Here is a 72089-nt window from a genome sequence, read left to right on the forward strand (position 1 = left end):
GCGGGCTGTGACATCCCATTTAAATAGAGTAATCTACTAAATAAAACATCGCATAATTTATGGAACAAACGAGTTATCAGATGAAACAGTACACATAAGGATTTACCATTACAGTCATCCAAGAAGTACTTAAAGAAAATGAGGCATATCTATTACACATGCCTCTAACAAAACATGCACCACATGGGTTCAGCAGTACACAAAACAAAACCTCTAGAGCTAGGAAAAACAAAAGGCACTGATGCCATAAAAATGCTCCCCAAGAGCCAGAGGTGACAGGACCCTCTACGCCGCACAATTGTTACCATCAGGTCCACCTTCAACGTGCTTCCCATCTGCTCCCACCAACAGGGTCATCATCGCAAAGAGAAAAAGAAACAGGAACATAAACAAAATAAAAGGGTAAGCTGGAGTGAAAATATTCTTTAACAATTTATAAAGCATATACAAGGCAAAGCAAAGCAAACTATTAACATGTAACTAGGAAACACTAAGAATCATGTGAGGACCATCAAATGCAGTTACTATGACTCGATATCCGGATCATACACTTTACATAGAATTCTAAAGGAAGTATGCGCCTGTGCTGGTTTCTAAACTCTGCAGAGTCTAGACGCAGGGGGTTATCACCCAACCACACACAGGGTTAATCCTCTATTGTCTCGGGCCCAAACTGTCCCAAGACAAGGACCTCCTGCCACTCTCACCACATAACCCATTATGCTCTACGTGAGCGTGAATGCTTATTAGAGTTCAGAATACCCTCCTTTATCTAGACATCTCTTATATCAAGGTATACACTAGGCATGCATCTATACATAAGCAAAAAATACTAAAAAGAAACGAAACCTTAGCTTCCCCTTACCTTTTTGGACGTGAAAAGAAACAAGCCCACAACTAAGGAGGACTACAGCTTCAGGAACTACAGTAGCGAGCTGCAGCACAAAAACTGGGACAATACATGGCATAAAGTTAAACCCTATGCCAACCCATGTATCCAAACAGTGAGGAATAAGAGGGAAATGCTAGGAGACCCTAAGAGTTACTTACTTGAAAACGAAAGAATTCCAACTAGCTTAAGGAGAAAGTCCACTGTGCCCTAGCAGAGGTCTCAAGTCTCAGTTGAGAGAGATGGAAGAGGAACTGATTTTTCTGAAAAGGTGAAAAGTGAGAGTGTGAAAGCTAGGCAGGGGTTGGGGTCCTTTCCATGGGCTGGCCTTGGGCCTGCGAAAAGGCCAGGCCCAAACTCGTACGAGCTGAAAAGAAATGAGGCTTACAATCTCCCCAACAAAAGAATTTTTCGTCCTCGAAAATGAAACTTACCAGAAAAGGTGTGGATATGAACTCCACATGTTCTCCTCTAGCTCCCATGTAGAGTCACTTGTCCTCCGGTCCTAGATGACCTTAACAAGACTGGTGGCTCTCCCTTTTCGTTCCTTGACTTGGCGATCCTCTATTGCCACAGGTTGTACCACTACTCGGAGATCCTACCTGACTTGCACATCCTCCGCCTCCAACACGTGTGATTGGTCAAAAACATACTTCTGTAGTTGTGAGACATGGAAAACCGGGTGGAGGTTAGCCAACTGGGGTGGCAGAGCAATCTCGTAAGCTACAGGTCATATCCTCCTCAACATTTGATATGGACCTAAAAACTTGGGAGACAGCTTCTTGGAGCAGATAGCCCTTCCCACGCCGGTGGTTCGGGTCACCCTCAAGAACACATGCTCCCCAGCTTCAAACTCCAAGGGCCTTCTCCTCCGATCTGCATAAGCTTTTTGGCGACTTTGCGATGTCTGCAGTCTATCTCTCACCATAAACACCTTCTCTGAGGTTTGTTGCAACAACTTTGGCCCTACCAAAACTAATTCCCCATCCTGGTACCAACATAAGGGAGTTTTACACCTCCTCCATACAAAGCCTCATAAGGCGCCATCCCTATACTCGTCTGGTAACTGTTGTTATAGGTGAACTCCACCAGCGACAACACCTCATCCCAACTGCCAAGATGATCCAGGATGCACGTCCTCAACAAGTCCTCCAAGGACTGAATCACTCTCTTTGACTGGCCATCCGTATGAGGATGATAAGCAGAACTCATCCTCAGCCTACTACCCATAGCCTCTTGCAACGTCTGCCAGAACCTTGAAGTGAACCGGGGGTCTCTGTCAGACACTATGCTACTGGGTACTCCATGAAGTCTCATTATCTCTCGGATGTAGAGCTATGCCAACTTGGCCATAGACATTCTGAGATTCACTGCCAAAAAGTGAGCACTTTTCGTCAAACGATCCACCACCACCCATATAGCATCATATCCTCTCACGGTGCGAGGCAAGTGGGTAACAAAATCCATAGCTATGCTATCCCATTTCCACACCGGAATATCCAAGGGCTGGAGCATTCCACCAGGTTTCTGATGCTCCACCTTATCCTTTTGACAAATCAAACAGGCTGTTACAAACTGTGCAACTTCCTTCTTCATGCCTTGCCACCGAAAGTTCTCCTTGAGGTCTTGGTACATCTTAGTCATGTCAGGATGCAAACTAAGACGACTCTTGTGTCCCTCCTCAAGAACCAATCTCCTCAGCTCAGCATTATTTGGCACACAAACTCTGCCTCTGAACCTCAACACACCGTCACTACCCAAGGCAAACTCCTTGGCCTGTTCCGATCCCAGCAGCTCTTTCACCCTCTGTAAGCTAGCATCCTCTGCTTGCTTCTCCTTTATCAATCTTAGGAAGTCACTAGATATAACCAAAGTGCTACACCTAATGAATTTCGGCTCCAACTCGAACTTTAGCTTCATGTCTCTGAAGCTCTCAAGCAACTCCATTTCTTTTATCATCAAGTGTGCCACATGCACTGTCTTCCTACTCAGTGCGTCTGCCACCACATTCGCCTTCCCTGGGTGGTAAAGAAGTTCAAAGTCATAATCCTTTAGGAACTCTATCCACTGCCTCTGCCTCATATTCAACTCTTTTTGATCAAAGAGGTACTTCAAGCTCTTATGGTCGCTAAACACCTGGAACTGCGCACTGTAAAGATAGTGCCTCCAAATCTTCAAAGCAAAAACTACTGTCGCTAGCTCTATATCATGAGTAGGGTAGTTCTTCTCATGAACCTTCAACTGCCTTGAAGCATAAGCCACCACCTTCCTCTCTTGCATCAAGACACATCCAAGGCCCTGATGAGAGGCATCGCAGTAAACCTCAAAGGGTTTACTCACATCTGGAATTACCAACATCGGAGCACTCGTCAGCCTCTGTTTAAGCTCCCTGAAGCTCTCCTCACACATATCAGTCCATGCAAAAGGGTGGTCCTTCCTGGTTAGCTAAGTTAGGGGTGCTACTATCTTGGAGAACCCCTCTATAAACCTCCTGTAGTAGCCAGCTAGACCCACGAAGCTCCGAATCTTCGTCACGGATTTGGGTCATCATCGCAAAGAGAAAAAGAAACAGGAACATAAACAAAATAAAAGGGTAAGCTGGAGTGAAAATATTCTTTAACAATTTATAAAGCATATACAAGGCAAAGCAAAGAAAACTATTAACATGTAACTAGGAAACACTCAAAATCATGTGAGGACCATAAAATGCAGTTACTATGACTCGATATCCGGATCATACACTTGATATAGAATTCTAAAGGAAGTATGCGCTTGTGCTGGTTTCTAAACTCTACAGAGTCTAGACGCAGGGGGTTATCACCCAACCACACACAGGGTTAATCCTCTATTGTCTCGGGCCCAAACTGTCCCAAGACAAGGACCTCCTACCACTCTCACCACATAACCCATTCTGCTCTACGTGAGCGTGAATGCTTATTAGAGTTCAGGATACCCTCCTTTATCTAGACATCTCCTATATCAAGGTATACACTAGGCATGCATATATATATATATATATATATATATATATATATATATATATATATATATATATATATATATATATATATATATATATACACATACATATCACTAGGGGTTTCCCATGAAACTCCCTCACCAATACATTTCACATGCCTATCCATCACCCAATTCTCATGAAATTCCACCAGCAAGCATATCATGTTTCACATTACATACTTATCACATGAATCCCAATATTCGATCAAATGAAATCATAGCTTATTACACAACAACACTTTCATTCCAGTCCCATTCAAGCATACATACTAAGCATGGCCACATACTATGAGCAAAGAAAATAATTAACACAGTATGGAGTCAGATCAACCAACACAACAGCTCCTGTCACAAATTCTCGCCCAAACTGAAGGTCCTCGCCTAGACGTAAGGGTTACTCTCGCTCAGGCGACCCCTTCTCGCCTAGGCGAGAGTTCAACAGTGGCCATTGCAGGATTTCATTCGAGTTCTCGCTCAAGCGACAGCGTCTCGCTCAAAAAATAACACAGGTCGCCTACGCGGCAATTCGAGATGAAATCCAGGGCGAGACCCTGCTACTCTCGCTTGGGCGAGATTAGCAGGTTTCTCACCTGTTGGCACATGCACATCTCGCTCAACCAAACATAAACACGCACAAATCATTTCCATACACTCAACAACAACATTCAAGCCTTACCAGCACAATACAGTCTAGAAATAAGCAAAAAATGCTAAAAAGAAACGAAACCTTAGCTTCCCCTTACCTTTTTGGATGTGAAAAGAAATAAGCCCACAACTAAGGAGGACTACAGCTTCAGGAACTACAGTAGCGAGCTGCAGCACGAAAACTGGGACAACACATGGCATAAAGTTAAACCCTACGCCAACCCATGTATCCAAACAGTGAGGAATAAGAGGGAAATGCTAGGGGACCCTAAGAGTTACTTACTTGAAAACGAAAGGATTCCAGCTAGCTCAAGGAGAAAGTCCATTATGCCTTAGCAGAGTTCTCAAGTCTCAGCAGAGAGAGATGGAAGAGAAACTGATTTTTCTGAAAAAGTGAAAAGTGAGAGTGTGAGAGCTAAGCAGGGGTTGGAGTCCTTTCCATGGACTGGCCTTGAGCCTGCGAAAAGGCCAGGCCTAAACTCGTACGAGATGAAAAGAAATGGGACTTACACGGGCCAACTTGGAGCGGGCTAACAGACTGTAATTTCTGTCTCGACCTGCTTCTTTTGAAACGGATTGGCGGACCGACCCGTCAAGCCTTATCCATTTTGCCAAGCCTATTCTTTTATTTTAGTTTTAGAGAAAAACAAATATTTTAAAATAATATTTATTTTGCACACTAATTAACTTCAAATGAACATCATGTGCGTACTAACATCTTCCACGTATAATCGACTCCTGGACCAGCATACCATTTCTTTTTATGTTTTTAGGTTTTTTTTTTCAATATACTATTATGACTCCTTCTATTTTTATTTTAATTATTTTGTTCACGGTTCTATTTTGATTCCGGTTGCAAAGATCATAAGGATAAAGTTTCAATTTTTTAAATTTTTTATCCTTTCACCCTCTCTATAATTCTTGTACAGGGACAATGTCAACGGATTAGTAGAAAATATATATTAAAAAAGAAAAAAGTAAACGTTGTTTTGAGACTACACCAAATTAGTATTGCTTTTTCTTCTAACGACAACAAAGAAGCCATTAAGGCCCAAACATTTAAAGTAAAGTTTATTTATGTATTATATGATGTCATGGTGTGAGCTGGCCCCACTATCGCATGCTTATCTTCTAGATGCACTCCAACCTCCAAAGTTGACTCCACATCAAAATTACAAATACGCGTATATTTTATCAGCATACCATGGATAAATTAATATTTTATTCAACTTACATAAATGAAATTTTTTATACATTGTTAAATTTCAATTTTGTAATTAATTTAGAACAATTGTGTGTATTAGATTATCTTTATTTTTTTCAATGTAAACTAAACCTATAAGGTTTATCAATAACTAGGTTTTTTTATTAAAAAAGTTTAATTACTAGTTTTAATTTATTTTTGTCGAATTATGTTAACTCAAGTTTATTTCCAAATTAAATTAACTAAGTCAAATAGATTAATTTATTACATATTGGTTTAAAATATATCACTTTAACTCGATTTACTTTTTTGTCGGTAAAAGATTTTGTAGCGTAATTTAACTCTTTAGATATTAGTGAATTCACTCATTTAAAAGTATTTTATCTTATTCTATCAATATATTCCATGCATTTAGTATAATAGATTGGCATAATTCATCATTACAATATCTAAAAGATAATTATAACGATATTTAAAAAAGATAACAATAATTATTATTATTATTATTACAAATATCAATTAACGTGTACATAGCGATAATAATAGATGAATTTGAAATAAAATCTGTATACATTATCATTCTATTGTCGACTTTTTGCTATATTCAGCCAAAAAAGCTGACCCAATATGCAAACGCGAGAAGCAGTTGAAGAACCTACCTTTTGACATTGTAAACAAATCTCATTCTCAAGCAAACTCTCCCAAAGTCACGAAGTGGTTGTTGAGAGTTTTTTTCTTTTTTTCTTTTTTCAAACAAAAACAAAGGGAACAACTCAACACGTTCTGGTTTTTCTCAGAGACACCCTTTTACTATTTCTCGTCTCCTTAAAAAAAAAACACATACCCAACATTCTCGTACCCTTGATCCTTTCTGGGGTGTCAACGATTTTCCCTCTCTCATTTTCCATTGCCGAAAAATCATACCTTGAAATTAAAACTTTTTTTTTTTTTGTGGGGGCGTGTCGTGAGAGATGTGCCCTTTAAGGTTTATCTTGGTGTTCTTCTCCGCCGTTCTGGCCGGTTACTTTGCCTGGAGAACGGTTCGTTCTGACCCGAAGATCGAGGTGTTTTCTGAGGATTCTGTTGAAGAAGATAGATCATCCAAGAAGGAAGATTTTGATTTCAGAAAGGTACCCTTCAAAACATGTTTGTTTCTACGATGATTCTTGTTTGAAAATAGGACAACCCAATTCACCTTTTGAATTTTTATGGTCGGTAGATTAGTTTCCTAGGATGAACGTGTTAAGGTTGCTGTATAACTTTTCAACACAGCTTAATGGGTTTTTTTTAAGAGATTAAAAATTCGAAATTCATGTTTGAGTGCTGGTAGTAAGTTTATTTTTGTTTTAATGCAAAATTTCTTCGGTTTATGAGTTTTAAGGATTTAACAGAGTTTGACTTTAAAAAAGGAAAAGATAAAAGGACAGGCTTCCAAATTCAGGTTTCTGAGAAATTTAGGGACATGTAAATTAGTTCGTTTGTTTCAAATTCAAAATTTCTACCATTGATATCAAATTTGTGTAATTTTTTATTTTAATGGATTTCTGGAATTTGGGTTCGAGTTTGCTGGAGAAAGTTTGCATTTTTCTTGTATATTATATTTTTGCACTATTTTTAATTGATACAAGATTCTGGTTTGAGGTTTATAATTGGAACAAATTTAGAGATTTTTTTATGAGGAGGTGGAATAAACTCCCGAAAATTTGAAATTCCTTTTGTTGTGGATAAGTTTTTTTTTTTTTTTAACATAATTTCTATAGTTCATATTTATGATATTTGAGTTTAATCTTGGTTTATTATTGACCAAAAAGTTGATTAATTTTTCAGATGATTGAGAATGGATTTTGGGTTTTCATTGACATGGCTAGTGGAAGGTATCTATGGAGGAATTTGAAGCAAACCAACAAAGATGCTGAATTGAAGAGCTCTTAAAAGGGACCATCTTCTTTAACCATTACTCTTTGTTTATGATTTGTCTTATGCAAAACCTAATACAAATTCTTGTATTCTCACTTTTCTTTGTGGGTTCAAGAATGTTTGGTGCATAATTGGGGATAGAAAAAACATTGTGGAAATCTCATTATTCTGCGTATTCTCTTTGTTTATATTTTTCTTTTTCTTCCATTTCCATGTAAAAACCTCTAAATGGCATAACTTGTGGCAAGTTTAGGCATGGATTTAGTTGAAGAAATTGAAAACCCCTAAATATTGTTTGTTAAGTTGATTAGAATTTGTTTCTTGTGAGATTCAACAGTTTGTGGTAATGTCAATGTGATTAGCTCAAAAATAATGCAAGATTTTTCACTAAATAGTTAGCTCCTAACTAAACCTTGTAATGATAGAACATTTATTTAACAATATATTAAAATATTAGATTAATAATTAATTAGTTAAACTATCTTTTTAGTTACTAAGAAATTGAGGTATTTTACTTTTAATCTTTAATAAATTTTTTCTTAAATTTTGGTTATTGAGATATTTATAGATTTCACATATAATCTCTAAAACACATACTATTTATATATAACTTTAATCAGTTTTAAATTTATCTATTTTTTTGGTTTTAATTAGTTAATAAATTATTTATTATTATTATGAGATAATTTTAATAAATGTCATAATATAAACCAATATAATATCTAATTTTAATTATATTATAATTGGTAACTAACTTTATCAATATTATCAATTTTTTTCTTATCTTTTTGGAATTATCTTTTTGGAATTATCTTTTTGGAATTATTTTTAAATTTAAAGAGTAGTGATAGATAATATAATTGTATTTGAAGGTGAATCTAAACTGATCTAAGTAAAAGATAAAATATTATTATTTTTTATTTTATGTTATATCCTACCTAAATTCTTATATTTAATTATATTATGAGATAATTTTATTCAATGGCATTTTGAATATATAAATTAACCAATCATGTGGTAAGTTAGACTAGAAAAACGTTTTATCATAATTGACGACCACAAGGAGTTTTCACATCTGCTCATACCAATAAATTGATGATCATCGCAAGAAAAGAAAACCACACAAAGAACATACAAATAAGCAGAGATGGTAAGCTAGAATAGAAAAACATTTTATCACAATTGCATATATTTTCATAGTCAAAGATACATACATCAACCAATCATGTGATGACTCACAAACAATACACTAAAACTTAAGACACGACTTATCCTCACCAGATGCTTGCACTTGTGGTGGCCTCTACTGCTCTGTAGAGCCAATTGCCAATGGGTTTCACCCTACCACTCACAAGGTTAGCCTTCAAATATGTAAGGCCTCCTACTACTCTCACCACTTAAGTTAGTACGCTCTACGTGAGACTAATTAACTCTTTAGCGTGTTAGGATGCAATCCTTACTTGAATCCTTACTAAATTATATAATGAGGCACCACCACGAACTTCGTGAATTACGTCCTAAGTATGAGGCACCATCATGAGCTCCCACTAATAGGGGTCATGGAATTATGTCTTGACCAATGAGGCACCACCACGCAACCATCGTGGAATTACGTCGTGACCAATGAGGCACCACCATGAGATCTCACCTAGAGATTCATGGAATTACGTCCTAACCAATAAGGAACCACCATGCAACTATCGTGGAATTACATCATGACCACACCAGAATCATGTTTCTCCAACCAACACAAAGTCATTATACATACCAATTTTATGTTAACATTTATAACCAATCATCTCATTCATGTTACATGCCAGGATCATGCCAAACTCATCAATTCCCACCCATAGACCATCCAATACATGCAAAATCACTCATTTCATGCTTTAACAAAGTAATTCAACAAAACATGTGGCAAACATCCAAGAACCGAGGAGAAAACAGAACTTGGACACATTCTCGACCAGTTCTCGCTCAAGCAAGAGGGTTCTCCCCTCAGGCGAGCTCCTTTTGCCTAGGCGAGAGCTCAAAAGGGGGAATAATGGTGTTGTCACGTTCTTTCGCTTAAGCGAGACCTACACTTAGGCAAGAGCCCTTCGCTTGGGTGAGATTATCAGATCTCCGCCATTGTTCACACATGCCAACACAGAGATTTATCCAGGACAGAGCATAGAACATGTTCATATCAATTTAAACGTCATACAATCACGAAAAACACAAGACAGAGCGGAAAAGCAAGCAAAAATACATTTGAACAAGAAACCCTAACTTCCCTTATCTAGAAAGAGCTAGCAAAAGACTTCGACACCAAATAGCGAAGCATAGCATCTCTAGGAACAGATTAAGGAGCTGGAAAAATAGCAGAACAGAACAGAAACGAGGTCATTGTGATGAGCCTCAGGGGAAACACGAAAATATGACTAGGGGGACTAGTTTGAGCTAAGAAACAACTTACGTGGAGTCGGAACTGGTTGAGCTAACTTGAGTACGAGCGAGCTCCAAACCCTAGCAGAGTTTCTGAGGAGAGAAAAAAAGAGGGTAAGCAAGGTACTGTTTTTGCAAAGTGGCAGAAATGAGGGGGGTTAGGCTGCTTTAGGGGCTTTGGACACCCCATGGGCCAGTCCTAAGCCCAACTGATTGGGGCAGTACTTAAACATTAGGGCAAAAATATAAGTGGGCCTTACAAAATAGATGTGGAAGAAATTATGAAGATGATGTACATTAGTTAAATAAGTCAAAGTTAAGATTTTTTTCTAAAAGTTGGAAAACTGTTACATGCAAAAAAATATGTTGAGTTAAATGTAGTTGAACAAGAGCAAATGAGAAATTATGTTCTCCAAAATTGTGATGATGTTTTGTCGTTTACTAAGTAAGGTCACTTTCTTAGACTACACATTTATTTTGTTGTGGTTTTATGTAATTCTATATCATTATGTCTTTTGTTATCAAATTGCACAAACAAGAATTGGAGATAGAAAATTCGCAAAATGTGGAACAAAGACATAAAAAAAGAATTTTTTTCAATGATTCAAAAAATATTAAGAATTAATTAAACTTGTTTTGGTTGTATTATTATATAATTCAACCACATTTATGTTATTATTGTTTTTTTAAGGTTAAAATACCTTCTTTTTCCCAATTTTGTCAAATTTTGTCAAATCAATCCTAATTTTATTTTTGTGCTCAAAAGGTCCTAATTTTCGTCAATTTTGTTCAATTTGGTCCTTTTTTGCTAACACCGTTTAAATCATTAACGGTCATAAACCATGACTGCCACATGTCATTTTGTGGTTTTTTATTTCTTTAAAAAAATTTAATGAAAATGTCCATGTGTCAACCCTACAGCGTGCCACATGTCATAGTCAATGTTTTATATACAATTTAGTCTCTATATTTGTTATTTTTGTTCAATTGAGTCCCAATTTTGTTTAAAATTGAAAAATTTTATCCCTATCGAAATTGGGACCAAATTTAATTTTTATATAAAAGTTATAATGATGTGAATTTAATATATTTAATAAAAATGTGAATTTTAATATAAAAATTAAATTTGGTCCCAATTTTGAGAGGGACAAAATTGTTCAATTTTAAACAAAATTAGGACTCAATTGAACAAAAATAACAAATATAAAGAGTAAATTGAATATAAAACATTGACTATGACAAGTGGCACGCTACTAGATTGACATGTGGACATTTAAAAAAATTTCAAAAAATTTAAAAAAAAAACACGAAGTGACACTTGGTAGTCACTGTTCATGGTCGTTAATGATTTAAATTGTGTTAGCAAAAAAGGACCAAATTGAACAAAATTGACGAAAGTTGGAACCTATTTGAGCACAAAAACAAAATTAGGACTAATTTGACAAAATTTGATGAAAATTGGGACCAAAAAGGTATTTTAACCTTTCTTTAGCAATGTAGAAAACGACGTGCGGCAGAATGATTAGTGTTTGGACAAAGAAAATTGCACAAAGTATTTATATCGAAGATTTTAATAAACACAATAAAATAAAGAGAGTAGAGAAGAGAATTGGGTTCTTAATAAAAATTGTGCTTTTAAAATTTTCCATTTTAATATCAAAGATCAATTAAAATTCTTTCCTTTATTTTAATAAACACAATAAAATAAAGAGAGTAGAGAAGAGAAAATTGCACAAAGTATTTATAATGGTTCGGATCAAAAGACCCTACATCCAGTTGTTAATCTCTCAAAAACGAGATCAACTCAATCACTAAAATAAACCAAACTTACAATCAATGATAAGAAAGATTAGGTTTAGAAAACACCTCTCTTGAATCACACAAAAGATGAAGACACCTCCCTTGAAATCCACAAGGGATGAAAGCACCTTCCTTGAATCACACAAGGAATGAACACCTCCTTTCACTACAAAAAAATTACTTTTCAGTAGAGGTTATTTTGAGGAGGTTGTTCAGACCTCCACAAATTAAAATGATTTAGGATGATTTTGAAAATTGTCTAAAATGACAATGATGATAGGAGTTTTAATTATTTTTTAAAGAGGTTAATAACCTCCGCAAATTAAAATACATTTTCAACTTTTTTGTATTTTCTTCCTTCTCATTTTTTCTTGTTCCTTCCTTCCATTTTTTTTCACTTGCTTATGGAGTTTCGTTTATGGTGAGTTCTCTCGCGCCTGTTCTTCATCTCTCTAGCTCCTTATTCGACATTCTCTCACATTTGTTTTCTTTTTGAATCGGATGACTTTCTATGATGATAGGGTGTAGCTCACAAAAGCATCGCGTGTTGCTTGTTGACGATTGGAGAAGACGAAGTAGGTATGATCCTTTTTTATTCTAGGTTTTCGAATGGAGTGTGATAGCGGGTTTTCGAATGGTTTTCAATTCTAGGTTTTCGCTTCTACAATTTTCTTGGTCTTGAATTTACTTCGTATTCTGAGTGTTATCTAACGGTAAAAAATCACTGGTTATGAGGGGCGCGTAGTGGTACTAAAGACCGAGGCAGTTGGAGAGGATTTCGATGCAACTGGTGATGTCGAGGTAGTCGTATTGTGATGGGAAGGGTTCCGACAAAAGGCATAAGGGTTGGTAGACTTGCTGCTGCGACAGAGGCAACGAGTGATGCTTCTTGAAGGAAGAAGGGTTGCTTAATTGTTAGTTTTTTTGAATTTTTTTCTTTCTTTGGTTTTGTCAGCTCCTGTATGTGATTTTTCTAATCGATTTGAGAAAGCATTTGTGAAATGATTATTGTTTTCTCGAACATATTAATGGTTTGAGTAATCGATAATCCTACGAGAATAATGAAAGTCAAATTTTAATTTCTATGGGGCCTTCCAAGGGTTTTTCTTAGGGTATTACTTTGCTTGATCCTTATTCAATTGTATTATTTATTCTTACAGTTCAAGATGAAGCATCAATTGAATTATGGTGAAGATGATTGTCCTATTACTGCCCTCGATGAAGCAACCATTGCATAGGAAATCTATTGACACATTAGGCCAGAGAACTTCTTGGTATAGAGGTGTCACAATGTTGGTTTACTTCTTTTTTTTCAATGTTCTTGTATTTTTTTTTTCTAAATGCTAATTTGATGAGTGGTGAATTTTCTTTGTGAACCGAAGATGGTTATGATATGGAAGAGAAAGCTGTAAGAGCATATGATCTTGTAGATCTTAAGTATTTACAAAGGAGTACAGAGGAGAGGAGTACAGAGGAGTGACAAGGTGTAATGTTGTTTCTCTGCCACTTTTTTTTTATGTATTACAAAGATTAAACATGGTGGTTAAGTAGGCTAAATAGGTTAAATCCACTTTTCATTGTTGCACAACCAGCATGATGGATTTAGAGGGGTGATGCATTGTAGCTTTTGAGATATAATAGCATAAACCATCATGGGATCACTAATGCATTTATCAGTAGCTTCTTCCCTGCACTTTAAAACATGTAAAGTTATGGTTTTCTTATGTTGCCATTGTCATAAGTGAGCAATGACTTTTGAATTACATTTTTTGTTCTTTTGATATTTTAGTATCACACCTAGTAACATGACTACCACTTCTCTTTGTTATCACCATTTTTTCCAAACTATCTGAACAACTCACTAAAAATCATCTTTTGGAAAAGAAACTTATGAGTAAAATGCATCTTTCATTATTAATTGCTTCATATTAGCTACATATTGTCTTGGTATTGGGAGGTTTGGGTTTGAGCAGAGTTCCTATTCTCTCAGTTGGAGTGTCAATTTTTGTCTTTATTTTTCAGCATTTCTACTGTTTCATTAGTGATAGGTGTTCTGTGAAGTTGTAGTGAGCTATCTTAAAACAACGTTTAGTTTCTTTTCTACTTTATTCCTCTGGTAGCTATCATAATTGTTTGATTTATGTGGATAATATCAGGAACCTTGACAAGCGCAAGTGGCTGTTGATTGCGATGGATGTGGCCTTTGGCATGGAGTACTTGCATGGAAAAAATATAGTACACTTTGACCTGAAAAGTGACAACTTGCTCGTGAATCTCCGAGATCCACACCGTCCAATATGCAAGGTTGAAATATTTTATTCTTGTGGTCATATTTGAAATCTTGTTCTGTATTTATTCAAACTAAAGATGCATACACTATGTTGTAAATAAGGAAATGAATAATTTGCGGACCAATTTCCTTGGATCCAAGTTTATTAATGATTTATAATTACCTTCATAGCATAGAGCAATTGAATACATGGCCTGTTTGTTAAGACTGCATAAAAAGTGATTTATTTTTTAGAGTTTTATGTGAGGAAAAAGTAGTTTTTTGCTTTTTTTTACGAGGAGTTTAATGGTATGCAACGACAGTGTAAATATATTTTACATAACTACTCAAAATTAACATAAATTGGTTTCCTATAGATAATTTTTTTCTTCTTCGAAAGCTTAAACAAACCCATAAAATTATTGAAGTGATATTTTAGAAGTAAAGGTGATTCCCTCTTAAAAATGTCGATACAAATGGGCTCATACATTTTGTATCCCAGTAATCGACCCTTCTGACTTTCATTTCAGGTTGGTGACTTGGGTCTGTCCAAAGTAAAATGCCAGACTTTAATATCTGGCGGAGTTAGAGGAACTCTACCTTGGATGGCCCCATAACTGCTGAATGGGAGCAATAGTCTTGTATCAGAGAAGGTTTATTTTGTGCTTTAACTTGTTAGAAACATTGATTTATTTTTATGCTTCCTTCGTATTTTGTCATGCTATAAACAGTTTCGCTTCTCATATTTATCGTTATAGGTTGATGTGTTTTCGTTTGCTATTCTTGTTCTTACTAACTGTGTAAAGATCCAATTGTTTGTTCTTGTCATGAAAAAGGTGGATTTGACACCTTATGTGGAGAAGCATGAGTTCTGTTTTGATGTTGTTCTTCATGAGAATGTTACCAATGACGAAGTAAGGCAACTCCTTAACAAATATTAAATCTTTTTGCAGTTTCTTATTTTAATCTTTATGCATGTCTTATTTTTGTAGCTATGAAGAGTACATAAAGATAAAAAGGTTAGAGATCTTGGAATGCATATCTTTATGTGAAAGATTTATCTTTTAATTTTCCCTATTAAATCATTGGAGTACTGTGGGCATGGACCAATTCAACTGAGATAGAACTACAATTATGGAGCAGCAGAGGAAAGCATTGGTAAATGGTAAGTTGAATGTGATGGAGGAAACCTTGATATTGTTCACGCTCGTGTTGATTACTACACACAATACTATTCAAAGCTTGGAGTTGCTCCTGGTGATAACTTCACTTGCTAAGCCATCTTAGTTACTCAATGCATCAAGGATATCTTACTGGGATGGGTTGCTCATAAAGTTGGGTTACATGTTGAAAAATATCCCTTTTGTGAACAAGATTCAAGAGTCTAGCCAGGGAATTCTTTTTTCAACATTGTGTATTTATTTTATATTTATATTGTAATTGACAATGAATAAACTTTATCTTAAATCATCAATAAAATTAATGTTGGTTAAATTTTTATGTATTTTATAAATTTATATATTTTATTTATTTCTTATTAGAAAAACAGATTCTATTAAATTAAGAAATCATAAATGCAGTGAGTGATTAAATAAAGGAGGTTTCAAACCTCCACAAAATAATATCACCAATAGAAGAGGTTAAAACCCTCCATTAAAAAACTTCTGCAGTATAACTAGGATACCAGAGGTTAACAAAAACCTCCGTAAATAAGTTGTGGCAACTCTAATTGTGGAGGTTTAGAAAACCTCTGCAAATTAATTTGTGGAGGGTAAAAACCTCCGCAAATTGAAATAAAAACCTCCACTAATCATCAACTTTTTTGTAGTGTTTGAATCACGCAAAGGATGACTGGCTTCTCCTAGCAACAGTAGCAACACTGAATCACTCAAGATCCCACTTGATGAAAGTTATCGCTCTACCCACACTAGGTTTTTTAAAGCCTTCCCAAAGAGAATTCTCAAGTACTCAGACTTCTCTAACTTTTGTATATGATAATGAAAGCCTACCACTCTATTTATATAAGCCTATTTAGAAATTAGGTTAAGAATATGAAAAGTTAAGTCACAATTGCCATAGATAATTGATTATCATAAGTGATAATCGATTATCACAGAAACTTTTCCAAGAACATTTTTCTCGCTGTGATAATATATTATTAGCAAGTGATAATCGATTATCACAAAGTCTTTTCTCAAAAATCAGTTTTAATTAAGATAATCGATTATCACTAAGAATAATCGATTTTTCTAGTGAGTTTTGCAAATAAATAAAATTCTCTTGGTGTTCTACTACTTGGGTTTTGTCTTTTGACTCTTGACATACTAATTTAACTATTTTAAATAACATACATATATTACAATACCTAAATAACTAAACCCCTAAATCTTCAATGTATTTCTTGAATCCAAGCATTCTTTTAAGTCTTCAACATTTTTCCATGCATCATCATCAAGTCTTCCATACTTCTTTATAAGTCATCATCAGTATCATCATCACCAAAACTCCTTATTGAAGGAAGATGTCCATCTTCTTCCTTTTGTCAACAAACAACTTGCACTTTTGAAAAGAGAAGGCAACATAAGAATAAACGAGTCGTTATTTCACTTGGCTTGTGGATCAAATTCATGTATTTTTTGATATACAAGTTGTTTGATAAATGGTTGAAGGTTTAATGTAAAAGATCGATATATGTACTTGAAATTACAAAATAATAAAGCTTTAGTTAAAGGTGATGAGAATGTAGGTAACTTGGATTACTTTGACGTCTTGACATATATTATTGAATTAAGTTACTTTGGCCAAAATAGTCATTTTATTTAAATATGATTGGTGGAATGTGTATTCTAAAGGAAGATGATACAAATAAGATAAATATAGAAGTATTATTATTAATAGCACGCGTAAGTTAAAGATAAATGAGTCACATGTTTTAGCTGGCCAAGTTCAACAAGTGTGTTATGTTAAAGATACCAAAGACCCAAATTGGATTGTAATACTGAAAACAAAGCCTCAAGAGTATGAGATTTCAAAAGAAGCTATAAATGAAGCATATAAAGAAAACGAAGAGATTGACTCAACCTCATTTATATCTAATGTGTTTGATAAATCACTCGAATTTTCATTAGATAGAAAAGACCTAACTCAATCCACAACTGATGGAAATCTAATTATGCCAATGAAATTTTTTGAAAATGACAATGAAGTGATGATGAAAATATTAATTTAATAGAAGATGAAGAGAATAATATTATTGTTGAAGATGATAGTAATGATAATTTATTATTGTTTTATATCATTTTGTAACATAAACTTTGGTATTAGTTATTTATCTATTTATTTTCATTTATCTATCTATATAAATATTATTTACTTTTTATACATAGAAGGAGATGAATAAATAAAGAGATAGAGAAAATAGTTTAGGCACTTTACATACTGAATCTAAATCTGAAGTGATTATATTATATACTAATATCAATAATAGGTACAAGGCAATAAATAAATAATAAAAGATATCAAAACAAATACAGTAATTTGGAAGTGGTACAATGGTCTAACTTTATAAATAAATAATAAAAAATGTCAAAACAAATATAGTAATTGTCAAGTGGTATAATGGTCTAACTTGGTTTTCCTTTATTATAATGCCCAATTGTTTCTGTCCATTTTATTTTAAAAGGTTGTCCAATCATATGGGCCTAAGGGGGCCTGGCCCAATCCGATTTCAGACCTAATGTGCCCTAACCCTAACCATTATGCTCACTTTCGTAGAAAATAGAACTCTCACTCCCTTGAGCTGATGTCATCACCTCTGCTAGGGTTTGGAATCACCATAGCCAAGCAAGCTCAATCTCATTCTTCCACTCCGAGTAAGTCTCTCCCAACTCGAGCTTTGTCAATTTCGTTTCTTCTTTGTGCTTCCCGCTCGAGCTTGTCCTAGGAGACTCGTTCTAACCTTGTCCCACTGGTTTTCAGCTCTCAAAGTTGCTCTTTGAGCTACTAATTTCCACCGTTCAAGTGGCGAAGCTCTAGCTAACATTTCCCAGGTAAGGGAAGCTAGACCATTCATTTGTGTATTTTAAAGTGTGTGGTTTGTTCCATCTGTTGCATGCATAACATAATATTGAATGTATATGTAATCGTGTTTGAATGATTGGTGTGGGAGTGTACTGTTTCTGGATTGCAGATGTTGAACAGTGGGAGGAACCTGTTATTTTCGTCCAGGTGAGCTCATCTCGCTTAAGCGATAATAGCAGTCCCTCGCCTAGGAGTTTTTCTTGAATAATCGCTCAGGCGAGCGAGTTGTGTTTTGAGCGAAAGACCATCTCGCTCAGGCGAGATGGCCTCGCCTAAGCGAGCCTTCGCGAAACTCCTAGGCCCCTTGACGTAGTCTTGCCTAAGCGAGAGCCTGCAGCTTGAGCGAGGGCACTCCCCTCGCCTGAGCGAAGGCCTCTGGCTTGAGCGAGACCAGCTGCAGGTCGCGCTGTTTTTCTTTGTTTGGTAGTTATGAACTGTTTGAGGTATGGATCCACCCTAAATAAAGTATGAGGCTTGTGAAATGCATGGAAATATGTGGTTATTAAATTGAATGAATGATTTTGGTATATGAGATGGACATGAGATTTAAATGAGATGGTTGGTACCAAAGAGACATGGTTATGGTGTGATGATACAAATCTGTATTCGTGCTCCAAGAAGGATGAGTTGGTATTGATTCTACAGTTGTATATGAATGAGTATGATTTTTAAAGGTTGACCTGAGATTATATGCATGATGATTATTCCTTTATTGTTGATTATGATTTGGTCCGTGTTAGTGCGTAATTCCTTGGAGTCTCTAGGTGAGACTTTCAGGGTCGTGCTTCAATGGTCGGGACGTAATTCCATGGTCCATATTAGTGGGTGTCCATATTAGTGGGTGTCCATGGTGGTGCCCCATCTATATAGTCTGGTAAGGATTCAAGGTAAGGTTGCATCCTAACACTCTAAGGAGTCAGTTAGTCTCACTTAGAGCAGACTGACTCCTGGGTGAGAATACTAGGAGGCCTGAAACTCATTAAGGGCTAACCTTGTGTGTGAGGGAAATTGATTCATTGTAACACTTATAACACATAGCTCGAGGGGGAGCATCTTGGGGGTGAGCAGCTCGGGGGTAAGCAAAGGTATCCACCACAAGTGCAAGCATCCATTGAATCCGACCAGATTGTATGTATCTGGATGAGTCGAGTCAAGTTTTAGTGTATTGGTTTGAGATTCATAGCATGTTTGGGTGTTTTGTGTATTGTTGATTGTGAAAGTGTATCAAATTGCATGATGAAATTATTTTGTGCTCTAGCTTACCCTACTTTTATTGTTGTGTGGTACTCTCTTTTGCGATGATCATCAACTTGTTGATGTAAGCAGATGGGAGGAACACCCGTGGTCAACATGGAGGTGATGGTTCCGCTGCTTAGCCTTTGGATTGACTTCTGCCTTTGGGCTTTTCATTTAGGGCTAAGGCCCATGTATTGTTTTCTCTGTAGATTGGTTTAAGTCTTTATCACTCTCTTGCTTTACTTAGTACCTGGCATCGTGGTGTGCCGCTTTTATTCGTCCTTTAAGTTTGGGATATTTGTATTAGTGACGTCATACTCTTTTATTCTCGCTTCTTATATTATTCTGTATGACATGTCCTTTATTTAGCTTTATTAAATAAATGGGGTGTTACATTTACAAGGCAATGACTTCAAATCCAGTTAAGAATTAATTTAATTTAATTTTGTTTTCAACAATTAATAATAATTACTATTATATGATTATTTGTAATTGATAATTATTCAATAAAATTGTTACTAATTATATTTTATCAAAGAAAATTTTTTTAACATATAACATTTTATTAATGAGTACTTATTTATTAATACTTATTTGTGATATGTATGTTTTATAAATTTAAATAAAATTTTTAGACAAATATAAAATATATCACTATTAAATATATTATTAAAAAATAAAAAAACTAAACTAACACAAATTTAATATCTTTTCCAACCAAATATTATATATATATATATATATATGTATACTTGTAATTTTTTAATAAATATATAAAAATAAATTTTTAAATAGAATTAATTTAATTTTTTTCAACAATTAATAATAATTACTATTATATGATTATTTTTAATTAATAAATATTCAATAAAATTTTTACTAATTATATTTTATCAAAGAAAAATAATTTTAACATATAACATTTTATTAATGAATACTTATTTGTGATATGTATATTTTATCCATTTAAATAAAATTTGTGACAAATATAAAATATATCACTATTAAGAATTATTAAAAAAAACTAAAATAACAAATTTAATATCTTTTTCCACCAATATAATATTATATATATATATATATACTTGTAATATTTTCATAAATATATAAAAATTAAGGTTAAATTACCCTTTTTGTCCCTCTATTTGTCATGAAATTTCATTTTGGTCCTCACGTTTTTCGTTGTCTCAATTTGGTCCTCATTTTCTTAAAAATGATTCAATTTGATCCTCACCGTTAACTTTGACCAGACGGTGTTAAAGTCAACGTCACGTGTCAATTTTTGGTTTTTTGAATTTTTTTAATATTTTTTGAATTTTTTTTTGAATTTTTTTATTTATTTTTTATTTATTTTTTATTTATTATTTATTTATTTTTTTTTAATTTTTTTTTAATTTTTTTTCTTTTTGACACGTGTCACTTCACAGTTTTGCCACGTGTCAAAGTGACTCAATTTGGTCCCTATATTTATTTTTAGTTTCAATTCAATCCCATTTTCTGTAAAAATGAAGCAATATTGTCCTTCCTCAAATTGACACTAAATTTATTTTTTTATAAATTTTATGGTGATATTCTTACTAAAATTAACGTTTTTATTAAATATTTCTATAAATATTTTAAATTAACTTTAAATTCTACACAAAACATTAGACTTTGATTTTGTTTTGAACTTGAAATTTAGTTCCTAAATTTATGTGTGACAAGTTATTTGATTTTTAGTCTTTACCAAGTTTGTATAATATGATACATTTGATGCCTTTATATATGATGACAAATTGTTAATTTTTGAAATTAAGTTTGGGGTTTAACTTTGTTTAATAATAAAACTAAAAAAACAAATATAGGGACCAAATTGAGTCACTTTAACACAAGACACAACGGTGAAATGACACGTGTCAAAAATAAAAGAAAAATAAAAAAATTCAAAAGAAATTCAAAAAAAAATATTAAAAAAATTCAAAAATACCAGAAATTGACACGAGACATTGACTTTAACACCGTCTGGTCAAAGTTAACGGTGAGGACCAAATTGAGTCATTTTTAAGAAAATGAGGACCAAATTGAGACAACGAAAAACGTGAGAACCAAAATGAAATTTCATGACAAATAGAGAGACCAAAAGGGTAATTTAACCAAAAATTAATTGTTAAAACATTATAAATTTGTCAATAATAATAAATAATTATTAATTTATACATATTTAATAATTTTTATATTAATTATATTCTTGTTATAAGAAAAATAATGTTATTATGTAATATTTTTAGTAACAAATGTGCTTTCATTTTTTTTAAAATATAATTATTGTGACATTCTTTTCTATTTTATCACTATATTTGAAAAGTATTTGTGATAAATACAAAATTAGTGCCAATTAATATATAGATAGTGACAATATATATTTTGTGTTCTGATCCCAAGTTTCAAGTTTGTTGAGTGACATCGTAAAGGTCAATTATCTTGCATATGAGGTATTGTCCGTTTCAGAATAGAATTGTCAATTTGGTCCAATCCCTACCCATGTGGGTTGGGGCCAAAAAGGCCCACAAGACCAAAAAGTTGCCAATTAAAAAAGCCCATAGGGCCAAAAAGCCTACAAAAGTTCTGTAGGTTAGGGTCAGTCTATGGACTTCCTTTTTAAACATGGAAAATAAATTACTTTTTAAAATTATATTATAAAACTTTCGGTTTAGGTCGATCTTTCTTGACAATCGACCTAAGATCATCCATCTCGTCAGTCGGCTCAACCCAACAAATATTAGTCGTTAGGTCGATTGATCTCAGGTGTAGGCTCGCTTCGGTCGTTGGTCCAGGTCGACTTCTCTTGGCTATGGACTAGGACCGACCCTGGCGGGATTGTCTCTATCGTGGGTCTAGACTTACTTGTCTAGGACATGGGTCTGGCCTGACTTGTCTCGTTCGTCGGTCTGTCCTAGTTCGTCTCAGTCGTCGGCCTGTCCCGATCCATCTCAACCACCTGCTCGAGCCAACCTATCTTATAATGTCATTTGATTCCAAAGAGAAGTCTTTATCTTAATCATTACCTAATCGCTCTAAGGTACGCTCCAAACTAGGCTCCACAAACTACCTTTCTTTTATCATCCCAATAAGAAAACTATTACTTATAGAATGTTACAACTAATACAATCATAAGATATTGTAACTTCCACTCTTGAAGTCTTTTATCAATTGTAACTATTTAATTATCAATATAACATTTAAATCTTTTATCTTCTTAGAACATGTACTACCACATTATCTTTTCTAGGATGCCACGTAAACTGAAAATTGTAGTGTCTTGTCACTCAACTATGTCTTATCACCAAACATATCAAAATTGGACCCTATAAAGATAATTTCACTATATCCTCAATGCAAAGATGACTTCAACTAATTCTAAGCCAAGACTTGAATAATTTCTATCATGCACTTTCAACTTCTAATAGCATAAACAACGTATTTTCTTTCTTGCATCAAAATACATCCCAAACCTTAATAAAAAGAATCATAAAATTAATAAAAAAATTTACTCATAAAAGAATTTTTAACATTGATGAAACAATCTATCTTTTTTTAAACTCTATAAAATTCTACTGAGTGATTGTTCCAAATAATGGGATTATCTTTACAAGTTAACAATGTAAGAGATAATGCTTTAAAGAATCCACAGTGAATCTCCTATAGTAACTTGTTAACCCTACAAAGTTTCTAATCCTTGAAACAATTTTCGGGAGTTCCCATATTAGAGCAACCTCAACTTTAGAAGGATAGGAGTTGGGATAACATGTCCTAAGAATTGTACTTTTGACTTTCAAAATTCACATTTATATAACTAATCTCTTATAATATTCACGACATATTTCAAATGTTTCATATGTTGGGACAAAAGGTTTTAGAAGAGAGATTGAATAAAGTTTGAATTATTTTCGTGGAGAATTAAACTAGATCGTATAATACATAAGTAACACAAAACAATGGAAACAAAATGTATAATGATTCACCCAAACTCACAAACTACATCCAATTCTCTCCAATTCTCTCTCAAGTAAATGACTCAAGAGGTTTCACTAAAGAAAACACATAATTACAATGAAGACAGAAACCATTCCTGGTTATCATGAATACACAAACCACTTTTGTTAAATTATTTTAACATTTCTCTAACATTAAGATGTCTCAAAAAGTAAAAAACACTCTCAAAGAGAGCACAATTTAAGCTAAATAAGTTTAATTGACAAAGTAAACAATTAAAAAGGTCTTAATTCACCCACAATGAATACTATAAGATCGTTAGAATATTGAAAGAATCGTACAATGTTGTTGTGTTCTCCATCTTCCTCTTAAAGACTTGTAATGTGATTGTTGCAACTCTTCTTTGAGTAAAACATTATCTTTATTTGATAATCATAAGATCTTCAATTAGAATATGCAGTAATGCTTTGACCAACTTGATATAGGAATATATTATATGATTTTTCATTTGCGTTTTCACCTTTGTTATGTTATAGAAACAATTTAAACAAGATTTGCATACATGATAATTAATCAGAATCACTTAAGTACTTTGTTTCCTTAAGTGTGTAATTATTTAACCATTTGTTATAAAACATTTGTAAAATAGACGTTGAAGGTATCGTTCAAATCGTCTTTAAACACCTGATTTATATCTAGAAAGCATTTAATTGTTAAGACTTGATTATTTATTTAAATTCAAATTTAAGAACACTTAAGGTATATTAGACCTTCTATCACAAAACTCGGTGATACCACTTAATGTTCAGATAATATATTCATATTTAAATAAGTAAATCATTTTTTGTTATAATCAAAATTCATGTTAATATTAGACCGTGCAAAGGACTTTAGAGAATGAGAATATGTCAGGTCTCAACATAATTCGAACCACTATATTATCTACAAATACCATCACAAAGAAAAAAAAATAATATTATATTCATATAATTCATGAAGATAATTCCTGCATTTAATCATGTTGAATGCATCTTTCCATTTATCATCTTTCCATCACAACATATGTTTATTTTAATTTTAACATATTTAAGTTAAAAGTTAAATTTAATTATTAGCCTAAATGACAAAAAAGTTTACGAAATATTTTGTTTGTTCTGTTTGAAGTTTTATTAACCGATTCCACTTTATGCCTTATCAACAGTTAGTGTAGCATTATTCCAGTGGTTGATCTTAGATTCAAGTTCTAAAGAATATAGTTACTTACATAAGGCGTAATTTTTTATAGTTCATAGTAATCGTATGTATGTGAATAAGATTGTTTGGATGAAGAATACTTAATATGGCTTACGCGTGTAAATTCTTAACTACTGAGCTTACGTGTGTAAATTCTTACTTAAACACTTTAAAAATATAAAATTAAAAAAATGAAATAAATTTCTTCACCAACTACAAATAAATTATACATAAATTAAAATTAGAAAAACAAATATGAAAAAATTTTCTTGTAAGAAAAAATTTATTTCATTTTTTTTACTTTCTTTAAATGCGTTTTTGAAGGTTTAATCCAAATATTCCTTTAACTAATTGCCAAGTTACACAATTTTGTCCAAAATAATTGAAATATATATGTAACCACCCGTTCCTCTTTGAATGAGGAGCTTCACTCTTTAGAAAAGACAGACTCCCACTCCTAAACAGAGAAGAGCAAGGTGCGTAGCGGAAATCCAGTCTTTTTCTTCTTTCCCATCGGGATGTCTGTGCAAGCCTGTCTCTTTTTAGATAGTCATTCCTTTCTTTCCTTTGTTAGAGAATCACCCCTCTCTGGTCTGGTAGGAATTCCCTCTCTTCTGTAGTCATGCCAGGGAGTGAGAAAAGTCGCTTGAAAGCCAGTACGAAACCACTCTCTCCGCTATAAGAATGGGGTAAGCCGATCCCATTCATTGCTTTCTCGCGAACTATGCTACGCTCCGTTCGCTTGCTTGCTACTCACTGTAATTCACATTCACTGGCTTAAGAGCTAATGAATGCGGAGTAACAGTTGGTCCTTACTCTAACAAGTAAGTAAACAACCTTGGAATGCTCGTGCATTCATATAAGAGAAATCCGTAAATCAGGACAGGAACAGTATCTGGCAGTCAGGTACAAGCAATGTATATATATGTCTTAGTTGACAAAGCTGTTTACGTAATAGGCTACTGGCTAGAAAGATAGGAATTTGGAATGTTGAGATGACTGGTAAGTTTATCAAAACACTCGAGTAGATGCTTTCAACAAGCCCCGCTCACAGATAGCTAATGAGCTAGCTCTTTGAATTAAAAAGGAACAAGCAATACTGGATGCGATGTTTGGAACAAAAAGACCACCAAAGGTTCCCGAAATGTTCGCAAATGACTTGTCATATGGCCGTACAGGATTTACAGTCCTTTAGAACAACCTTTTAATCCCAAGATTTTCAGCCCCTTACTTTTGTATTTTTTAATCTCACAATTGAATCTTACTACCCAAGTCGATCCTATTGGCAACGGGCAAACGACGCTTACGCGGGTTCCTTCAAGTTGATCTTACATTTTGTATATAATAGATTTAGCATCAGGGGGGAGAGGGGACCATTTCCTTTGCTTTGAATCAATCCTATCATTCATCAGTAGGGGCCTAATGCCAGTCTTCGAGGCAGGCGAATCGGACTAAAAGGAATAGGTTTCCTATCCCCTAGGTGGAAGAGCAGCGTTTAGAGTTTAGAGTATAGCTCACTTCCCCACTTGGTTCCAAATATGTGGATTACTAAAAGACTCCCGATACCGGACATTACGCAACTGATTGGACCCCTTTGGCTTGGCTATTCTGGGCCTTCTTCTATACGTACCTGCTTTCGTTTCTGCCCCCGCCATGAAAGCTTTCTAGTCCAGGCCTCAGGCACAGACCTGAAACTTGACTGATACGCAAAACTAAATGAAGCACAAAAGTTTAGCCCAGTCTAGTCCAATCTCATATCCGGAGTTCCTAGCCTTTGAGAACTAGGTTTTTCTCTTTCATTGGTTCTGGAACCTTCGACTTGTGGTTCCACTCTTACTCTTGCAAAAGTTGGAGAATCCACTACTAGGGGAATGCGCGGTAATAACAAGCACATAAGTAGGAAAGCTAGCCACCCCGATTCCTTCTTACTTAACTTTCGGCAGTGTCCATACGTTCCGGCGTGGTGCAAGAGAAAGAAAGTATTGTTTAAATAAAAGTCTTCCCTTTCATGAGATAGTAGTTGGTGGAATTCTTAAAAGTCTTTCCACTGTTTTGGGAGAGCACAAAAGCTGATTGATTAAATATAGTGGATGTATGTGCCACAAGTGGTCGTCTCATTCCCACGGGTCTTTCTTCTTGATCGGTCGTGCCTCGCTCTCTTGTTGAGTTAGCTATTTATGATTCACTCTTATCTTGAAAGCCAATCAATAGATTTTGAGTATCTTCATATGGGATTTGATCCTTCTTGAAATAAGACGACAACATATATATATCCCTTAGACTGGTAGTAATCAAAATTAAGATCTATTTAATCATTAATCAAACAATCCATAATAAGAAAACTATTAGTAGAATAAGATCTTTTTTATTCATATAATTGTAAATACACCCATCGGGGACCGAGTGGTAAGGCCATGATCCGCAGGGGAACGGATCACTCATTCTTCCATTGGGGACAGGTGCACGAACGACAACTCCAAACGTCACACATTCGTCGCCTACTTACCGTTTAGGTGGCACCAGCGAGAAGAGCGAGGTGCAAGTGCTGGTTGCTAGAGGGCTGCGACCCTGATTCCCTTGATACTCTGACTCTCCCTGATGCACGGGAGACGCAGGAAAAACCACTGGTGAAAAAGATCCATAAGATGTTGATCCAATAGGCGCCTACTAAAAAAAGGGGGAGTTGAATAACTCGTGCTCAAGTGATTGCCTACTTTCTATGTCCGGAGACACTTACTGCACTGCTTCATCTGTAAAGACAGGCAAGCGGTTATCCGGATGTAGTAAAGGAGGTAGGCTTAGAGCCAGCAATAAAGCTAGCAAAGTCTACTGCGAGCGAGTCACGATGGTGCGAAGCAGAGAAGGAAAGTCAAGGGCTTTGTGGGCTAAGGGAACTCGAAATGCCCCTTTAGATAAGAGTCAGTAGGCCTAGAAGGCTCCTATGCCAAAAGAAAATGCTCTACATGACTAAAGTCAAGGCGAACGGCATTAATACAGTTGTTTATCGGGGAATTTCCCATCTCAGTAGGAGCTTTCCAAAGAAATAGCTTAGTAGCCACATTAGTAGTGCTTAGGATGATTTTTCGCATTTTTTAGTACATCTGGGTTCATTTGGTTCCTTCTTTTATCTTCTCTCTGCTCCCCTTCAAAAAAATGAAAGAGAGACTTGGTTGGTAAACCGGCGCTATCTTACAGCAGAAGCGAAGAACTTGCTGGGATCGAAGAACATCCTGAGCATAGGCTCGTAAGAGGGAAATGAATAGATGAGCTCCCCTTGCCTTGAAAAAGGCCAGTCGTTATAGTATATATTCTTTTCACACCGGTGCTTTTCTTTAAAAAAGGCATTCTACTTTGATCAAACCCTGCTCCTTCTTGCTTGAGCGTATATACAGGCTTCTTACTACTACTATGGGTTGGTAACGGCATCCCTATCCATATCTTTATGCACGAACGAAAGGGTTTCACCCGTTCCCGGAAATGATCATTTTTCTGAGCTTTACTCCACAAGAGATGGGAATTGAATTAGACAAAAAAGAATAGGCCGCTAATTAGTTATGCCCTGGGGGAATGCCCCAAAGCCCCTATGACTACTCCTTTCGAACTTCTAGCAATAGCAAACTCGCCCCACTGGAAACAAAAAGATGATACACTCATACAACGTTTCAGACAAGGACTTAGTCTGAAACAAGGATAGGTTATGGAATAGCCTTTGAGTCGGCTTTATCAATCCGTCTTAGTTGGTTGACGCATATATCTCTTTAATAATATGTTTAGGATTCAATCCAGCCCCAAGCGTACGTGGAGCTACCCTGTTTACCGACGACCAAGGTACTACGTGCTCGACCCCCCTTACCTCTGGGGTAGTCTTAGTTTTTGCTGCGAACGACTCTGCAGCGATTTCATCCGCATACGGCTTGCCCCTGCTTCAGTCTGGTTCAAATGCTTTCCGTGGTTAAGCTTGTCGATAAGCGAGGGCCGCAGGTGTTGAACGATCTACTCTACACAGGTGTGGGCTTACAGGGCTAGGGCTCATAAAGCCTTTCTTTCATTCAAAAAGAGGGCCCTGGTCGGTCACTTTTCCGGGCCGGGATCGATAGATAAGTGGAGGTACTAAAAAAGAGATCTTTCTATTCGCACCTAAGATCAAGAGGAAGGGTAGCTTGTCAAGCTGGCCTATATCAAATATCTTTTTCATTATTATAGAATCTTTTATAAATATATTTATAAAGATTCACTGTCTTTTAACCGGCTGTTCTTCTTTGTCAACGCTACTAAGGACCTATGGGTTAGCCTACCCTATGTATTGTATAGTAGGGTATAGTATAGTAGGCGAGCGAGTTAGCGAAGACGCTTAGGCTAATAGATAAGAGAGCGTCAGTGCGTAGCCTTCATTCTACTACGCTACGCAAAGATGAGCTTACTAGAGGGAGAGAGATCGATTAGCCGTGAAGGGGCCCCTTGCCCACTCCCCTTCCCCCCATTTCTGGGGGCCTCGTCCTCTTCAAGTAGGAGAGACTACACCTTTCAAAAGGAGAAACTTAGAAAATAAAGAGAATCAAAAAGGCCATCATTAATGCGAACAAGGCAATAGCCTCGATTAGAGCAAAGCCCAGGATTGCATATCCGAATAACTGTTTTGCCAATGATGGATTTCTTGCCACGGAATGAATTAATGAACTGAATACGTTTCCAATACCTACAGCAGCTCCCGCTGAAGCAATTGTAGCAGCTCCGGCACCCATTGATTTTGCACCTTCTAACATCTCGAATTGAGAAAGTCTCGTCAAGCTCTTTCATTCACGATTTTATGTTCTCGTCACGCTCTTTGATTGCACCGTGTTCCACACGTACAATCCGAGTAGGGTGAGGATCACGAAGACAAAAAGACTCAATAGTGAATAGATGGTGCAAGGGTGTTGTTCCAATAATTCCAATAGCTTCATTCGACATAATTTACCGGACATTCCGCTTCTTTTCTTGCTCTAAAAAAAAATGTCGATACAGAGGTGCGCTTGAAGTGGGGGGTGTGCTATCCTTATTGGGCTGGGCCCTTCCCCATAAGGCCCCACCGTCGGGGTGTCGAGGAATGGCATGGTCTCCGGGAGAAAGAAAGCCAAAGGAGCGAGAGCTTTCATTCCAGATCAGATTAAGATTACATGTTTGTGTTATATACGCAATTATATGTTGCTGGTTTGGTAAGGCTCCAAGTAGTATTCCCTCTCCCCTCGTACGATAACGTTGTGCAGATCAGGGCTATTCCTGTGTTGAGGCCGGATCTTAGGTTAGGTTATATAATGTTAATCTCTGTGCAATTCGCGTCTTTCACCTTAGGCCAAACGAGCCTATCTTTGAGTGAAATGGGTGGTTGTATCTGGGACGTCTTTCTCTTCGATCGTCTTTCATTTTGATAGTTAGTAGTTTTTTTAATAATAAGTCAATAATAATAAATAAAAATCGAACTGGAGGAGCGAAAAGCCAGGATGGCTTGGTAAGCAAGCAACCTGTTATGTAGGCGCCACCCTCCATTTCTTTCTCTTCTTTCGTTTGCGCGAAGAAGGAAGAAGCGAATCAACCAGAATAGAGATAGGGAGGAGAGGCGAAAGAGATATTTTCGAGCCTGCAAAAAAAGCAACAAGCAACAACGGCTGAAATATATATATATATATATATATATATATATCTCCTTAGTGATATAACCCTTTTCTGCACTATCATTTCAATAAAATGCCTCCATGATTTTAACTATATATAAAATATGCAAAGTTATTTACAATATTACCTACAAAATCATTTTAATATCTATTTGCGAAGAATGTAAACTTAGCTGATTTCTTATTTATTGAAATTTTCAAGAAACACCTCTTAACCACCAAATGTTCTTCGCTAAAAACCTCAATCGAAGTAAAAACACACAAACACAAAAGAATCAAATGCCTGTTTTTCATACACAAAATCAGAGAGATAGATTAAACACGAAATGATTATTAACATTCTTGAAGCAGATTGAAAAGAATAACAAAAAATAAAAATAAAACAATTGATTAATGAAAAAATGTGAAAGGCTGTTTCAGGAACAGTCAAATATGGGGATTGCTTTATGCACCCCTTTTGTTTCCTCTACACCGCATGCGGGTGTCTAAAAGACCGAATTAATCCTAATTAAAATATCTAATTCTATTTCTTCCTCTTCACAATCCTTTTCATTGTTGTTCTCCCTAGTTCCGTACACTCCCTTTCTCGCTACTATAACCACCCTATTGTCGAAGGAGACTATTTTTACAAAAAAAAAAAAAAAAAAAAAAAAGAGTAAAAAATACCAAGTCAAATAGGAAAAGTAGATTTCTACCGCTTAAAATGGAATAAAAATTCAAGAAATAAGAAAACAATCAAACTTTTAAGGGACCAGTAGGAAAAAAATGTTAAACTTATTTTAAGTAGGAGCTTTCAATAAGTTTTTAAGGGACCAGTATGAAAAAAAAATGTCGAATCTTAGATGAGTTATTGCTTCGAGTACCCTATCGAATTTATCGCTCCACTCCATCAAATGCTTCCAAAAAATTATTTCCATAATAGAAATGGAGTGATTGTGTTCCTGAAAAAAAAAACCTTAATTGTTTTAATGTATTTTGGGAAATGAAATCCAAAATGTAGTGAGAAAAATTTGACATGGTACAAGAAGCCTGATGTGTTTGAATGAAGTAATTCAATGAGGTAATTCATTTATTTGGAAAATTTAAAATTCTTAAATGACATATTTGGATGAGAAGATTAAAAGGAATTGAAATTGAGGAATTTTAAGAAGGTATTTTAAATAATTAAACAATAGTAGAATTTGAAATTCACTTAAAAAAAGAAAATTAAATTTTTCAAGTTGTGGAATTACTCATGGGTAAGGACGAAAAAAGTCTACACGTCCAAAAAGTTGAGCCAAGTTAGACAAAAGGCCGAGACAAGTCGTTCGAGTCGAAGGTCAAGTCAAGTCGGGTCGGGCCAAGCCAAACCAAACTAGAGGTGAGTCGAAGCGGCCCGAGTTAGTTGAAGGTCTTGTCGAGCCAGGCAGGGCTGAAGGTCGAGTCTGATCGAGTTGGGCTGAAGGTTAAGTCGGCTCGGCTCAAGTCGAAGGTCGAGTCGGGTAGGGTTGAAGATCAAGTTGGGTTGGACCGAGTCGAAAGTCGAGTCAAGCTTAAGGTCAAGTCGAGTTGCGTTGTGCCGAAGGTTGAAACAAGCCGAAGGTCAAGCCAGGACGAAGGTCGAGCTGGGTTGAAGGTCGACTTAAACCAAAAGTTAAGAGAAATTGTACCGAATTAAAGGTCGAGCTAAGTTAGTTAAACTCAAAAATACAGTTGAAGAGAAATAAGAAAATTAAAATTTAAAATATTTTAATTACTTCATCCAAACTAATTATTCAAGAAATAAAGAGAATCTAATTATAAATAATTTAATTACTAGGTATTTCAATTCCTTGAAATTATTGAAATTCTTCATCTGAGTACAAGGTAAAAAAAATTCTTCATTTCCTTCAAAAGATCTCATAAGTCGAAGAATCTTTGTCTTGATCTCTTTGGGTACCCAAAAGATTAACATTTTGAAATTTTCATTGACATGGCATTGTTCCTTTTTTTATGTATAAGGAAAATTATGAGAGTAACGTTTCATAAGTGTGGTAATTCTAAGAAAAAAATTGGAAAATATATATTTATTTAGTAAGAATAACTTAATAATAATTTTGGTGTAAAAAATAAAAAAATAAAGTAAAATAATAACATTACTATAGGTGAAATTAATAAAAAAAATGAAGTTTTGGTATTTGAAATTAGAATTAAGAAAAAAAAAAGTTATTTAGTTATAAATTAGTATTTTAAAGTAAATTGTAGATATTTAGTAAAATAACAATGAATGAAATTATTTAAGACAAATGATATGAACGAAAATAAGGTTGGTGAGATATAATTAATAATAATAACTTAAAAAAAAAGTAATTCGTACAACTTATCTTGAAAATGTTTATTCATTTAGTGAATTTTTTTATTACAAATTAAAAATTATTGTGATTTAATGTAAATTTAAAATTGACAACATTATTTAATTTATTATTAGCAACTTGTTCAAAATTGAGGTAGGGGTAATTTTAATTTATTAAAACTTGAGAAGTGTAATTTAGTGAGTGTGTAGCTATTATCCATGAATACGGTACGTGTATCAAATATAACACATATTCGATATGTCGATATGTTTATTTTGAAATAATAAGATACGATATGTGATTTATGTATATTGAAAAATATATAATAATTCTTAAAACTATAATAAATATATGATTGTTAACGTGTAAATCCAAATTAAAATCATATGTATCAAAGTTGTTAACATAAAAAATTATAAATTTTTCTCATCATAAAAGTATTACTGTTTTATAGATTAGATACTTCATTGATAAACATTGGTAAAGTATCTTAAAGTATCAAACATGGATATGTGTCAGACTCGGATGCATGACCCAAATTGAAGTATTGATTCATCATAGGTGTACAATATTTAATTTTTTTTAGAGAAATAAAAGAAATCAATTTTTTTCCTAAAGAATTTGATATATATGAAGAAAAAGGAAAATTAAGTTTTTTAATGAAATATAATTTTTCAAAGATTTTAAATATATATTTAACACATAATTATTTTCATAAATAGATATAAGTATTAACTAATTTTGGTAAAATAAAAACAATGATTTAAGATGAGTAGATATAATTTTGTATAAACTTCATTAAATTAGACGTGCATACAAGTGAATAACATATATATTTATTTATTCATTCATTGTAATTACGTATAACATAAGTTAAACATAATTATGTGATGTCAATTCCCTAAGGTTAGATTTCTTATGTGTTCTAGAGTGGTAATAGGGGTTGTTTCAGATATGGGGACTAGACGTCTATCTAAACATTTGGCTTGTTTCTTCTCTTCTTTCGTCCTCCGCTCGATATTTTCTTCTTCTCGCATTCGGTGGCATAGACGATCAGGGTACCGGTCAATTAAGCTTCAATACTTAAAACAGTCACAATCCATTTGGGTTTAACAATTAATGTTGTAATAAATGCGAAGTAAACGTCCTTACCAACTTACTTTGGAGTCCTATTTATAATTTTTTTATACGGGCCTTGGATTAGGGTTTACTTAATTGAGATTCAATTGCTTTTTAAACTTGATTACTAACTTGTTTACCTTAATTACAGAGATATGATCTTTCTATAGCTACTGTCCAACCGACGAAGTCGTGAATGCGCACCTTCTTCAACCGCGACTTCGCAACCTAACAGCCATATGAGAATGGTAAGTCATGGTTGGTGTTGTCGAGGTCGACGACATACAATCACGCTTGTTTGGGAAGTGGATGGTTTACTTTCAAGGAGAATAAAAGCATCCAAGAAGGGTCTCAATGTGATTTTCAGTTAGTTTTTGACAAAGCAAATGGGGCATAGGCTCACTCAGTTGGCCCTCGTGGCCTACGACCGCTCGGTTGTTGACCTCTTATTATCACTCTGGAAAAAATGTCACATCAACTAGTCATGACTTGGGTACGTAGCTTTTCATCGATTGGCACTGTGAGAAATTCTTTGAGCGTCGATTGGTTGTTATGGGGAATCGGTCCTTACGGTACAAGAGCATTCTTTTGATTGACCTTCTTCATGGACATCTATCTCAATTTTAATTTTTGATGACTTTTGTAAAAACCTAAATTAATAGATATCTCACTATGAATTTGTTCATCACATGATTAATTACACTCAATAGTATCATGAAATTATATAGATACTTAATATATTTACCATCCTCCAAGAATTTGGTTCAAATATTTTTCAGAAGAAATATAATATTTACATCCATATGAGGTACTATCAATATATATATATATATATATATATATATATATATATATAACCCTTTTACTCTAACATTCTAAAAGCTTTGTGGCCTCAATTCTATTTCCTCCACCACCTCATGATACTTTGTTTACATATAACATACAATCATCGAAGGTGGAAACCACAACCACAAATAGAATGGTAAGCTAGTGTAAATTAACAAATACTTCATATGTCAATTCCATCATCAAATTAAAATCAATATTTTTCATTGAATGTACATAATAATTCTTTACATAAGTTACATGTCCCACCATTTATTACACTATCTTCATCTTTATTCTAAGTATGGTTAATCAATCAAAATTGTATTATAGATAGAATTCCTCATCTAATTTGAATTCAATAATTACTAGCAAGAAAATTCATTATCTATCATAATACAACTCCAAGCCTCAATCATCACAACACAACCCTCACAACTCAATCCTCATGGACAAACCACAACATAATAGATAGATAACAGGGTAAGCTAATGTAAATATAACCAAACATATCATTTATAATATATCACATTAGAATAAATTTTAATCCCATTCAATTCAACCATCACATACTCTTAACAACAATCAAATGTTTACCAAAAGCATGCCAGTTTCGGCACAAAGATAACCAAAATCCTCATGGCCCACAACAATTATACATTTGAATCTACTTTCGAAAGTCAAGTGTATTGAGCAAACTCTAAAACTTTGCATCTGTCATACTCACTCCTACATCTAAAGAGTTATAGCTATATATTTTACATCAGTACACAAATCCCTCTAAAGTATGACCATGGTAAATTCCTTATATTTGCGAGGTTCGACCCTCTTTCATATTAAAGCCCTAGATTGTAGGAACCTCCATTAACTCTCTCAATTAGATATCTTTCCTTACATGAGTACAATATTAGCAGAGTTAGGATAGTCTTTCAGAATCCCTCTCAATACACTTCCTATCATCACATCAATGTAGTACTCCCTCCTTAGGAGTCACTACATTCATCACATTCAAACCATTTTTCACATATAACATTCTCATATAATCTTATATCATCACACAACATAAATCACCTACTATTCATTTCAAATTTCATGTTAATAATTCACCATTTATTTTCTATTACATTAGCATAACATTCAATTATAATATTTCCATTAATTATATCAAAACTGCGAAAGTAATTTCTCTAACCACGAACCTCAAATAAAAGATCCCAATGGTCAAAATGAAGAATCATGTGTATTGGATCAATTGTCAAAATTTCAGTTCGATCCAACAGTTAAGAAGCGTGAATCGTGATTTTACCGGACAACTCACTAATAAAATCATGTTGGCTACCAGCTCTCAAAACCTAGCGCCGGGCCAGGAAACTTGCGTCCAATGCCAGAAGCCCTAGAGTGGCACATGATGCTTTGGACCACTGAAACTCACTGTTTTGAGTTCTCTGCTTGACGCCCATTGATTCTACGATATTGTCAGTGCTATAATAGATATAAAAGAGTTTTAACATTTTTAAAATGGTTCATTGGTATATTTGAGTTATTTAAACGCTTTCTTTCGACATATACAATTATATCTTTTCAAAGAAATGTCTCAATATACCAATGCACCAATTTGAAACATGTCAAACATAAACCATTTATTTTACTCTATTCCATTTCTATTTCTTTTTAAGAGCTACATTACAAATACTCCAATTAACACACAAAAGAAATTAGATGAATAGAACAACACTACAATCATGCCATCAAAGTTCAATTCAATGCAAAACCAACCCAAGCAATTCAAGTGACAATACTTATACATTCTAAATCAATTTACTGAGGATTATGCAACTCAAAACAATAAAAACCAAACAAAGTGCATCACTTCATTAAACTAAATTCATCATCTCACCAATTCCACACTCTCATCACCATCATCCACAAATATGTAATAATATAGATTCAAATAAAATAATCAAAATAATTACACAATTAATCCATTACACCACAAGGTTCAATATCACAACATTATCACTACCAAAATTTAATAAATAGTATTTCTAAGTTTTTACCAACTTCTCTTACCTTAGATCGACTCTTCCTCAAAACTAAGCTTCCACACAACTTGAAAACATTGTTACTAAAAACTAGAGACCTAGAACAAGGTTATCCAAATAATACAAAATTTCAGTATATGGTAGAATAAGCTGAGAGGATCACTTATCTCGATTGTTCCTACTAAGATTGATGACTAAAATAGCACGAAAATTAGGGAGGAATGATTCTATAGGGTAAATAAGAACTTACTTTTGTTTTCAAATTTGATCGGTTCAAAATACTCCTCAACTCCCAAATTTCACAGTGGTGTGAAATGACAAAGATTGGAGTAGTAAAGTGAAAAAGTGAGGAGAGATGAGAAGCTTGTAGACTCACAAGAGAGAGAAAAAGTGACAAAGGAGAGAGGATAAGCATTCCTGTTACATTTTCTTCCTTTTTATTTTTATTACTATTTTATTATATTATAATATTATTATTTTTCTCTCTTTTTTTCGTATGTTACAACTTTGACCTATTCTTGAAACTTCTTATTGTTGAATTAGGATAAAGTTGTGGACCTTGGTGTGTTGACCAAATCTTCGTATTTAAGCTCCACACAAATTATTGTGACTTTAATCACTATATTTAACCTATACACATGATTGATGTACATATTAGAATCGTGGTGGTAATGCGTGATTGCAATCATATGAGAGCATGGGAGGTGAAAGTTTTGGAACTTTCTACGATCACACCACCTTTCATCTTGTCTAACGACGAATTTTCTAACAGATCGAATTTCTCTTGGATTTACCATCTCCTACCAAGAATCTTGTGTTGCTTCTATCAAATTTAAGCACCTTGTAAGTGTTTGATTTTGCATGAGCAACTTTTAGGACCGTCGTTGCTACTTCTAAATGGACATGACCAGTATTAATCATTGTAGTGATGTGCTTCCCTCTTTTAGTAAATAATTTATTACATTTTGTGTATGTAGCCATGACCATGGAAGAAATTGACAAATTTCTTGTTTTCTTGATGATTGAATTGGTCGATTCCGCTATGTTTGTAGTCAAGTGACTCATCTTCTATCTTTATCATACACAATTACTCATTTGTGTTTTGGAATTTTATCAATCTAATTTGCTACTTCTAGATTGACTTTGTTGTAGTAGTAGTAAGTTATGGACTCGATCATATTGATCCATATTCACAAGGTCATTTTTCAAAGTTGCATTATTAAATATTTTAATAAAATTTTATGCAATGTGTTGAATGCATTACATATGAATATAATTACTCCAACTCCATGCTTTCCCTGAATTTAAACCTTTCATTGCGGTCCTTTTAGGACACACAAACTCACACTCATGATATGCATTAAACATTTAATTAAGCTATCGATTATGTTTTGTACTAGTTTTTATGCATCTAAGTGATTTTAATTTTTTTTCTCCGTAAATGGTTCCATTGTTGTGCATAGGGACAAAAAAAAATTAAGAATTCAATGTTTCCAATGTTTTTAAATCATTCCTTTCGGCCTTGTTGAGATGAAGTTCAATTTATCAAGAATCTCACTCTTTTTAAATCGAAAGAAATCTGTTAAAAACTACTCCTAACTATAATTTTTGTTGAGCATTCTTAATGATAAAATTTAAAAAGAAATTATTCCAAACAACTTGAACCTTATCACATTTACCCGTTATTTGTATAGTTACGTTTTAATATTAAAAAACAAAATTATGTTAAACATGTTAAAATCTATAAAGAGTTGAACTAAATATTCCGTATATTTATCTGCATATGCTTTAAAAATGGGTGGGTTATTCATAGGATTCGCGGATCTAAGAATTTGAAAAGAAAAATAGAACTTATACAAGTAAAAATTTTCAAACACCTTTATTGTTTTTTTCATATCTAAGAAAATGGTTCCTTCTATATTTAGAATATGGGGTCCTAAATAGCTTAATGAAGTCTCCATCAACCTTGAAAGAGTTCTTCATCACAAAGGAAAACGAAGTTTTGCCAAACTTTTACTTTGTCACACCCAATTAATCAACCCTGAATTATAGGCAATCATATAACACCCAATCATTGGTGCAAAATGCAACATTTTTTAATTAAAGCTATGTTTTCAATTCTTTTTCAATGGAAGTTTTTGTGACAACAATTAAAAATTGCATTTTTCAAGTGCTCAATCATCACAACCCACATGGCCAACAAGGAAAAATATAAAGTAATGAGATTAGTTAGTTCACATTAAAATTATCAAAGTTCATAGTATTATATATAATTGGAAGGACCACTTAATCAAGAAAACTAAGTCTCTAAACCAGCTCAACATGCATCACACTCACCATTTTGCTAAATTATCCACTCATTGGAAATACCTAAACACCAAATAAACTATAAAAGACGAATCAATGGAAATCTTTGCAGAAATAATTAAATACAAACATTTTTATGTACATATGTCTTTCTGTTGATGTTAAAACATATAAAATCTAACATGTAATAATAATTAAGGTTACCTACCCCACAAATTATTCTTTACGTTTTTAATTCATGAATGATAACCTCCCTCCTAAATTTTGAGTAAATACAACATCATTATTTTATGGAGATAGACAAATTGTTTTTATGATGAATATATCAATATTTATTTGAAGAATGATATGAGAGTCTATTCTAATAAATGTTGTTAGGTTTATAAGTTAACCTTTATCAAATTATTCATAAATATATAGTTTCATATTTAAGATATAAAAATTATATTTAAGATTTTATATTTAATGAAAATATGTTTAAATTATGGTATATAAATAAAATCCAATGTTTATTTTACCAACTCATTTTATAGGATTAATGTATAATAAATAATATATTTAATTATCTTATTTCTTTATAGTAAATCAAATCATATAAAATAAAAAATTTATATATATATTAAAAATTTATAAATATATTAAAAATTTATAAAATAATGTAATTAAGAAAATGCAAGATACATACATGTCTCACCCGTTATCATTTTTGCTAGTTTATGTAAGAAGCATTAATCTTGAATATATTCAAATTTATATGAGTATAGGACCAAATAATATATTCAATGTTCAAACTCAATTATTTTACTTTAAAGAAAGACAATTAAAAAAACCTATTTTGAGAAAGAAAGAAAAAAGTAACTTTAAAAAATTTGAAAGAAGAAGTGTGGGCCTACAAACAGTTGGTGACAGCTGTATAGCACCAAGAAGCCCAATACAGACACCCTGTCCAACAACCCATACGGGCAACTTTGGCTGACCGAAAATCCCAAAAAGCTTTATCCAATCATTTTTACTCCACTTTTAATACATACCAATTTTTACAACTATTTTTCTCTTTCTCTATATATATTTGTTTTATTTGCTTTTTACTCTTGTGATAACTATTTTTGTTAGTACATAATAAAAGTGTGTGCACTAGACACAATATCTGAAAATTGAATATGTATTTGTGGATTATTGATATCTATATTTCAAGTTAATCATGAATTGTCATATAATAAGTTAGATAGAAATTATTGTATAATTGAAAAATCATAATATTCTCTTGAAATGATTTATTTATGGTTTTATATTATAAGTTCCAAAATTTCATGTCAGATAAAATTAAATAGTGTAATTTTTTTTATCTTAACCCCCAATGATAAGTTATACAAATATTACATCTTTAATTTTAAATATGAATAGCTGTGAATTAAATTAATGTTAAAATTAATTAGCGATATAGTGATATTTTTTTTGTTAATAAAATATCTATAAATGTATACATTAATATTAAAAATATCATACAAATCAATTTATAATCTTGTGAAATAGTGATTTAAATCAATAATAATATGTATATAACATAACTCTTTTACTTAAAAAATGTAAATGCTGTGGATCAAATTATAATTTGCTTCACCTAATATTTGCACTCCAATTTGTAACATTTTCCTCTTGTCCTAACAGTAAATCTCCATCCATACATGCCAACAATTTCATTTCATAATATAAGTGGGAATTATAAGGCAGCTTCGAAATCCCCGAAAATAAAATAAAATATTAGGGCAGCCTGCCCCTGCCCGTTAAAAAACCAACGATTCACGTTTGTTGTGTTGTTCATGAAGCCACTATATAAAACACCTCACACCAGCACCTCCTTTTCAACAACCACTACTACTACTACCTCTGAATCTTTCTCTCTTCTCTTCTCAAACAAAAAAAGTTATACACTCAGAAACAATGGAGGCATTGAAGATGAAGCTTTTCTTTGTCGCCATGGCCATGTTGATTATGGCAGCCTCAGCTGCAGATTCACCCGCTCCAAGTCCCACATCGGATGCCACCGCCATCTTCGTCCCAACCGCGGTCGCTTCTTTTCTTGTTCTTGCTTTTGGGTTTCTCTTTTGAGCTTCTCCTTTCAGTTTCTTGTGTTTTCTTCATGATTCATATTCTTATGGCACCACGTTTATTTGCCATTTTATGTTTTTGTGCCCTTTAATTTCGATTTTCATCATGTAATATATTTTATTGTGATTTTTTTGCTTATCAATTCATTCATCACCATCTTCCTTCCTTTTTGCTTACTTACATTCACGCCTTTTAATGGAATTAATACTCTCAAGGTAATTAATTGTTAGTTTTGAAGTTTTGAATCTTGATTTTTTAAATTGATTCCAATTTTTTTTTTTTTTCAAATTGTTACCAAATTTGAAATTCAAACTACACAAACCTCAAGTTTGTTGTGGTCCTGGCTGAGACAATACTAATGATCAAGGAAATTATAATTAACTACATCATTACATTTCTTAATAGAGATGAGAGGAGTTGAATCAGTTTTAACAGAAAACTAACTTTTTGTTCATTTTAAAATTGGTGAAAGTGTTTGAGAACCGAGTAGAACAAGTTAATTCAATTATTTTAATTAAGCATAATTTACTTTGAATTGAATTTTAAGAATCAACCAAAAAAAAAAAAGTCATTTATTATTTAATACTTAGTAGTAGTTTAATTCCGTCTTACAACATTGGAATGTACGATATATCTCTTCACACCAAGAACATCATGCATTTAGGGATGTGAGAATTGAAGAAGACTCTATAATAGGTAGCATAATAGTCTAAATTCTTAACTATGATAAACTTTAATGTCTCAATACCATTAAGGTAGTATATTTAAGTTTGATTTAATCATATAAAATTGGTTTAATAAAGTTAAATGTATACTAATTTATATATTATATTATAATTTAATTTTATGAGATTTCAAACATTAAATTCATGATAAGGAGGGTCACTAAAGGATGATTTAAAGTAGAAGATGACTCGTATTATCACATGTAGATATTAAAAATTTAACACGTGACACTTTCAAACGTTATTAATATATCCATTTAACAAAAGGAGTCACATTGAGTTTTTTTTTTTTACAAAAATAAAGACCAAATTACAAATTAAACCAACACAAATATAAAAAGGGAGATAAACCACAATTAAATTTATACATAAAAGGACATTCAACAAGGTTGTGCCAACTTATCTTAACCTTTGACCCAGACTGATTTGTGTTGACCTTCAACAGGGTTGGCTTATCTTAACCCTCAACTAAAGTTGACTTTGTTCGACCTTCGATTTGGATTGATTGGGCTAAGCTTTGGCTGGAACAACTCAATTTAAACTTCAATTGGGACCGACTTGACTTGACCTTCAACCAGAGTCGATTTGACTCGAGCTTCTACTTACATTAACTCATCTCGACCTTCATACCGAGCCAACCTAGCTTAATTCTTCGACCAAGACCAACTTGGCTCAACCTTCATCTCAACCAACTCAGCTCAACATTTTGTCGAGGCTAACTTGACACAATCACCTTTAGCTTAGGTTGACTTGACTTTCGGCCAGGGTAGACTCTACTTAAACTTTGATTCGGCTCGACCTTCGACCAGGCTGACTTTACTCAACCTTTGACTTAGGACAGACTTAATTGACCTTCGACACGACTAACTTGGTTTGACCTTCTGCCCATATTGACACACCTTGACCTATATATCGATCCAACTCGGCTCAGCTCTTCATCTTGGACAAACTTGGCTCAACCTTTGTCTTGGACAACTCGACTTGACCTTCATCCTGGAAACTCGGTTTGACTATCAGCTGAGGTTGACACTCTCTTGGACCTACGATATGGGCAGATTTGCCTCGACCTTTGACTCGGGTCAATTCGTCTTTATTCTTTGACTCAGGCTCAGCCAAGGTCGACTTGAGTTGAATGGACTTGATCATTTGGTTTGGGCTGATTCAACTTGACTCTTCAACCCAAACCAATTGTACTCAACCTTAGATCTGAGTCGACTTGGTTCAATCTAGTCCTTAACCACTTTAACTTGATTTAGACACATCTTGATTTTAGATTTTTAAAATCCAAAAATGGTCTAATCTAAATTTGATCCAAAATCAATTAAGTGGATTAAATTTAAAATCCAAAAATATAGATTTGAATTTAGGAAATATCCATTTAAGTAGACTTAAAGTAATATTTGATTTGAATTATTATGGATTAGATTTCACAATTCAAATCTTTTTGCCCACCCATACTTTTCCTTGAGCTTTTGTTTTAGACATATTATCATGACACTTTACCATTATCAGGAAGTTCAGGAACTACCTTATTTACCCAATGCCCTGACGTACTAACCGAAGAGATTGATTTTTTTGACTTTTATTTATTCTTGCTATTGTGTATGTTATTGAAAAATACATTCTGATTTATAGAATCCTTGATGCATTTTTAAGTTTTTTAATATAGAATCTGAACTACGTAATTTATAATTTATATTTTAGAATACACATTATGGAATACAAAAAATAAAAGGTACATTATACATTTCGAAAAACAATTTTTGTATTTTAGATTGTTCATTCTAAAATACAAATTTTATTTTATATTTTGAAATGTACATCTTTAAATAAGATAAACTTGTATTGTGAAACATATATATTCCAAAACATCTCGAGATCATATAATGCATAACTGAAAAACATTTCTAAATTAAAGGGCATATTTTAATTTTTAAATTTATGAGGACGCATGTTGAAATTATGGAGGTGCAGAAAAAAAAAAACTGCCTAGGCAGCGTCCTCGATGTATTCAAAATTTTGGATCACTTTTATTTAAGATGGGCCCAAAGCCCATTAGAGTTTGGAGAGGGAGCCCAAAACTGGAACTTAAATGGATCTGAAGCATGCAAAAGAAAAAACAATATCCTGCAATAGAATATGATGATGTCGAAGAGAGTTTTTTTTTTTTTTTTATCAAATATAGATCCGCATTGGTTAAGCAAGTTTATTGGACTAAATATGAATATTTATGATTGGATAAATCTAACCAACTTTCAAGTTGAAACTTAATTAGTTGAATTGATACCAACATTACTTGTGTGCATTAATGTGGTGATTTGTATTAATGCCATGTTCAACAAAAATAAATGGTGTAATTGGTTCATATGGATTTAATTAATTAGTTTGTTAATTTCAAGTCAAAACTAAATAAAATAATAGATTAATCTTTTTAGATTTATGTATTTTTACTTAAATTAGGTTGATGTTTTGATAAATTCTTTTTTATTTTTTAAATTAATATATTTATAACAAGTTTTTTTTTTTGGTAAATAGTCGGTTAAGTATATCAAGTATAATAAGAAAAAAAAAAAGAGAACAATCTTAATATGAAAGCTTTAATTCCATTACTTTTGTTTGAATTTTGTTAAAAAAATATAATCTTAATATGAAAACTTTAATTTTATTAATTTTGTTTAAACTCTATTAATAATTGAATAATCAAGTAGTTTAGTTCTTAGAAATTGTCAAATTTATTTATTAAAGATAAAATAATATTAATATGAATAACTTTGAAGGAACATTAAGAATTTTAAATTTATAAAACAAAAAAACAAAGAGAAAAGGAATTTCTTATTAACACTAATTTCTCTTTAACAAATACAAATACATGTGACAATTACTAAAAATTAAACTTATATTCAATTTTCAACCAAAATTAACAAAATTAAGTTTTTTTGTAATAAAATTATAATATTTTTATTATACTAAAAATAAAACATGTTAATATTTATTGTATTAAACCGACTATTTTTTTTTTCAATTTCATTTTAATATTCCTTTCTATAGTTTTAATGTTACTAAACGTGTAAAAAAGAATTATAATCTAATTAAAAATAGGTTTGAGCTGAAAACATTTAGAATTTTTGTTTACTGTGAATCAAAGTTAACCTAATTTTATTCAATTTTGAAGTTAAATATGGCTTTTTTTTCTCTCAGTAGCACCGTTCATACTTTTATTTAACCACATAACACACTATACACTAAATTTACACACATGGTTTGAGATCGTAGGTGAAAATTCGGTCTCAGGACCTGAATTCTAATCTTCTTTGGCTACTTTTTTTTAATTCTCAGTGAGAATTCGGTCCATGATCATTTTTTTTAAAAATGAATTAAAATTTTTGAAATTTAGAAAAAAGAATTAAGTGTTATTTTTTTATTTTTGTTTTTATAAAAATTTTGAATTGGAGGTTAAAATATATTTAGTATTGTATTTTTAATTATTTTAGGTGTTATTTGAAAAATAAAATTAAATATTTTTGTACCTTTTAATATACAATTTTTATAAATTATCATAATTAAAAAATAAAAATTTCAATATTTATACAGTAATTAATTTTACTTTTTTACTTCTTATTATTCGTACAATTTTATTTCCAAACATCAATTAATATAAAATAATAATACACAAATTAAAAAATAAACTTTTTAAAAAAATTAATTTTATTTTTGTAAACAACACATAAAAAAACTTAATACAAAATACAAAATTTATTTTTAAATTATTTTTTTAATTTCACAAATTAAAAAAAGTGTTCAAATTATATTTATTTTTATATTTTTCCCAAATAACATCTAAAATAACTAAATCTTTTTTTTTTCAAAAATCTCTTCCAACCATTTAAAAAAACAGAAAAAAAAAAGTAAAAAACCCAATTCAGAATTGAAATCCTTGGGACCTCTGGTAAATAAAAAAAAAAAAAGTAGCAAAAGAAAATCTGGAATTCGGGTTTTTGGAGACTGAATTGCTACTTACAGTCACAAATCATGCAATATTTGTATATATAGTGTACAATATACTATGCTGGTAAATAAAAGTGGAAACAATGCTACTGAAAAATAAAATCGTTAAACATATTATTGACGAATTATAAATAATGGATTAGTTTTGTATTAAAATTAAAAATTACGACCTGAAGAAATTCAAACATCTTTCCTATCACCTTTAACATTATTTGAAGTGAATATCTTAAATGATATAAACTATAATAAATAAATATGCATTAAAATTCTTTTTCTTAATTACTTCCTTCACTTTTTTTTAATCTAAATCGCTAAATGAAGTCACACCTCAAAGCAAACTTTATACTTTTTAATATTTTTTTATTAAATTTTAGATATTAGAACTGAATTTCGCTGTTGAAATTTGAAAACTATTAAATAAGTAGTAGATTAAATCTCACTCAAATCATATTAAATCTGTTTTGCTTATTTTTAATATATATTGTATAATTTTTAAAAATAAAAAATAAAAAATCAAGAAAATATCATATTTTCTACTCTTACATGCTTATTGAACACGATCAAACTGGTTTAAGCTATAACCATTTTTATTCCACTGAACCCATTAGTTCAAGAGATTAACTTACGTATTCGAGCTAAACCTATTTCATTTTTTCTTCAACAAGATTATGAATGAAAGTTAAACCTAATAAAAGACACCAACATTTCACAACACAATATCCAAACTTTCGATTTTTATCACTAAAACATGTCTGCTCAAAATAAACAAGACTTGTTTACGGTAGGATCTAATATCCTAAGTTAGTAAGGTAATTATAAATTATTTGGATATCAATTCAGCAATTTTTTAAAATAAAAATAAAGAATAAATAGAATAAATAGGTAAAATTAGAAAGACAAATATGGAAGGCAAAATACTTTACAGATATTTGATAATAATTTTTAAAAATTAGAGGTACACTTGTCCACTTTTTATGTACAAGTAAGTCTTTCAAGAGAAAATTATCGAAAAAATACAAACTAATAAAACATGAGTCCAACCTATACATAAATGATTGACATCATCTTCAATCAAAAACCTTAAAATAATAAGTTTACGAGTATTCATCCTTATCGTATTTAACTTTTTCATTTTTGTTCAATATAAAACTTAAACTCACACTTAAATTCTCGACAATACCAATACGTAAGTTTGTGTTTGTCATTGCATATGCACAATAAAAAAAACACAACCAAGATTCCATGATACCTTTGTCATGTTTTTCTTTGATCCCCAAGTTGTGAATCTATAATTATTGGATTCCAAGGCAACCCCACAACTTCCAATACAATGTACATACTCAACAATAGATTGTTCCAAAAGGGGTGTCACAATCACACAATTTTCTCTCATATTTCAAAGGAACAACATTCAGCACCCCACCTCACTCACATTGACAATGAAGCCATGAACAGGTGTGGCATTAGTGATCGTCCACAAAGGCAACTAGAGTGAGTCATTGTTCCAAGTGGGTCATGCCTCAATTAATCTTCCTTTGGCTCTCATGCAATCTTTCATTTTCTCTCTTCTTCACATTTTGTGGCTTCATGCATATCACAAAAATATCTTCACGTGGCTGGAGAATTCATCTCAGTTTTCTCTTTAGATTTACGTGGGTTTTTCTTTTTCACTAGAGACGTAAGCAGAATGAAGAAGCAACTACTTGACAACAACGGGTAACCCCTCCCTTGACTTCCCACTTTAGAGGTACATGGAACTAAAATAGAACATGAAGGTACCTCTTATTGTAGTACTATAAGATTCTTGCAACTTCCTAATTGGATTATATTTAACCTTGGATAGTTGTTACTTGGATTCCCAAATGTTTCGATACATCTAATAAAGGAAGTTCAAATGCTCCGAAACGAATAATACTTTAGAAACGTAATCATTATTTCTAACGACTCCCGAACAAACTTGGGTCAGAATTAGAATACCAAATATTATAATTAAAAGAGAAATATTAATAGATAATATTAATAACGAAGTGTTTTTTTTTCTTATGTTATTCTTTTAATTAAGGATAATAATATAAAGTGAGTCAAATGGTCGATTAAAAAAAAATACACAGTACAAACCATGTATTTTAGTTTTCATGGTTTAACTTGACATATATTTATTTGATATGTATCTTAATATTATAATTAATTTATTTCAATTTTATTATCAATGATATAGACTCATAGATACAACAAACATATGAAATATTAAAATAAAATTATTGTCATAATTAATATTTGTACAACTTTTTTCAATATCTTATTTATGCAGGCTGATTCAAAGATTTGAAGATCCATCATTATGTGAAATATGACAACAAAACTAGTTTATAATTTTTATGCAGCATTGTCATCCCTTCTTCAAACTTTTTCCTATTCAAAGAAGATCACTCTTACTTGGAATCCTAATAAGAATAACAATAACATATCTTTTAAAATACAAAATTTTAAAATGAGAATTCTAAAATGAAAAGAGAGGGTGGATATCAATAAGAGTGGTTTAAGTGAATTATTTTCTTAATGGTTGAGTTAATTTCCAAGTCTAATTGTGAAGTTGTTTCTAAGCTTATTGTCTTTGTCACTAGGTCTTAGACTTACCTTATAATACAAACAAAAGGCACAAGAAAATTTAAAAAGTATGAAACAATTTTGATACGAAAAGGTAGGAAAAGAAAACAGCTTGCTCATAGAATATGTGGCACTTGGTAAAATATGTGGAGCTACGATCTTCACACCATTAAATGCCATTACTTGATCATAAATTATTCAAACAAAAAAATGACAACAAATTTTTAACTGTTAATCTGTGAATTATTTCCATTCAAAATAGTGATTTATTTTCGAAAAAAGAGATGGAAACATGATACAGAAAACGAAAGATATTATGAGTGATGTAGTAAACAGAAAGAAAAGAAAAAGTTTTAGTGATTTATTCCTCGCATTATTTATTGAGATTTTTAATTTAATTTCACTAAATTTAAAAATCTCAACTATCTATTTTTATTGAAAATGTTTTAATATCTTTTTTTTTTTGTCAATCACTTTATTTAATGTTCCACGACCACAAACTTAAAACACTCGATGTTGCCATAACACAAAAAAAATTATTCGTTCAATTAAACATATAATATAATCTTCAGGATTGTTATTTGTAAGTCTGTCTGTTATTTGTTAATTTTGATAAATTAGTTGAACAGAGAATAATTAATAACTTAACACATAATTTCTTAAAGATGTCATTTATTTTTCTTCAGAAGTAGGATAGTAGTAATATTGTATGTGTCTTCAAAACTTTGAGAACTTTCAGAGCTAAAAGTAAGTTATCCATGTGTAATAGGGACTAAAAGTAAATTACATATAGGTTACAGGACTAATAGTGAACCACTAATATTTTTCATGTATAATCCACTTAGACACAGGACATTAATTTAGTGAAATTATCATCAGAAACCAAATTTGATACATTTTAATTTTAAAGGGACAAGAAATGCATGAAATTTTTTTAGGGACTAAAAGGAAATAATAAAAATTTTCTAAAAATATTTTAGAAAGAGTAAAATTATGTTTTACCTTTTGTAATAAATATCTAACTAGAGTTGATAATACAACATTATTTCAGAGTTTAGACGTCTTTGGATGAAATTATATTTTTGAGGTGGTTAATTAATTATTTAATTTAAAAGATTTATTTAATTTAAAAAAAATATATTAGAAAATTGTGATTTATAATCAAATAATAGTTGATAATAGCACAAAATTTGTCAATAAGGTTTATTGCCGGATATAGATATTTATCAATTTTAATAGTTTCAAATTTATCAGTAAATATTTGTCGGTAGATATCTATCGATAATATCTGTCAGCAAAATAGTAGATTGAGTTTTCTTCTTCTTCTTCTTTCCCTTTCTCTTCCTTTTCATTTTTTTTCATTCTCACCATTGATCGGCTGTCGTGCCACCACTACTCCTTGAGGTCATTTTAATCTTTTGAGGTCTCATCTTCTTCTTATTTGTCTTCCTCTTCCTTCACTTCCTTCTCTTCCACCTACTTTTCTAATTTCGACCACCATCCTATGTAACATCCCGATAGGATATTACGGGTTTTAATTAATAAAATAAAAATAAGAAAATAAAATCATATTTATTATAAGTCCATTTCCCAAAACGCGGGAAATTAAAAACTTTAATATAACATAATCCATATGTTCGCAATTACATTATTACAAAATCCACCAAAATTTAACATAATAAATTTTACATCAAAAGTCTAAATATGAAAATCCTTTCAAAAGCCCAGGTAGCCCCTGCACTCCGCCTCTAAGCATCTCCTGGCTCACCTGTCAAATCCTCTGCTCCCGGATAACAAGTTATCCGATCATCGCCACACACACACAAATAAGGTGAGCTATGCACAATATATAAATATATACATGAAATAAATATGTCACCCATCCCAAAAATAACATGACTAAGTATTTCATTGTTTTCAAATTACCCATCCATGATCTCATAGTCCTTCATGAGTCATATACATGAACTAGATCTTGGAACTTCACTGTGCTTCCACGAAACTAACCCATTCGTGGTCCAACCCTATGAGCCTATCCTGCTCATAGTCCTGCCCTACAAACTCCTCGTATGTAGTAAAACATCCAAGCCTCTCTCGCCCGGACTATGGCACGCACGCAATCACCATACTATGGACTCCTCGCCCAATAGCAGCCGATGGGAACATAACAGTTCCTTGCCCATCATGCGCCCGTCGCATGTAATCACCATACTAAGGACTCCTCGCCACTTAGCAGCCGACGGGAACTACACAGTTCCATGCCCATCATGCGTCCAACCATCAAGCACATCCCAAACCCCTATTGGACTTAGTCCTTCAAGCCCAAACACCACAAGCACAAGCATATAATTCATATAAGTTAGGAAATACCAAACAAACAGTCCAAGCAGTGCATAAGAATATGGCTCTGCGCCACTCTCGCTTAAGCCATGCCTGTTCGCCCAAGCTATAACCTCGGTCTCGCTTAGGCTAGCCCACCTCGCCTAAGCGAGCGTGTAACAGTGGTTGTACCTCTTCATCTCGCTTAGGCGAGCTCTTCTCGCCTGAGCGAGACCTCAAGTCGCTCAATACACACAAAGCTCCTCGCTTGGACGAGGATTCAATCAAAAAAACACCAAGTCTCATCGCGACCTCGCTTAGGCGAGCCATTCTCGCCTAAGCGAGTGTATTTGTCGCTCAACACCCCAAAACTTCTCGCCTGGGAGAGAAGTCGTGCTCAAAACATCCAGGTTTCCTCACGACCTCGCTTAGGCGAGCCAATCTCGCCTGAGCGAGATAACGTGTAGCTCAACCCCCCCAACTGGGTCGCCTGAGCGAAAAGCTCGAGCCAAAACCCTGTTCAAGCTTCTGCATCTCTCGTCTAGGCGAGAGAGACTCGCTTGGGCAAAACTTGGAGAATTTTGCCTCTGCTCATGCACTTAAACGCCAAAAACGTACCCAAAAACCAATTCAATCGAAACCAAACATTTCATTCGATCAAGCAACCACAGGAACATGTATTAAACAGGTTTAAATCACCAAAACTAGAGGTTTGGCCATAACCAACAACAACAGTACCTAAAACCCTCATTCAATTCATATAAAACACCAAGAGAGGCTTTATACACACAACCCATTCCCAATTATCAATTACATTGCATATAAGTATCCCAATCATACCACATTGAATCCAATTGAGGATTAAACGCAACAACACATGCCAAAAATTCGCACAATTAAACTCAGCACCCCTAACCTAGACTTCTTGCAGAGATTGTAATGATATAACTCTTCTTCTTGCCTCCAACGACTTTCCCCTCAATGTTCCCACAATTTTCTTTGCACCAACTTTTAACTCTCTTAATCTATCTCAATCTCGCTCTCCTCTCTATAGGTAAGCTAAACCAATTGCAGAAACCCTATTTACTCCTAAACTTTGCCTTTTATAAAAGTCTTAATAGAGGTTTAAGTGAAAAAAAAAACGAAAATACCCTTAATGAGGTGTTAATTGATATTCAAGAGCCATCATTTGGTGGTTTTTCAGCCCTTATTGTTTTCCCTTCTGCTTGGTTTTCTTTACCTCTTCACATTTAAACCACAACTAGTATTTAGCAAAAAGGAAGTCAAATTTGGGTTTACCAAGGTTTGAACCCATACCATTCCAATGTTCAATTCAATACACAACCACCCAACCATATCATGTTTCGTGATACACTCCCACCAGTATAGAGTTACATTACCAATTCCATGCTCATACATATTATTAAAAATTAATAATAAAACAACAACACATAATTGGCCTACATAGGACTCGAACCCAAGTCCTTTCATACAATCAAAGTACTCTCAACCACTTGAGCTAGTACTCTTTTTACTTGCATTTATTAATTAATTAATTATTTAATTAATTAATTTTCACGGGTCTTACATTTCTCCCACCTTTAAAAGTTTTCGTCCTTGAAAATAGGACTTACTAGTAAATAGGTGAGGATAAGACTTCCTCATGAGATCCTCCATCTCCCAAGTCATCTCCTGGGTTGCCTCGTCTCAGAGAACCTTCACTGTCCGAATTTCCTTCCCTCTGAGTTGTTTGACTTGAGAATCTAGAATTCTCACCGGTCCAACTCCCAGAGTTAGATTCTCACGCACCTGAACATCATCCTGCTCCAGCACATGAGTAGGATCTGCCACACACTTCCTCAGTTGTGACACATGGAAGACGTTGTGCAAATTTGCTAAGTGAGGTGGTAATGCAATCTCGTACGCCACTGGTATGATTCGTCTCGTAATCTGATAAGGACCGATGAATCGAGGAGTCAACTTTCTCGACTTCAATGCTCTCCCAATACCTGCTGTAGGTGTAACCCTGAGGAACACGTGGTTACCAGCCTCAAACTCAAGTGGCCTCCTCCTCTTATCTGTGTAGGATTTCTGCCGACTCTGAGTTGCACGCATCCGATCCTGTATTACCATTACTTTCTCAGTAGTCTATTGTAAGAATTCTGGCCCAAGTACCATAAACTCTCCATCCTACTGCCAACACAAAGGTGTCCGACATCTCCTGCCATACAAGGCCTCGTAAGATGTCATCCCAATACTGGTATGGTAGTTGTTATTATAAGTGAACTCCACCAGCGGTAGCACATCACTCCACGTCCCGAGGTGATCCAGGACACATGTTCTCAGTAAATCCTCTAAAGACTATATAGTTCTCTCAGATTGGCCATTAGTCTGAGGATGATATGCCGAGCTCATTCTCAGCTAAGTGCCTAAGGTGTTCTGTAGTGACTGCTAGAATCTCGATGTGAACCTCAGATCTCTATATGAGATAATACTAGTAGGCACACCATGTAACCTGACTATCTCCCTAACATACAACTCTACCGGTTTATCCAGAGACATCTTCTGATTGATTGGCAAGAAGTGAGCGCACTTTGTCAATCTATCCACTATTACCCAAATAGAATCATGCCCCCTCACCGACCTTGGCAGGTGTGTAACAAAGTCCATGGAAATATTGTCCCATTTCCACTTAGGAATGTCAAGAGGCTCCAACGTACCACCTGACCTCTGATGCTCGATCTTCGCTTTTTGGCAAACTAAGCAAGATGCTACATAATCTGCCACATTAGTTTTCATGCCAGTTCACCAAAAAGTCGCCTTCAAGTCCTTGTACATCTTAGTCACACCTGAATGTATGCTAAGACGACTCTTATGCCCTTCATCCAAAAGCATTTTCCTCAAAACTCGACTGCTGGGTACACACACCCTCTCTCTGAAACGCAGAATACCATCTCTGTCCATCTTGAAGTCCTTTCTCTTCTTTGTGCCCAACTCACTAATAATCTGGTGCAGTCCCTGATCCTTACCCTGTTCCACCCGAACCTCATCCAGGAACTCATTAGTGATCCTCAACATGCTGCACCGTATATGACATGCCTCCATATCCAATCCTAGATTCATATCTCGCAGCTTCTCGATCAGTTCTAACTCCTTAATCATCATGGCTGACACATGAGCTTTCTTCCTGCTCAGGGCGTCTGCTACGACATTAACCTTACCAGGGTGGTATAACAGCTCAAAGTCGTAATCCTTCAGGTATTTCATCCAACGTCTCTGCCTCATATTCAGCTCCTTCTGATCAAACAAGTATTTTAAACTCTTGTGATCGTTGAATACCTGAAACTATGCCCCATACAAATAATGCCTCCATGTTTTGAGGGCAAAAACTACTGCAGCTAACTCTAAATCGTGCGTCGGGTAATTCTTCTCATGCACCTTCAACTGGCGAGAGGCATAAGCAACCAGACGTTTCTCCTGCATTAGCACACATCCCAAGCCTTGATATGAGGCATCACAATACACCTCAAATATCTTTGTTGTGTCAGGAATAACTAGTATATGTGCAGTGGTTAATCTCCTCTTCATGTCCTCAAAACAGATTTCACACTCGTCTGTCCAAGAGAAAGGCTGGTCCTTTCTAGTGAGTTGAGCCAATGGACTCACCATCTTGGAGAACCCTTCCACAAATCGCCTGTAATAACCCGCCAGACCCAAGAAGCTTCTCACCTCAGTAACTGTCTGCGGTCTCTCTCACTTCACCACTATTTCAATCTTCGTTGGGTCCACTGCTATTCCCTGGGCTGAGATTACATGGCCCAAGAACTGTACCTCATCCAGCCAAAACTCACACTTCGACAGCTTCCCATACAATTTATGCTCTCTGAGAATTCCCAACACCACTCTTAGATGCTCTGCATGCTCATCCCAACTCTCAGAATATATCAGTATGTCATCAATAAACACGACAACAAACTGATCCAGGTACGGTCGGAATATCCTGTTCATGTAGTCCATGAAAATAACATGAGCATTTGTCACCCCGAACGGCATCACTACATACTCATAATGCCCGTAGCGTGACCTGAAAGCCATCTTCTACACATCCTCCGATTTGACTAAGATCTGATGATATCCAGACCTCAAATCAATCTTAGAGAACACTACGGCTCCCCTAAGCTGATCCAGCAAATCGTCTATCCTCGCCAGTGGATACTTATTCTTTATAGTCAGCTTATTCAATTGACGATAATCAACACACAACCTCAAACTGCCGTCCTTTTTCTTTACCAAGAGTACCGGTGCTCCCCAAGGTGTGATGCGCTCGGCCGGATGAACTTCTTCTCAAGCAAGTCTTCTATTTGCTTCTTCAACTCAGCCAACTCCGCTGGTGCCATGGATACTGGGCCAGCTCCAAGGATAAGATCAATGGTGAAATCTACATGCCTGCTCGGTGGCAATTCTGGTATTTCATCTGGAAACACATCTGCATACTCCTCCACTACTGATATCATACTGATTTTCTCTACGGTGTTATTCTTCTCTGTATGAGCCACTATCATAAAACAGGTGGCTCCAGCTTCCACTTCATTTATCCAAGCCAAGCATTGCATGAAGACGACAAGAAAAGCTTGAAAAAGTGAAGAAGTTTGGCTAAGCCAAGAAGGGAGCAACAAAAAATTGGACCTTGCGGTTTTCTTTATCTTTATGATAGAAGATAATTGGGGAAAAATATATCTTTAGATATTTTATTTGATATTTTTAAATAATTATTTTTTTAATTATATCATACAATATCAAAAGATAATAACTACCAAATCTTTTTAAATATTACAAGATCTTCTTGAATATTTTTAGATCCACAACAAACGAATACATCTTGAAGATATTGGATTATTTGGAAGATAATTTGAGGAGATTGCAAAGGGTTAATTTGGAAAATTAATACAAATATTAATTGGTGATAATTTATCATATATCTGTTAAGTAATTAATTAATTTAATTATATTAGATATTGATATTATGGACCAATTATTTTGTCAAATAGTCTATATCTCTCCAAATATTTTTAAATATTTATCTTCATCTTTATTTTAAAAGATATTTGAGAGATTTTAGCAACAAAAAAGTCTAGTCCAAGTCCTATATAAAGAGACAAAGGGAGAAGCAGAAATGACAAGTTCGAAACTTCAGAATTTAGGCCCCCCTAAGGGTTCCTAAATTCCGAAGTTCCAAACTTGTCTTCGGAACTTCGGAATCCCTTGGTCTCTTTATATAAGACTTGGACTAGACTTTTTTATTGCTAATGCTTGGCTTGGACTTTAGTGATTTTGATAATTTCTTATGCTTGGATTTATCTTTAAAGTGTCATGAAGCTTTAAGCAAATTATTTCCACAGTTCCATGAGCTCAACTTAGCTGCAGCTGCACTAACACACCTCAAAATATTCAAAGAACATTTATGCAACTAAAAAGCTATTTTTAACATGTTTTTCTATCTCATGCTCAATAAACACAATTATAGGAAATCCCAATTAAATTAATCTTTTAAGAAAAAAATTCAATAAAAAAATCCATAATTAAACATTAAAAGAGGGCAAAAATACGCACTCATCATAATCAAATTTGATAACGCTGTCATTGACGCAATCAAATTAATACTACTAAACTATAACAACTTCAGTATTGCTAAGATACTAGTCAAGAAAAAAGAAAGGGTAAAGTAACCCTAAGTCGTCTCCTAACGAACACAGAATTGATTTTTAACAAGTTAGTTCTTATAAAATCTATACAAAACAGTTAGTCAAATATAATAGTATTTGAAAGAAAAAAATAAAAAATGGAAAAAAATAAAATAAGATAAAAATAATAATAAAAAAAATAGATTGATTCCACTACTTTTTCAAAATAGATCCATCATCGGTTATCTAAAGATTATTACTCAATTAATTATTGTTGTAGGTTTACAAATTAATCAATGTAAATTCTCAATTAATTTGATGGCGTTCTCACTATTAACCAAATTAAATTCTCAATCAAAAGCAAGAACTTTGTAGATTAATCATAGTAAATTTAACCAAAGTACATTCTCAATTAAATATAACTATCCTTAATCATGTATATTGTTTTACCTCTAAAATCAAGCAAAAAGCTAATTAACCAAAGTACATTCTTGATTAATTATAGTTAAAGTTTTCCTCTCTAATCAAAGTACATTCTCAATCATTGGTAAAAACCCATTCAATCATATGAAAGTTTCTAAATTTAATCAAAGTAAATTCTCAATTAAAATTAAAAACCTTTGAACTCATGATTGATATGCATATAGATTAAAACATCTCACTAATTAGCTATGATGTAAAAACCATTACTTTTCACGTGATTCAAAGATAAAAGACATAAATGAATTAAAACCTCAACAATAATAAAAAGAACATAGAAATTATTTCATTATAACCTCAAAATTAGAGATGGCAAATAAACCCGTCCCCGTGGGTATTGCCCGAACCCGTCCTCGTTTTGACGGGGAATCCCCGCATTGACTAGGTATGGGTATGGGTATGGGGAATCCCCGACTTTTTCAGTTGGGTATGGGGATGGGTATGAGGATGTACATATACCCGCCATAATACCCGTCCCCGCCATATCTCCATTCTCGTTTAAATTATTAAAATATTCACGATTAATCAAGTAACCCCTATATATATATATATATATATATATATTTTCTTTTTTTTTTGTTTCTATTTTTTATTTCTTTTAATTATTTCATTTGTCATGAAACTCATTCTCATCTCCAATATATTTTTTATCTTATCATAACTTTTATGTAATTATGTTAAAATGATGTATGTTAATTAAAAAAAAATTATGCCTCACATTTGAATATTTATATTATTTTTTAATATTTTTATTTATTATAAATTTTCCTTTCACATGAGAATGTTTATACTCTCAATTTAAGATAATATAAAAAAATTCTTTACTTATTATTATTATTAATTTTTGTTTAATTTGAAGAACTCTTTTGTTTCATTAAAATAATTTTCGTTATTTTTCAACCATTAAGTATATATGTTGATATTTGAAAAGTTTTCTTAATTCTCTAAGATATTTTTCGTCTTATCATACCTTAGTTATACATTTGATTTCCTTTGTGTGATTTTTTTCGATAGTCTCTCAAATTATTTCTAAAACACATTTGTTAGTTTTTTAATATTTTTATTTATTGTTTTTATTTTCATCATGTAGAATAATATTTCGATATATTCTATCTAATTATTTTTTATTTTATAACTCATTATTAATCATAATGTATTTTTTTCACTTTAAATTCTGTTTGAAGTGGTTAAAATTTTATATATATATATATATATATATATATAAAATGATATTTAGGAATAGTATATGATAATTCACTACAAGAAAAACATGAAATGGTGACTGATTTAGTCAGTAACCCATATCAGTCACTATTTTTCGTCATTGGTGGTAGTAGTTGATTTATTGTCTGAATCAATGACTAAATTAGTGACCGATTCAATGATCGAATTTGTACTTGATTTAGTGACCAATTTAATTACTAATTTATTTGTAATTTAATGACAAATTTTTTGGTCACTAATGATATTTCTATTTAATTTTAACCACTTCAAACATAATTTAATAATTAGTTTTGTAAGGTATTTTTCATTTTATCATACCTTAATTATACATTTGATTTCCTTTGTGCGATTTCTTTCGATAGTCTCTCAAATTATTTCTAAAACACACATTTGTTAGTCTTTTAATATTTTTATTTATTGTTTATTTTCATCATGTAGAATAATATTTCGATATATTCAATCTAATTATTTGTTATTTTATAACTCACTATTAATCATACTGTAATTTTTTTCACTTTAATTGTATAAATAACTTTTATTTACTACAATATAAAAATTTAATGTAATTGCTATGAATATTTTTTTGTCACTATCCAACATATATTGAAGTTCAAAAGATACAAAATCTATGTCAAAATTTTATTATTATGTTTATTATTTGTTCTTTGTGTCATTTTGATCAAGTGATGTATTATAACTTTTATTAGTGTATAAAAAAGAGATTCATTATAATTTAAAAAATTGAAGTAAACAAACATTTAAAATATATTTTAATTTGAATATTTGTTTTCCTTTTATTATTATGTTTATTATTTATTCTTTGTGTCATTTTGATCAAGTGATATATTATAACTTTTATTAGTGTATAAAAAAGAGATTCATTATAATTTAAAAAATTGAAGTAAACAAACATTTAAAATATATTTTAATTTGAATATTTGTTTTCCTTTTATTATTATGTTTATTATTTATTCTTTGTGTCATTTTGATCAAGTGATATATTATAACTTTTATTAGTGTATAAAAAAGAGATTCATTAGAATTTAAAAAATTGAAGTAAACAAACATTTAAAATATATTTTAATTTGAATATTTGTTTTCCTTTTATATTTTTTTGAAATATTTTTTAATTTTATCAACTAAGTTCATCAATGTTGTAGTTTGCAAATTTAATAAATGTTTTGGTTCACATGAAATTTTATTTGGTATTCTAATATAAAATGTAAACAATTATAATTTATTTTAAGGTATTTGGCATCGAAGAAAATCCTCCTAATATTGAATATTTCATAATATTATGTTTTCTTTACCGTAATTTTTTTTCTTTTATAAAAATTAATATTGAAGTAGTTAGAACACGGGTACGGGTATGGGTACGAGATTCTATCCGTTACCCGGTGGGGATGGGGATGGGAAAAAAGTTTGATACCCGTTGGATTTGGGTATGGGGATGAGGATGAATTTTTTATGCGGGGATGGGTATGGGATAGCGAAACCCGTCCCCGCCCCGCCCCGTTGCCATCCCTACTCAAAATCCATAATGAAATTACAATGGAATTAACCCAAGAAGTTTAGCCTTCCATGGAATGCAAAATAAAATAAAAATAATAGAAGAGTGGAGAGAGAAAAAAGAAACGAAATTAGGCCCCCCTAAGGGTTCCTAAATTTTGAAGTTCTGAACTTATCTTTTCTGCTTCTCCCTTGGTCTCTTTATATAGGACTTGGACTGGACTTTTTTGTTGTTAAAATCTCTAAAATATCTTTTAAAATAAAGATAAAGATAAATATTTAAAAATATTTGGAGAGATATAGATTATTTGACAAATATAGTTGGTTCACAATATCAATATCTAATATAATTAAATAAATTAATTACTTAAAGATATATGATAAATTATCACCAATTAATATTTGTATTAATTTTCCAAATCAACCCTTTGCAATCTTCTAAAATTATCTTCTAAATAATCCAATATCTTCAAGATATATTCGTTTGTTGTGGATCTAAAAAGATTCAAGAAGATCTTGTCATATTTAAAAAGATTTGGTAGTTATTATTTTTTGATATTTTATGATATAATTAAATAAGATAATTATGTAAAAATATCAAATAAAATATCTAAAGATAAATTTTTTTTCCAAATTATCTTCTATCATAAAGATAAAGAAAACCGTAAGGTCCAATTTTTGTTGCTCTCTTTTTGGCTTAGCCAAACTTCTTCAATTTTTCAAGTTTTTCTTGCTGTCTTCATGCAATGCTTGACTTGGACTTTTGTGATTTTGATAATTTCTTATGCTTGGATTTATCTTTAAGGTGTCATGAAGCTTTAAGCAATTTATTTCCACACCTCCATGAGCTCAACTTAGTTGCAGCTGTACTAACACAACTCAAAATATCCAAAGAACATTTATGCAACTAAAAAACTATTTTTAACATGTTTTTCTATCTCATGCTCAATAAACACAATTATAGGAAATTCAAATTAAATCAATCTTTGAAGAACAAGATTCAATAAAAAAAAAATCCATAATTAAACATTAAATGAGGGCAAAATACGCACTTACACAAAGTGTTGATGAATTTACTGACAGAATTTCGTCATCGATAATTATGATGGTAAGGTACCGACGAAAATATTTGCGTTATTTGTGATAATAAGTTACCTATGGATCTTTCAAACGAATTTTGTTTCAATGGAAGTATCCATCAGTAAATTCAAATGTGAAATTAATCAGAAACAACTATCGATAAACTTTAATTTACTGACAAATTATTGACTATTGGTAACATTTCGTCATAATTAACAAAATTATTGTAGTGTGTATTAAATATTTTTTTAAGAGATAAATTTTTTTATTAATTATTTAATATTTATTTTATATTAAAAGAATTTCTAAGAGATGAAAGAGTTTATTATTTATTTAATCTAAAATATTTATATAAAAGATTTTTTAAGAGATAAGATTTGGTAAATAAATTCAATTAAGAAGATATTAAACATATTACCTAGTAGATAAAGTAGTTATAAAGGGGTGTATAAAATAAATTAGATCCCGTGAATATAAGAATATATTTCCAAGATGTTTTCTTTGTTATTATTCCTCGAATTTTCTAGAATATATATAACTAAATTTTGGATAAAGAGTTTCACTATAAAAAGGTGAGTTCGGGTAATGGTGAGACATTCAAATAAAAGCATACTTTAAAGTATTTTACTAGTAGTCTAATATTATGTTCAGAGTTAAAATAGAAGTATGAGTGATTTGTGAAGAAAAACAAGGAGGAACATGTAGAAGAAGAATAAAGTTTAAAATGAAGATTGAAGGGTTTTAGTTGAAGCATTGAGTATTCAAGTGAGAGAAGCTAACTAGATTATGATATCTTTTTGAGGTGTTGTATTGTTGTCATTCGATGGTAAAAAATATATTCTTGGTGGTGAAAGTGTTGAAAGTTTTGATTTTTAAATTATTATTTAAAGTTGGAATTTTACTTGTTAAACGATGTTTGCAATGGAAACTAACATGTCTTTGTTTCGATGTCCATGTGATATTAAAACACGGTGTTTTCTATTAAAGTGTAAAAATGAAAGTTTTAGTTTTTGCTTCATGAATGCATGGAAGGGTTTGGTGGGTATTAAAGTAAATTTCCTTTTTATGATTTTTAAGAGGTTTGGGTGAAACGTATTTTATTTGCATTACAAAAAATTGTTTTGAAATAAGGAAGTAGATGAATAGTATGTGTAAGTGAATACTCAAAAGAAATTATTATCTAGTTAGCTCCCGTTAATTGAATACTCAATGCTTCAACTAAACCCTTCAATCTTCACTTTAAACTCTATAACGTTCCTCCTTGATTTTCTTCAAAAATCAATCATACTTCTATTTTAACTTTTAACACATTATTAGACTATTACTTTGCTTTAATTTGATTTAAAAAATCACTCACCTGAGTACTCAATGCTTCAACAAAACCCTTCAACCTTCATGTTAAACTATATGCTTCTTCTTGATTTTCTTCAAAAATCACTCACACTTCTTTTTAACTTTGAATGTCTCACCACTACCCTTACTCACCTTTTTACCGTAAAACTCTCAGCCCAAATTCCAGTTTTATATTCTACAAAATTCAAGGAATAATAAAAAGAAAAGAGCTTCGAAATATATTCCTATCTTCATGGGATCCAATTCAATTTAGACACCTCGTTTATAACCATTCTATCTCTAGGTAATTTTTTAATAAACCCTTTTATCTCTTAAAAAATATTTTAATTTTTTTTAAATAATTAAGGCTTAATTAGTCATTTGGTCCCAATTTTGATTGAAAACTTTCAAGTTCATCCCCTATTTTGTTTTTGTTTCAATTAAATCTCAATTTTTGAAAAATTTATTCAATTAAGTCATTATCGTTAGTATTGTACCAATGGTATTAAAGACATGTCACGTGTCAATTTGTAGTTTTTTTTTCAATTTTTTGTCCACGTGTAAGGTTCGTAATGTGCCACATAGTAGTGGTAGTGTTGTTAGTGTCAAGTGTCACTAACATATTAAAGTGAACCAACTCGGCGCAAACAGGTTGGCTTACCACAAGTAAGATTAAAAGTGAGTGAGCACAACTTGACTCACTTTATGGTGAGCCAAAATTTTTACAACCTAGCTCAAGCTACCAAGAGTTGGTAGGTTAAGTAAGTTGACTCACTAACCCACATGAAAAATAAAAATAAGGTAAAAATGAAATGGAAATTATATACGAACACAATGTTAGACAAAAAAGTATTACTAAAGTAAGGTTTTTATACACTAAAAAAAATTGAATTCATGCTTCCAAGCATGATTTTAACAAAAAAAAAAAATCGAAACATATTTTCAATTACCATATCACAATATCAACTTTGAATATTCACTAGTTTGAAATACAAGTTTTCCACCGGCCGATTCAGGAAAATGCTTTGACGGTTTTACATGTCCTAGTGCTTTTGAATCACACACTTGTCATATTGAGTTGTTGACTAAGAGTACAGGAACATCGAAACACCGCAATTGTTGCCACGAATAAATGAAAGTTATGCTCCACAGAGCTGACTACAACGAACTATAGTTCCTTGAATTTTTTTTTCATTTTGAAGCTCTTTTGTAATCTTTTTTATTTGGTTTACTTATATAGAAATAATTTGATCAGTGTAATTTTGTTAAGTAATTCATAAAATGCTTTACACAAAGACATGATATTAATGAGGTTTTTTTATTCTCTTATCGTAAAACACATTTGAGTGCTTTTTTACTCTAGTGTGTCTTCATGATTTGGAGTTGGAATAACTTGATGTGACATCAATCTTTCTTCTTGGTAAATTTAGACTAAAGATTTAAAATAATATATGGAACATGTTGTCATCCTTGAAAAATCATATCATGTTGACCAATTGAAGAAGTCTTTCTACTAGTACCTTACTATAATGGAATTGGAACTTTGATGTCATGGTTTACCAGACCAAATATCTTGGTTGTGAAGTGAATTCTTGGATACTTAAAGGGCTCAAGTAATATTGGATTGGTATTTGGCCTGAAAGAAAATAAAGCTACTAATCATGACACATGATTTTTTTGACAAATTATGTTGACGATCTTGATCACATAAGGTTCTTATATTTTCACAATTCGAAGTAAGGATATAAGATGATTTTTTGACAAATTATGTTGATTATCTTGATTACGTAAGGTCCTTATATTTTCATAATTGGAAATAAGGATATAAGTTGATAGGCAACTTTATAATCCCTTATTACCTTGTCAACAACAAAGAAAAAATATATGGTATTAGAGAAGTTGCGAAAGAATATTTATTGTTCAAAGATCTTATTTGTGATCTCAATATCATATAGAAAGACATTATTGTGTATTGTGATAGTCAAAATACAATTCACTTAACAAAAGCTAAATCATATGTTAGAATACATTTTATTCTTGATGGAGTGGTGCAAGGAGATGTGTCAGTGGAGAAGATTGTTAGTTATAATAATTCAACAAATATGATGTTAAAATATCTTATATCGGTAAAATTCAAATATTGTGTAAGCTTGATTGACATTGCAAATATACTTATACTTTGTCAAGTAAGTGGAAGTGAAATGACTTAAAATAATTCAAATGAAGGTGAAATTTTTTTTTTTGTTTTTTTGCTTAAATTGTGCAGTCACTTTTGGTAAATAAATAGTGACAATAGAAGGGAAAGGATTAGAAGTAGGAATCTCTATTACCATTGATCGTTTAACACACTTTGTAATATAAATGTATATTTTCAAATCTATCATTCTAACTTTGTTCATAAAATTTGTTCATAAAATGAAAAAAAAAACTTTGTTGTACATATTTTTTTCTCATCAGAAGAAATCTTGTAATCCAATTTACATTAAGTTGATATAATTGTACTAAAATAGAAAAATATAGTAAAAAATTAATTAAATTAGACTTTCCATAAACTAAAATTAACTATAACATCAGTTAATTTATAAAAATTCTCTTAATATATTTTGTCCAAAATTTTATTTTAACTTTGTTAACTTTAGCAATTTTACTTTTACATATATTTTCTTTTCTTAGAAGTCTTTACGAGAAAATTCATCCAAACATACCCTTATTAAATGTCTTATTCTTTTCAAAAGAAACAATTAAAACCTGTCTTATTCTTTTCAAAAGAAACAATTAAAACCTGTCTTTAAGACGCATGTGAAATAATAACTCTAAATGATTTGTGATTAGTACTACAACTAAATAGAAAAAGTTAACAATTATAACTAACTCTAAATTTTGTTAAACATATATTTTACTTCCTTAAAATTTAAAACATTAATATTTTAATCAATGATTGTAAAGCTAGAAACATCTTGATATATTAATTCAAAAATTATAATCAAATAATAACAAAAGTGCCTACAATCTGTGACTTAATTTACAAGATCACAGAAAATATACAGAGCAAACAAACATGAACAACAATCTAGTATCATGGTTTTCTTTCTGAAATCTGACATAAGTTATTTACAGCAATATAGAATACGGCCAGATTCATAGATCTTATGGAACTATTCCTCCATTGTAAACTCCAATTGCTTCATGAACCCACCCAATCAATACTTCAGAGACCATCATAATAACCTCCAACACTTATATGAGCTCTGCTCATAGGAACACCTCTTGCTGCAGAAATTACATCGTTTAACTTCGTTGCATGCTGCACCACTTGCTTAATCCTCTGAAATCACAACCAAACAAATCACTACTTCAAAATCCAACAACCAATTAGAACAACATTGGACCAATACCAGTACACTATTCAATGTTCCAAATTGCAATCAAAAGATTCCAAAAACCTTGCCACAAGTAAACAGACTTTTTCTTTCCTTGACACTTCTCAAACAAACAAACAAACAACAAAAGCCAATACTAAATCATTCTCAGAATCTTACTTATGATCTATAATGATGTCAAAAACTGTGAACAAACACAAAGTAAAAAGTCACAAATGTACTGAATATTTCAAAAAAGATAAGTTTATACAGTTCTTTAGGTGATAAACAAAAGTAGAGTTCTATTTCAGTGTTTCATGGTATAAGGTTTTCATTACATGTCAACATTAATCACAGAGTTGAATCTTCATTCTAATAGAAAACCAACATTGAGAACAGTTATGAAACTCCAAAATCTGGTTTTTTTACATAGGGACAAATTTGCTCAAATATTACGAATATAGACAGGTCAAAAAATATTACTGGTGTAAAATATTAACAATAACATTTCAGAACACACTACACTCCCTTCTGTACTCTGAGTTTTGTACAAATTGAAGTTCATGAGAACTTATAGCATAACTAGTAAGATCTTTTTAACTTGTCTATTATATTTGAACAAATTTGATCCTGATATGTAAAAAAAAAAAAAAAAAACTCAAAATCTTGATGTTGCAGTTTCAGTTTTACAAGGAACAAACTCAGTGAAAACAAAAAATCTGAGATTAGCTTACCTTGTCATCAGCATAGATCTGGAACCTGATTTTCTGATCCTGCTTTAGTTTGTTCCTTTGCTGGCTTCCAAAGAACAGAACACAAATAGTTGCAGCAGCAACACCAAAAGAACATATGGCTCCAACACCAGTCAAACTCCACTTCCACAAGTTGAAACCACTGTTATTCTCTTCCTCCCAAGTGGAGTTTTCTTCTTTCTCACACACTTCCTTCTCAATAACCCTTCTTCTGGGAGAGGTGATGATCTCTATGGTCTCACCTTTGTCCTCAAATTTGAAGCCTCCTGCATCAATTGAAGGCAAGATTCCCCTACTACTTGACTTGGGAGAGTCCATTTTCATGTCAGCAAAATCACTCTTCTCTTTGATCTTGAAGAAAACCTTCACTCTATCAGCCTCCACTGCCTCAAAATCCTTTGTTTTCTCTGGTGGGGCAACTGCATCCAACCCCACAGGACCGTTTTTCATGATGTCTTTCACCAAAACATCTTCTGGGGCCATGATTCTTGGCTCCAATTCAATTGGCAAAGGAACTAGCTGAGTGTGAACCCTTGGTGGTGGTGGTGGTGATGAGCAAAAGTAGTCCATGTCAAACACACTCTTTGAGTCCAACTTTCCCTTTCCGAATGAATTATTCTGCTTTTTCTTCCCACCATCTTCGTTGAAATCAAGGTACCCATCATCAGACAGAAACTCCCACTCATCAATATCCATTAAGATGGTTCAAGAGTGATCCCAAAAAAAAAAAAAAAACCAGGTTGGTTGATCTATGATATGAGAAATAGAAAGAAAAACTGATCAAAGAATGAAACTCTGCAAACTGGGTGTTGAATTATTGAACCAAAAGATGGTAGCTTTAGGGAAATTTCATCACCATGAATGTGCCCTTATGGAAAACCCTTACATGGTTTATGTGTTTATCTTTGTTGAAGATGCCAATTTTGAGCATGGTCCAGATGGGTCCCACTAGGGAGAATTACTTCCCAGATAGGGTTCTTGATATTTCTTTCCAATTTTCTATAGGTTATTAAAAAGGGTATTAAAGAACACCAACAAAACAAAACTCAAACTCTATTATATTATATACCTAAACAATAGGTAACAGTTAAATTTGAATAAAGCTCAGATTTTTATTCTTTGCCCAAAAGCATGGAAGTAATGACTAATGACCAAGTTAACCAAAGGTTCCACCATTCAATTCTTATTAATGATTTTGCAACAACTACAAGTAGAGAGAGGTTTTCACAAGAGAAGAAAAAGAAAATAAAAATTTCTTTTGTTGCGTTTGCTCTTATCAATGGAGAGATTGTCGGTTGCATGTTGATAAAGGCACAAAGAAAGTAAAAGAAGATAGAGTGAAGCCACATCACATCACATTGACATTGTCCATAAGTTTGTTCTTCATTTTAATCAAGTAGTTTAGATTTCCATTTATAAGTTACTTTCCATATAAAATCTATTAAACTAATCATTTATATTACTATTATATCTAAACATTATATTAACATTACAAAAAATTACGTAATTATCAATAAAATGTTATTGATAGAAAAAATCTTTTTTACATTACTAAAATTTGTTAACTTTTATTCATTTTTTATTGAGTAAATTTTACTATTACTAACAAAATTTTATCTATAGGTAATTTTATTTTTTTAGTGCAAAAAACAATGCTGTTGAATGGGATTTTCACTGATTATAACTATTTTATTTTTCACATTTACTCTATAGTAAAAGAAAATAGAGGTAAACAAATTGCTATAAGTAACATTAAATGTTAATAACACGTAATTATTTAAACTTTTGGTGTAGCTTGTTCGGTTTTTTGAAAAAAAAAACAAATTAAGATTTCAAACTTCAGATAATAGGTAAAGCCAATCACATAACCCTTATAATATTCATTTCCATTGTATTTCCGTCCACAATATTCATTGTCTATTAATCTTATATCCATTTATATATATATATATATATATATATATATATATATATATATATATATATATATATATACTTTATACAATTATGATTAAATGGTGTATGTCAATTAAATATTTTTTATGTCTTATATTTGAGTATTTTTACTTTTTTTAATATTTTTATTTATTGTATATTTTATTTTCATATGAGAATGTTTAATACTATTAATGTAAGTGTTCATAGTATAAACCTTTCATTTATTAGGTAATATAAAAAATTTATCTTCTTTATTCTATTGTTATTAGTTTTTGTTTCATTTGAAGAACTCTTCTATTTCCCTAAAACCATTTTCATTGTATATTAATTATCGACTAAGTTGATATTTGAAAAGTTTTCTTAGATCTATAAGGTATTTTTCATCTTATTACACCCTTAATTATACATTTATTTTCTGTGTGCAATTTCATTCAATGGTCTCTCAAATTATTTCTAAGACATTTGATAATTTTTTTGATATTTTTATTTGTTGTTTATTTTTATAATGTAGAATACTATTTTGATATTTTTTATGTAATTATTTTTATTTTTTAACTCAATCATATGTTAAAATTTTATTGTTATTAGTTTAATTTGTTCTTTGTATGATTTTGATCAAGTGATGTAATATAACTTTTATTAGTATATAAAAAAAGAGATTTCATTAAAATTAAAAAAATTAAGTAAATAGATATTTAAAATAATTTTTAATTGGAAGATTTATTTTCCTTTTATATTTTATTTAAAATATTTTTAAATTTTATCAACTAGGTTTGATTAATGTTTACAAATTTAATAAATGTTTTGGTTCTTATGATTAAAATACACACTATCAAGTTTAACAATCAACACACATCAACCAATTTCATACAATAAACATCAGCTCACTCCCCAGTTTTTCCAAAAAAATCAAAATGTTTGCTCTGATACCAAATGTAACATCCCTAAGGAATATTACTTAAAAATAAATAATAAAAAAAATAAATTATATTAAAAGTAGCATTAATAATACTCCTAACGCGGGAAAATTGAAATTCATGAAAAACACGCGCCAAAACTTATAACATAAATATTAAAGTGTTACAAGTTCCCAAAATCTGTGTTCATAAATAAAAGCATAGTAAAATACATGTGAGAAAAACCCTAGCTCTAATCCCCAAAGCTAGCCCTCACTCCGTCGCCTGGACATCCTCAGCACCACCTGTATTAACATCTACTCTCGTGTAACGAATCACACGATCATCGCCACACACAAACAGAAAGGGTGAGCTGAGAAAATAAAATAACAGATATAAAATACGCAAGATAAATCATATACCCATCTTATTCATTCTACATAGTTCTTGGCCAAGACCTTAACCCCAAGGCTTTATAGCCTTCAAGTCACACAACTGGTTAGTCTCGGACTCGGGAATATGATGCTCACACGAACCTGTCCGCTCGTGTTCTTGCCTCTACGAACCTCCCCGCTCGTAGTCCTGCTCTACGAACCTCCCCGCTCGTAGTCCTACTCTACGGACCTGCCCGCCCGTAGTCCAACACATATGATCCACCAGCCCCGTACCTCCCCGCACGTGGCATCTCTCAAGCGTGAGCACGAAACATACGAACCTACCTCGCTCGTATCCCTACGTGAGAGTAACTGAATATGAACCTCCCCGCTCATACCATCACATGTTAACCACCATCCATGAACCTACCCGCTCATGACACAACATCTCCTGATCCAAGTGTAGCATCATTGCTTAAATAACACACCAAACAAACAAAGGACAACAACATTTCCACCTGGCTCGGCCCATACGCCGCTAGGCGAAATTGTTCCAGATCACTTGGCGGTATCCACTCCCCGCCAAGCGCCAGCGTCCTTCCAGTGCCATTGTTTTCTCGTCACCGCCTGGCGGAGCATACCGTGCCGCCAGGCGCCACTCAGTGCAGTACTCTCTCACGCTAAGCCTATCGCCTAGCGGTTATTAGTGGACCGTCAGGCGCCATACCAGAAGCATTCTGCAGCTGGTTTTGGCACTCAGTGCATTACTCTCTCACGCTAAGCCTATCCCAAGTCTTATGCTTACTAACCTATTACATTGTTCCATTCTGTAATTCTTCATCGATTAACTTACCAAAACACCACATTTCATACTCACCCGTAAATTGCAGATACACTATTCTTCCACCACATTCTTATATCAGATCATTCATCTTCACTAAAGTTTCCATTGCCTAACTAATCATCAATACATTACAATATACTCCCCTTCCTCTTCTCTTACTCTATTAATCTCCAAAATTTTTCATTAATTTAAAGCTTCCTATCAACCCACACACTGATTTTTGCCTCTTCTCGCGTCATTCCATTTCTGCACAGAAACGGGTCTGCATCCTAGCATCGCCTGGCGGCAAGTGTAACGCCATCAGGCGGCATTCCAGTACCAGATTAGAACTTCAATTTTCCTGCACCTGCGAAGATCCTCAACCCCGAAGTCGAACCAGTCTCCAATCTCAACGCCCAATTCGCTCAACATGACTTAACAACCCATCACACTATTATGTCATTCAATCACTATTCTCATTTCTTCCAATCACATAGCAATCATACCTAACCCACAATTCATACCATTCTTTGATTCCCGTACAAATCTCACATGTTCCCAAACGAATTCTTAATATGCCCAAAACCCCAGAACACATAAAATATCACAAGATTATTCAATTACATGGACATGGAAAATCCAATTGTAAATCCCACATGTCATAATTTCAACAAAGTGCAATAAAAATAGCGACAACATTGCACATCGCCCGACGGTTCAGCCTCGCCGCCAGGCAGCTCATGCCACAGAGCCCAAAATAGGCTAACACTGATGTGTCGCCTGGCGGCACCTTCATGCCCGCCAGGCGGTTTCTAGGCAAGAACCCAGAAATGTTAAACGAACTGCATAATTAGGCACAGAAACTCATCCAATTCAATTCATTCGATCACAGTACAGTTAGCACGAGTCAAAATAAATAAAAACAACTCCCCTTACCTATGATCCTCGCTCCAAATTCGGATTGAATGTGACTTTAACCGAAAAACCACCCTTGTTCTTTGCTTGCACTCTCAAAATGGCTTGCACTCTAACTCCTTGCTCTATATCGTGCCAATTGCCTCAAAAAAACCTCCGCCCAAACCCTTACACTCAACTCTCAGCCTCTTTCCTCTAATCTCTTTTCCTCTCTCACAATTACTCTCTCCTAATTACCCTTTTAGTACCTTAAACGAATTTTAATAATAAAAAAAATAGACTAAGGCTAATCAATGTTTAATTATCCCATTATTTCCAGCCCTTAGGCTACCTCTCTATTGGCTGCTAGGTTTCTAACCCTTTCACATTCATGCCAAAGGAAAAATTGGCAAAAAGAAATTATTTAGTTCTCAACAAGGTTTGAACTCACATCCCTACAATCACAAAGCAAACGCACAACCAATTCAACCAAATCACAATTGTGATAACTTCTTAGATTTTAAGGTTATGCGATCACATCACTCTTTAAAATATATAATTTAAAAATTCATAATTAAATAACACGCAAATGGCACACATAAGACTCAAACCCAAGTCCTCTCACACAATAAAGTACTCTCACCCACTTGAGCTAGCACTTTTACACGTCATAGTTATCTTCATTAAATCCTATAAACGCTCCTCTTACCCGCATTTATTAAATAATTATTTAATTAACTATTTAATTTTTCTCGGGTCTTACATTGTTGCTTTATATTTGATTTGAGCATGCGTTATTCATAGGTTGAAAATGTCTGCCAGTGATGTCTTCGCTATAATTCTATGTATCTTTTATGATTGGGAAATTAGGGTTCATTTTGGGATTTGGGGGTGAAAGAACATGATCAGAGATTTGATAATTTATGTGTTGTTTTCATGATATTAATGGTACTGGAACGAACATGAACTCTCCTAATGGCATATAATTATATAAATGTGTTAATAATCTGTAAAAATGGGAGGAATTGCATGG

General features: G+C 32.6%; 3 protein-coding genes across 3 annotated transcripts; 2 read left to right on the forward strand and 1 right to left on the reverse strand.

Moving 5' to 3' along the window:
* Nucleotides 1-6422: 6422 nt before the first annotated feature.
* Nucleotides 6423-7864, forward strand: LOC114181258 (Methyltransferase-related protein). The gene is made up of 2 exons (XM_028067665.2): nt 6423-6889; nt 7587-7864. The coding sequence occupies exons 1-2, from the start codon at nt 6731-6733 to the stop codon at nt 7689-7691; spliced, it is 264 nt and encodes an 87-aa protein (XP_027923466.1). The 5' UTR covers nt 6423-6730; the 3' UTR covers nt 7692-7864.
* A 32935-nt stretch (nt 7865-40799) lies between these two features.
* LOC114181589 (uncharacterized) lies at nt 40800-41223 on the forward strand. The gene has a single exon (XM_028068083.2). The coding sequence runs from the start codon at nt 40891-40893 to the stop codon at nt 41056-41058; it is 168 nt and encodes a 55-aa protein (XP_027923884.1). The 5' UTR covers nt 40800-40890; the 3' UTR covers nt 41059-41223.
* Nucleotides 41224-64958: 23735 nt separating this feature from the next.
* Nucleotides 64959-67006, reverse strand: LOC114182352 (uncharacterized). Its single transcript, XM_028069217.2, has 2 exons — nt 66114-67006; nt 64959-65345 (listed from the first exon to the last, which is right to left on the reverse strand). Exons 1-2 carry the CDS (start codon nt 66825-66827, stop codon nt 65229-65231), a joined length of 831 nt encoding a protein of 276 aa, XP_027925018.1. The 5' UTR covers nt 66828-67006; the 3' UTR covers nt 64959-65228.
* Nucleotides 67007-72089: the final 5083 nt, after the last annotated feature.

Source organism: Vigna unguiculata, chromosome 4 (assembly GCF_037176805.1).
Source record: "Vigna unguiculata cultivar grain cowpea cultivar isolate G323 ecotype 2 chromosome 4, ASM3717680v1, whole genome shotgun sequence".
Classification (NCBI taxonomy): Eukaryota; Viridiplantae; Streptophyta; class Magnoliopsida; order Fabales; family Fabaceae; genus Vigna; species Vigna unguiculata.

Excerpts from the sequence above, each read along its gene's own strand:
- LOC114182352 (XM_028069217.2), bottom strand. The coding sequence starts at position 66,827 with ATGGATATTGATGAGTGGGAGTTTCTGTCTGATGATGGGTACCTTGAT. Across the intron at positions 65,346-66,113 it reads AGATCTATGCTGATGACAAG|AGGATTAAGCAAGTGGTGCA; the intron begins GTAAGCTAATCT and ends TTGTGATTTCAG.
- LOC114181589 (XM_028068083.2), top strand. The coding sequence starts at position 40,891 with ATGGAGGCATTGAAGATGAAGCTTTTCTTTGTCGCCATGGCCATGTTG.
- LOC114181258 (XM_028067665.2), top strand. The coding sequence starts at position 6,731 with ATGTGCCCTTTAAGGTTTATCTTGGTGTTCTTCTCCGCCGTTCTGGCC. Across the intron at positions 6,890-7,586 it reads AAGATTTTGATTTCAGAAAG|ATGATTGAGAATGGATTTTG; the intron begins GTACCCTTCAAA and ends TTAATTTTTCAG.